Raw genomic sequence first — 72089 nt, forward strand, 5'->3', positions numbered from 1 at the left:
CTTTTAATTATTGTTTGACGGAATTTTACTACTTTTCCCAAGATCAAAATTAGAAATCAGCAACTTATTATAATGATATTATTCTTATATAACTCTACTTTGCAACTACACTTCAAACTTTTGTAACCAAATACAATATTTTTTTAATATAAGACAACAATTTTAAATAATTAATTTGGTTTTTTAATAATTTCAGCTACGCATTGCTCATCTGTTGTTCTAATTTTCTATCTTCAAATAAATGTATTTCCATCATTTTGTCGTATTTTGTGTGTCAAATAATTTGAACCTGACCTTGATGATTTCAGCGACTCATTTGTAGTTAGCTTGTAAAATGGTCTATTAAATACACATTATAAACTCATACCAGCATGTTGAGCTGATATGTTTGTGCGGGGGCTGCCTGAAAAGTTTGCCAAAAGTAGCCAAGGCGAATGCCTTGAACTCGCCAAACCAACCAAAAGAAGCTCGACAAACAAAAAAAATATATGACTAATTTTTTGTCTAATGATTGATGGCAGTTGCTCTCCTAATTTTTCTCATTTTATCTCTGTTGATTAGCAAAAAATGTATATATATTTTGAGCAAACTTTTTTTGAGATATTTTCAACGTTTTTATTAGTTACGCAAAGATCTAGTCCGCAGATATTTTTCTGCGATTCTGTGCGATCATGTCAAGGTATCTCATCCTCATTATACACACACACACCGCCATAAATCATAATTGTTTGAATCTTAAATAGTTGTCAGTCAGCTGGCAGCGTCATAATTTATAATCAATTTGCCTTTCAAAAAATATAAATCCAGCAACAGCAGCAAATATAACTCTCTTGTCGCCGCTGCAAATGTGTGAGTAAAATATATGTATTTATTAAATTCGTTTTATTTCATTTCATACAGGTCGCGAATATGTGTTTTTCCGCTGTCTTTATAGACATTCAATGAATAATGTTTTCGTTTGTTGGCGAATTTATTTCGCTTTTTTTTTCTTGTTGCCATTTTGTTTGTTGTTTTTCATAGCTATATTTCTTGGCTGCTAAATTTTGTTGAACTGCTCATTTGGTTGACATGTTGTTTCCAAGCGCCTTGGTGAAGTGATTTACTGCGTTCATATGCCAAATCTTCCGGTTATATGTTTAGAGGTGGAACGATAAAGAAATAGAGGTTGGAAACCCAATAGGGGAACCATTCAGAGCGCTAAAAAGTGTAAATTTCTTTCAAATTAATGAGGGGTCATATAGTTTTATTTTTTTTCAATCATTACTCTTTGCAACGAAAAAAGGGGAATCACAAGCTTGATTTAATTTAAATTTATTTCTTTGTATTTTTTACGTATTGTCTCTTATGTGGTTTCTTTACTAGGTTACTTAAAGATATTTATATTTCTAAAAAAAACATTGTAATTGATAAACATTAATTTAAAATGTATCTACTTTAAAAATTGCATTTAAGTTCCCTTAGAATTTTAACTTTATTCGTTTTTTTCTTATTATAAAAGCCAGGTATCAAAGTATTACTCTACAATCGGAGATCATTAAACCCTGATGAGTTCCCCTGTGTCTTCTTTTTGGTTTTTCTTTTTCAATTCGCTGTTACTATGGAGCTGACGACACAGTGCCTGCCAAAATTAGCTAACGCCAGCCATAAATTAACAAAAAGAATGAAAAAAAAAAACGGTTTGTTGGCCACAAACCACAAATTAATGAAGCTTCGGCAACAACAATGAAATCGTTTGTATCTGTTATTAATTTCTTTACGTGAAATATCTTTTTTAGTAGGGAAATGAAATGTCTTTATATCAAAAGTCGAGTGTTATCTGATTGAACAATTAATTAGTATGGATTTTTCGTGTCTGCTTATTCAGCGCCTCCTTAGTCACATTTATGGCTTGCGTTGTTTTTCTTCTTTTGTTTTTGGCAGATATTAGCATAGATAAGGATCTGCCAGCACAAAATAAAGAAACTCAGAATTAATTCAACGTTTAAAATAAAATCGTGAACATTTTTTATGACAGTTCGTATTCGGTTTGGATTGATGTTCCACAGCCGGCACTATGTCATCGACAGAACTTTCCCAGACATCTAGACACGTGTGTTTGGCAAATTAGCAAACTAACAAAAAACCGAAATTCGAAAATCGAAAATCGAAAACTCAAAACTGGTAACATTAAAGCATTGAATTATCTGTGTATAACCGTTTCCTCCATTCCGCTAAGTGGTCCGGCAACTTGTCAGCGTGATAACAAATTCAATAAAATCAAATTAAATACTCTACAAAAATGCTAATCAGAGCTTCCCCCGCCTCCTTTATTTCAAAAAGGAGAAATTGTTTTTCTCTCCTCCTTGGAGTGATTAAAATATGGTAAACAAAAATATGTGGAGGAATAAACAACCAACTTGGTAGTAGGCGCAAAAAAAAAAAAAGAACAAAAAATACCAAAATTTAGTTAGGTGTGGCAATTCAAAAGGTTCGACGCCTCTCAAAGTGACGCGGCCCCAGGTTGTTGTTCTTGTTTTATACTTTTTTTTACATTTTTTTTACATTTTTTTGTAGTTGTCGATTTTGTTGCTGCTTGGCTGATTTCCCCCTAAGGTCTCCGTCGCAGACTCAGACTTCAACTTAAGGAAAGACTTGGATTATGAACGACTCAAATATGCAAATTTATCTACAAAGTCTCCACACATGAACTTCCACACACATCTACTTATATATATATGTATATATATTTGTATAAATTTATACAGCATTTTGTTGCTGCTATATTTTTCACTCATATATTTTTCTTGAATTTGCATAAAAAGGGTTTGAGTAGCTGAAGATTAAACGGCAAACAAATATTAAGTGTGAGATTGGGATGACGATGTCGATGTCGATGACCAAGCCTCTGTCACGGGGTCACCATTAACTTATCTGCATAAAAAAGTATATAGAGAATAAAATAATCTAACGAAAGTATTAATTATTAATGGAAAAATTAATTATACAGCAACCAAAAGAGATAAGCACTGCATATGCTTAAAATGTTATTAACGTTTTAGTTTTCAAGTAAGTAAAACTACAATATTTCTATATTATAAATACAACTAATTATAGTTTTAAAAGGGTGCTGTCATTGGTATGATAATTTTAAATGATATCATTTATTTATATTTTAGCCTTTGCCATTCATTTTCTGGTTAGTTTTTGAATAACACATTTTAAAAATAAAATAAGTTGTAATGAGTTTAGTTATCTGAGGAATTTACTAAGACCTAAAATTAATTTTAGAAATACTAGAGAACATTTTTTTTAACCATTTTAAATGCCATCTTGTAAAGTGGGTTTTTAAATTAAGTTTATAAATAGTTTTTATGGAAGTAAGCTAATTAAACAAGAGTAAAAGATAATTACTAATTGTAATACCAAAAAATTCTAACCAATTTCAAAACTTATGTTACGTCATAAGACGATATTTATTTATATATTTAACTTTAAGCGTGTTTCTAGCTTGGTTTAATAAGCCATATTAACAGATTAAATTATTTTATACTTTTATTAAGATTTACAAATAGGATGAAACTATTTTTAATTGAAAAACTTTTCAATAAATGTTTTTAATCTTTTTTAAGCTCCAAGTTGATTTTTTTTCATTTTATTTGTGGGGAATTAAAGACAAATAAAATAAATAACACTACCAAGCAAGTATTTAAAGTGGTTTTCGCGTTCTCCATATCTTTGTATTTAACTAATCCCCCCAACCATTCAATTATCTAATTTATGCAAATGTCATTATGGATATTACCTTATAGATTGCAGATTACGGCGATCGTTTACTTATCTAAATGCCATTTGACAAGAGGAAGGAGCGGGATCCATTTGCTGACGCAGTTGCCATGCATACAATATTATAATATCTCGATGGCGGTGGGAAATCTTGCGGGAAAAGGGGGCTAAAATCTACACCTGTTGCCAGTGCGTTTGATGTAGGAAGCAGAACTTTACTTCCTGGTTGCTCCTCCTCCTGCTTCTTCTTCTTCTGGGTTCATTGGCATTTGAGCATTTGAGTCACATGTGGCTCACGTCCTGTGTCCTGTGCATCCGCACCCCCCTCTTCCCCCGGGTTCCTCGACTAAGCCTGTCATCTGGGCTCTTTATTTCATTTTTTTTTAGCCTTTTTAGCCGAAGCCAAAGACAAAAGACGTTTGAGGTTGATGACACCCAGTGGCGGCTAAAAAAAAAAAAACAGCGAAGCCCATAGAGGTTGGCTTTTACAGTTGCTTGAACTAGTTCTGCCTCCCTCTCGCGCCGCTCCCTCTCACTCCCTCTCGCTGCGTCGAAGGCACGTGGCCAGAACCAACAGAAGTTTGAAAAAGGGGCGCAACTTTTCAGCCAACTGGCTGGATTGCATAATAGCCACTGGACCCTCTACACTTGGAAATGTTTTCAAAAGTTCTACAAATTCTGCAATAAAAGTGGAAAAAGTAAGTTGTTTGTGGCTTTCTATTTGTATTTATAATTATAATCAGTAGTATTTGCCAACCTACCGAAAATTGCACTTAATCAAGTAATTCTATTTCAGATATTTTCCTTTATATTGATATAAGTTTAAAGTATAGATAAGGATTACAAGGACTAAAATTATGTACTCCATTTTTTTAATTAATAATTTTTAAGTAACTTTTGTATGTAATAACATTTTATTAGAAAAATTGTTATAGCTTTAAAATAATAATACGTTTTTCACCATTTACAAAAAGAGTATTGAAAAAGAATAAATACAAATTCATAAATTAAGCAGTGCCTTTAAATCTATAGTTCAAATTTCTGTTCCTTCAATTTTGGTGAAGCTGTAATTATATGACTTGTTTTAATTCACATTACAATGTCAAAATAAGAGTGTAAATGGCAAAAAGAATATTTCCGGGTCTTGAATAGTTACGTTTGTTTTTTTTTTTTGAAAAATCACCCAATTTAATTTCTGTTAGTTTTAGTGTAAGCTGGCAGCTGGCCAGGTTTACTCTGTTGTCGGCCGTTTTGTTGGCAAATCATAAAAATATTTATGTAAATTAATCATTTAAACGCAATGGGATGGACCGGGCTGGCTGCTGCTTGGGCATGCTCCACACGCGCTCACTTTGCTAAAATTCATCAGCTACACTGCCCAACAAAATACAAATTATGCCGGCGGGATTAGCATAAATTGTGTGTTCGTTCGCCGACCGATCGCAACGATGCCCATAAGCATACGCGAATAGTCGTGGCTTTTGGACACGGCCGTGTTTTTATTTTCTGGCCTGTCGTCGTCAGTTTGGCTGCCAATCCAATCCAATCCGATCCGATCGATCGGCAGATCGGGTAGATCGCATATATGGTCGCTATATGGCCGACTGATAAGCCCTGCTTTTGGCATGCCAAACATGGCCGTGCTCGCACGAAATTCCAACTCATATTTATGTCAAAATCCATCAAAGCTTATGTCGCCGCACAATCCGTTAGGGGCAATGCCAATCCAGCGTATCTAGTTGGAAATCGGCTTTTGGCTTTTCGTTTTCAGTTCTCAGTTTTCGAGTTTTGGTGCCCGAACAATGCTACGCAAATCCGACAGTGAAATAATGTGGGGACACCGGCGATAACTCAAATAAATAAGAGTCAAAAATAAAAATAAAAAAAAACAGAAAAGATACAGATACAAAGTCACACACTTTGTATCTGTAAGCCGCACACAATGTTGACTGCTCGCCGCTGAATGTTGAATTCAAAATTAATACATTTCAATGAATAACAAATGATCTAAATGATTTGTTTAGATAGTTCTCCTGCTCAGAAATCGGACGTCAGTATAATACGGGTAGTATGTGGGTTGACCGGGCCAACGAAACAAGTTTCGTACTGAGCTTAAATCGTGGCCCAGCATTTCCTGCTGCTGCCATTAAATGTTTGTGGAATTATATTCCACTTTTTCCAACCTCTATACACTGCCAAAAAAAGATTGAGGGATTAACAAGAATAAGAGGAGCTATTCGCTGATCGTGCTAACACTCTTTCAATTGCACTAAATAAAACCATAATTGTACATATGTACAAGTATGTACTTGAAAGTTGCATCCTCATTAAGTTTATTCTATTTAATACAATTAAAAAATTAATAAAATTGTTTCTTATCTCTTTGGTTTTTTAATTTTCAAATATTTTATCATATTTTATTATTATACTTTACTAAGTTTCTGGAACTTAAATGAAATACTTAAAGCATTCTTGATAACATTCTTCTAAATATATTCTGCGGACTTTAGTCTTAATCATTTTATAATTATAGAAATATTCATATTGTCAAGTCTAAAAATTAAATTCATTATTGTAGTTATCTGTTGTTTCTTTTTTAAAAATTGTTCCTCGAAATATTTAATTTTATTTTATTTATTTCTCTGGCCGAGTGCACCGGCAATCTTTAGCTGAGTCAACTTCCGACGTGACAACAGTCAGTCAGGCAGTCGAGTTGCCCCCGAGCGATCTCGAAGCTGTGGGGCCGCAACTATACTTAATCGATTGAAAATTGATTCTTGTAAATAATTTCAGTTGACGTCAGCGTTAATTACATGAGCGAAAAAAAGCGCAAATCTTTTGCACGACTCTCTCGAGCTGAATCACTCGAATGCACGTGGCTGATTTATTACAAGTCCATGTGGGTATATGGTTATATGGGTATATGGCTAAATGGCTATATAGCCACCTCCACAGACTCGAATCGGAATTAGGGAGGGAGGGGGTTCGAACCTTTTTGCCCATTAGCCCAGCCTTGACCGCCGGCGATGTCGAGTGGCTCAACTGGTTGACAGACTGACTAGAGATAGTCGTCTATATATACAGTGCTCGCCCCCCCAGATTATTAGCATATTTTGCGCCGATATGGGTCAGCCTTAGCTGTGTCTCACTGTGTTCGCTCTGAAATCTGGGTTGGGCCGCCAAACAAAGCTCTTTTTAAAGCGGGGGAAAACTAAAACTGAACGATAAATTCGCTTAGCGAGGAGTACATTAAATGGTTTATATTTATGTGAAGTGAATACAAACTACATAATATGGCACTTTAGTTTCGAATAATTTATTTTAGCACACACAGTCAGTATAAGTCCTCTTTAAGTTTATAAATGCCTTAAATACAAAAATTAAATTATTATTATTTATAAACCCTAATACTTTCTATGTACACAATATCTAATTTTCACCGAACAAACTTTACACACAATATAAAATAAAGACCTACAAATGTTTTCTAATCAAAAACCTTTTATTCAAAACAAAATTAGGAAACTAGTTACTGATAAGACCAAATAAGTTTGTTTCCCTGTCCGTTAGTTGGTTTTGATTCATTCATTTTATCAACAATCTTCAGCATTTTGCTTTTCATTAAAAAAGAGTTTTCTTTGTGTTTTAAGATTTATTAACATTTTCTTTTAACAAATTTTAAGCTATTAAGAGTCCGTTAAGGCTTTTGTTGTACTATTTTTTGTATGTTTATTTCCCTTTAATATTTGAATACTAATATATCAATTCCAAACTCAAAAGAAAAGAAAGATATTTGTTGAACAAAATGAAAGTGATTAGGCTACTTTAACTTTAAATTACTATTCAAAAGTAATGTGATCATAATTTGAACTACAGATACATTGGATTGGATTCTTTCTGTTTCTTACGAGAATATTTATTACTTTATTTCAGGGTATCTTAATTCCGATCAGTTCTGAGTTCACTGCCCATTTTTCCAATAGATGTTCACCGCTGTCCATTGGATTACTGGAGTAGGTACTTTATACGAGTGTTCTCCCCCGACTTAGTCAGCAGTTTAGGTCGTGTCAATGCGATTGGCATTTAACGAGCTTCATTGCTTATAGGGTTAACATTTTGGCATAAGTACACACCCATTTTCTATTTTTTCTCTATGTATTTAACTTCGTTTTTTTAGTGTTTCTGCCAGCACATATATCTGTGTCGCCCATCTCTGCTCTGGGCCCAACTATCCAACTATCCCCGGCTATCTATCTAACTATTGTGAGTACTTGTCATTTAGTTTACTATTTACTGTCACGCTTTTGAGTGCCCCTCGAATGGAAATGGGAATGGGATTGGGTCTGCGGCTTACGGGGCTTGGTTAAATGGGAAGGGCCGTCCGAGAAATATAGAGGAGTGTATATGGAGTTTGGGAGAACAGGGACTGACCTGCGATAAAGCCAGTTGTTTGACCAGTGAATCAGAAAGCAAAAGTCTTTGGGTTCCTCATCATGGGGGTTAATAAAAGTGCACGTTATTTACTTAAGTCAATTTATTTGTATTTAAATTTTTATTTTCGTTTACACATAAGTATATAGCTTATAGTATTGTTCAGTAAAAGACAGAATATTTTCGTACATAAAATTAAGAAAAATAATTTCATTCAAATGTATTTCACATGTGTCAGAATATTTTTAGAGTTTCTAAGAGTAAAATAATTACACGCTTCGCTTACTACATCATTATATGATTACAAGTTTATGTTTACCATTTGTGAAAATATTTATTGCTTTTAAAAAATTGAAAACTGTAATAAATAAATAATGACAATATTTAAGGCATGTTATTACTTATGGTTTGTATATTAAACTTAAGGTACAATGCACTTATTGTTTTTTATTTTACGGAAGTACTTTATTATTAAAAAATTAGTATGTAAAAAATTTTTTTGTAATTTTTGTAAGATATCAAAAACAAAAATTAGATTTCAATTCTAACTCTGGCTAGTAATTGATTGCCATTATTTTTCAAAATTTTTTTTTGGTAGATAGAAAATAGCATCATTATTATTTCCCTGCTAAAATCGGTTCCATTCTGCCGATGTTTGCCAAACATCAGGCGGCTGTGAAGTGGACTTGGCCACCTCTCCTCCTCTCCTGTTGGCCAACTCCTGGTCCACCTCCTCCCGATCCTCCAGCTGCTGTCCTATATGTCCGTTCCAGTTGTCCAATGTCCAGCGATGTCGGTTGTCTGGCGACAAAAACGGCGCGTCAAAAGCAAACATTTTGCGCGGCACAGTTTTGATTTATGAGCTGAAATTAAATTAACTGCTGCAACAGCAGTGCAGAAGTGAAGGAATTTAAAGCGTTGAAATCAACAGAGGGGCAGCAGCAAAATATTGCAATGCAGTTTCAGCCTGGTCTCCATCCTTTTGGCCAAATTGACAGTGGCAAATACGCGGCGAAAATTGCGAAAGCCATAAGGAAACCGTTTGCTCGTTTTATTCCCATTTTGCACGATAAAGTAAATATATATATATTTGTATATATACAATTTTATTCTCCCTCCTCCATTTTTTCAGTTGATAAAATTATCATTGTGGCCTTTGGTGTGTCATTGCAAATTGTGTTTGCTGGCGTTATTATTTTTTATTTCGCTGCTTATCGGGCATAGCACAAAAAAAATACAATAAAAAAGGAATGCATTTCTCCTATCAGTTTGGTTCAGTTCGAACTCCATATATATATTTTTTTTTGTCATTTCCAGACAGTCGTATCGTGTTAAATGATTATTGTAAATAACTTTTCTGAATTCGAGAGCCTTTAGTAAATATCAATTTGAAAGTAAGTAATACAACTTATCATTCCACTTCTTTGAAAGTTGATATTATATTATAAAGAAATGTTTAACCTTTTTCATAACCTTGTCTAACACGAATTAATGTAGGCAATCTTCTCCTTCATTTGCTTCTCAAATTACAATTAAGCAATTCTGCCTGTACTAACCAATCAAAAACAAACAATTTCCATCAGACGAGAGAACTTTAGCAATTAGCAATCCAAAGTGGATGCCATTTAGCCGGGAAAAGAGAGGGATATACTCATGTAGAGAGGGACAGAGCACCCACAATCCATCGTTATCTGTACTTGGCAATTAATTGAAATTGATATTTAGTTAGATTAAAAATGTTTGTTAATTTATGACAAGTAGTTTTCAAGTGACTCGGATCAGCCGCACCTATATCGCCCTTCACTTAAAATTAGTCATTCCGAATCGCTTTTCCATATCTTATCGTTAGCTGCTCTGCATTTTTTAACATTCAATGCTCAATGGTTAATTTTTGAAATGGAAAATTTATTAACACAATTTGTTAAATTATATTTTTAAAAATGATATTCTTTTCATATCGTGCATTGTTCAGATGGTTTCTGTTACTTTATACAATTAAGCAAACCGTGAAGAGATGAAAAGTCGCTAGAGACTCGCGCGCGTTTTCTGGCGATTTACAAGTTGAGTTTAATTAAATTGTTGTTTAAGAATTCTCAAATAAAACAGACAAAAATGACATGGTATGCGGAATGATATGCGCTCAAAGATTTTAAAATAGTTTAAATTTTCGAGTTAAGATTCAAATTTTATTTATTAAAATGATTTATATAAAACAGTCATATGTTTTATATATGTATTTGTTCAAAAGAATTAACTTTTGTTCAATTTTCTTACCAACCAATCAAAAGTCGCTAGTGACTTTAACGAGTTTATCTAGCTTTTTAAGTCCCACTTTACGGACAACTTTAGATAAAGGTCTTGAATTAAATTACTATAATTAATTTTTGGTGAACATCACTACTGAATTTTGGTTAACATTTTAATAGTAACTCTTACTTTCCCATCATTTGCAACTTCCTTTTGCGTTTCATCAGCGTTTTCTCATCGTTTTAAAACGCACTTTTTGTTTGTTTTCGTCTTTCTTTTTGGGATTTTTGCATTTACTTCGTTGTTTTTTGGTCTTCCAAGAGCACGGTATGAAGTTCCTACGAGTTTATAATGAACGTAGGAACTCTATACCTCGCTGATGGCAAAAACCAGGTAAAAAATATCTTGGCAGCGTTTCCCTTTTTCTTTTTCACAAAACTCGAACCGTAAAGAGGCGAACAACAACTCACATACCAGCTTACAAAAATTCCAACTCTTTTTTTTTCCTGTAGTATTTCAGTTGTTGTTATTCTGCTGATGGGATTCTCTTCATGGGATTTGTGCTGGGGGAATTTCTAGCTTGATGATGATGACGACGACGGTTATATGGTTATATGGCTATATGGCTATATGGTCCTCCGCCGTTTCTCGCTTGGCAGCTTTTTCAGCGTTGTTTTTTAGGGTTTGGCGTTTTTTGCTGGATCAACTTTTTTGTTCGATTGAATTTAAATTATTTTCAAATCATTATTAATAATCAGTGTGTCTATTATTAGTTAAAAATATAATAGTTTCTTTATGCAAAATGCGATTTCTGTGGAAAGTTTTTATGTGAAAGAGTGTTTCTAAGAAATGAATATAAAATGACATCATATTTCTGGAAATTTTTTATTATTTTAAAGGAAGTTTATTTTTAGTAAATTTGTTGAGGAAGTTATGTCAATTTCTGGGCTTAATCTGTAATGTTTTTATTTGTTTACTTTTAGAGAGTTTTTAAGAGGAAGTAATCGTTTTTTTCTCAAACGGGATATCAATGAATTTTCGGACCTTTGTTTATTTTCTGTACAAATTTCCAAGAATGTTTTTGAAGTTTATTTTCTTATTATTTCTCCAGAAGCTTGAGTAGAAAATTTTAATAAGTTTCTTGGTTTACATCTTTTTTGAAGGTCTTCTAACTATTTTCTAATTTACTCTTTTTGGTTTTAAAATAATTTTTAAAACTTTCGTCGTTGTCTTGTCGTTTAATCGTTTGTTTATTTTATTTAATCCTATTTATTAAATTCATGTTAATATAAATTTCCGAATTTAGATTTTTAACGTTTCTGATTTATTTGGTTTTCTCCGTTTTATTTTTATTATCAAAGCTTGAGTGTTTCTTTCAACACAACGTTGTTAATTTTTTATTATATTTTTTTGTGCTTTTAAATTTTTTTTTCCGTTTATACTTTGTTAAATGTTATTTATTCCAAAATTCTTCTTGACTACTACTGCAATATATTTATTTTGTTTATCTTTCATTTGGTTTTACTCCGCTAATTTTATGGATATAAATTTTCCTTTTATTCTTCTTCATCACTTGTAAATTGTTTTTGAGTTTTTACGAGTTTTATGTCAAGTCACGCGAATGCGAAAACACGGAACGACTTGCGAGCGTTTGATGCGCGACTTTGGAGCTCCGAAACCCAACTGAAAAAAACGCAGCGAAGTCGCGCAGAAAATAACTCGAAGTGCGGCGATGTTCGACGTCGACGTCGATAGAGGCAGCGACTGCAGCAGAGGCGACGGGCAGCGACGTCGACTGCGGCAGAGCGTGGGTTTTTGATCGCGCGACTTTAAACGCGCGCAGAAACTTCAAGTAAAGTCGCGCGCAGCTATGGAGAGTTGTTTTTTTTAGAGTGTACAAGTTCTTTAGACTGGGTTTGTAGATTTTTTAGAAGTATGGGTTTTTTGTCTTAGTATGTGTGTTGCAGTCGCTGTCTGCGTCGACGTCGACGTCGACTGCGGCTTTATCGCTATCAATCGATAATCGCCAGATTAGAAAACGCGTCGACGTTCACTTGTGCACGTAAGCAGCGCTACAAGTGCAGCACACACACACACACACACCGATAAACCTCAATATCTGACCGATCAAGTAATTCCAGTTTATACTCTTTTATTAACAATGCGTTTTAGCATTAGAAAAACACAAGGAACCTGAATTTATTTAGATGATATTTTTCAAATCAAAATTTTAGCTTTAAGTTAATTTTTGAAAAAAATGTTTACAAATCGTTCGTAGGTTTTTTTTTCCAAAAATAACAGTTATATTCGTCCGCGTTTTACAACCATCGTTTGAAAGAATCGTTTGGCGACTAAAACCGAAAACTGAAAACAGAAAAGCACGCGGTTTCGTGGTTGGTTGCTGTCGACGTCGCTGCCGTGGTGGGTTTCTTTGTCGGTGGTGGTTTTCCAAGGTGGTGAATTGCCCACTTGTAGCCGCTGCATTGCTCAGATACATATACAGCCAAGCGAAGTGCATATTTTGTAGCGCTGTCGCTCTTGTCGCCTTGTAGCCCAACATGACGCAAGCAGCGGTGAAAGCCGCTCTGCCGACGTCGACGTCAACTGCGCTGCTTGCTGCGTGGGCGCCGCACGCGTTTTCAACTCAATTAATATCACCAAAAAGCCAAGAAACTAAGCGAAAAAAAGCGTCTTTTAATTAATGAAACAATTAAAAAGTTTTCAGCCAAAAAAAGGCATACACCGAAAAAAATGATTTTAAGGGGCATTTCAAGGCCAACGGCAGCCAGCAAACAACAACAACAAAAGCACCGGAGTTCGATGATCTGTTTACGATTGTTTTTGCCCGGCGTCGTCATCGCTTGTTGTTGCTGTTCTTGTTGTTGTTGTTGGTCGTTGGCTTCGCTGGAAAAAGCAGCAACAAAACTGAAACAGCTAAGGGCAAAATATTGAGCGCTAAAAAAGAATCTTGAAGATACATTTTTAAATGTATACCCCAAGTTTGGTTTCTCTTGTTTTGAACATTGCTATTTCTTGTCCTTATTTAGAAAAATCTCTCTTTTTCCACTCAGAAACTGTTATTTTCTTACACAAATTTTTTTTTTGCATTTCTGAATAAATATTCGTTTCATAAGTCCCAAAATTAATACAAGCATTGTTGAAAAAAATTAAAATATTACATATCTCAAGAATTTTTTTTCATCGTGATGATTTTGGTGCTTTTTGTAAACTAGAATGGAATTTTATAAGCGTAAATGAGATATAAAATTCTTATTGTCTATATCCTACTTCAATATTTTAAGCCAAATTCAACATAATGTTGTTAGAAAATTCAGGATTTCGATTGAAAGGGCTGAGAAAAAAACCCAATTTCAAAGTAATATAAAAAATTTAGAAAAAAATATTAGAACTTAACTATTACAATGGACTCGACTGTGCCTAGACCTAGCGCAGTCCGCGTCGCAGTCGCCGTGCGTATGTACAGTAGCTTGGCCTCAAGTGTATTTTCACAGATATTTATCTAGATACGCGCGACGAACGCGCGCTTTTTTGTAGTCCTCGTTGTCGTTGTTGTTGCTTTTCGTATTTACCGTAAAAGTAAACAAGCGATATACAACAACAACAACAACTACAAGAACTCGCACACGACTTTTGAAGTGCCCACAACAAAAGCTATAGCAAATAAAGATCTACAATAGGCAAACTCTTCGTCATCGCGGCAAACGTCCATTTGCGATTAGAATATTTGGTATACCCTAACAGAAAGTCTTAATATTTTTGATACACTTGACTCTAAAAAGTAGAAATATTATTATCAGCAGATTCGACTCTTTATATCCTTAAGATACTATAAATTTGGGATAGATTTTATGACTTAATAGCCGAGAAAACCTGTCGTAATGTTTCATCTTCAAAATATTGAAAAGACTTTACCAAATATTTATGTACATTTCTATCTTTACTAATCAATTTTTGTAATAATCGTAAGAGTATATAAAACTCGACTTTTCGTATTAAACTTCCTTTCTAGTTAGTGAATTTTTATACCCTTGCAGAGGGTATTATAATTTTGGTCAAAAGTGTGCAACGCAGTGAAGGAGACATCTCCGACCCTATAAAGTATATATATTCTTGATCAGGATCACCTCCTGAGTTGATATAGCCATGTCCGTCTGTCCGTCTGTCCGTCTGTCTGTCCGTCTGTCTGTTTCTACGCGAACTAGTCTCTCAGTTTTAAAGATATCGAATTCAAACTTTGCACACACCCTTCTTTCCTTTGCACGCAGTATATAAGTCGGAACGGCCGGGATCGGCCGGCTATATCCTATAGCTGCCATATAACTGATTGATCGGAAATGCCATAACTTTGGTGTTTGTCAAGTTAGGAAGTTGGGATTTTCTATGGGTTTTATATTTGGCCAATCAATCCGACATACCAAATTTCATAAGGATCGGCCGACTATATCCTATAGCTGCCATATAACTGATTGATCGGAAATGCCATAACTTTGGTGTTTGTAAAGTTAGGAAGTTGGGATTTTCTATGGGTGTTATATTTGGCCAGCCAATCCGACCTACCAAATTTCATAAGGATCGGCCGACTATATCCTATAGCTGCCATATAACTGAACGATTGGAAATGCCATAACTTTGGTGTTTTTAAAGTTAGGAAGTTGGGATTTTTTATGAGTATTAAGAATGCATCATATGAATAATTTTGGAGAATATAATTTATAGAGTATTCTGCAAGGGTATATCAACTTCGGCTCCGCCCGAAGTTAGCTTTCCTTTCTTGTTTGTCTTGACGTTGAAATATTTTTGGCGCCTTTTTGGGCTGTTTTTTTTTCAGCTGGCTGGCTATATCTGCTTTTTCTCGCATGTTTTTTTATAACCCGCCGTGTGATTAACACCTGAAAACGGGCTCTTTCATTATCAATTTTTGGCACGTGTTAAGTGCAACAACTGCAAGGTCAAAAATCGCCAGAGAAATGAATTTCGATCGTAAGTAATCGTAAAAATGCAGGAGTTTTTGGGGGCTTTTGTTGCTTTCCGCTTGAAAAAAGCATAATAAAATGTTAACAATAGAGAGTGCGAAACAACAACCTGTTTCCAAGCAGCTCTGACTTTTGTTATTTTTCGTATTATGTATTATATTTTTTTTGTTGCCATTTTCGCTTGGCTGCGTTGCGTTTTTGAAGGTCAACTTTTGGCTTTATTCCGATTTTTTTTCTCTGGCTGTTAAATGAGCTTGAAAGAGTTGATTTTGATGTTTAACGGATCTGCCTTAAAATCTTCCGCACTTGCGTGTAGTTTGTATGTTCCTAAAAAAACCGAAACAAAGTACAAAAACATGTCCAACAAATGTTGGACAAGCAATTTTGGCGGTCAGAACAAACACGCCACGAAAAATTAGTGAGGGAAAACATACAGAAAATTCATAAGAAAAATGTGTCAAAGTCGGCAAAGCCGAAAAAATAAAGACAAGACAAATGCGGCATGTCTTGAGGTACATGAGAAGCGATTAGCGACAATTTCTGTCCAGTCATAGCTTAATAAAATGGGATAGAAATATGAACAGCTGAAGCTAAACATTTAGTGGGAGAAATTATACATAATATTTTACTGGCCATTTAGCACAAAACAATACAAATTATGGCTATGATAAATAAGTAAAAAAAAATTCACCATAAGTTTTCAATTTATATTTAATCTTTTGGTATTCAAGTTTCATAAAAACCTGCGAACCACTATTATTTCGACCTCAATTGTCGACATTGAGATGGACAGCTGAAAGATGCGATGATGCAATCGCATTTAATTAACAAGCGAAGAAAGAACTTTGCTTTGTGGCAGGTTCTCTTGACCAAAACCGAAAAATGGTAAACGGAAAAAAAACTAGGAAATCCAAACGAGAGATGAACATAAATTTCAAATTTATGACTGCCACTTGAGCACAAACACACAACACACATTGGAGAAACGTATGGACACCTTGACAGGGGCCCTAGATTTATGAGAGGCCCATACAATTCATACATCAACAGCTCTTTTCATAATCTCCCCACAGAATTGTATTTCGTTTTATTTCTTTTATATTTCTTTTTCAATAATAGAAGTTGGAAAATATTATAATTTCCCTTCGTTCCATCGAAATAAATCTTGGAAACTATTGCGTAGGTGCAGCAACACACACACACACAAACGCACACATCATTTAGGCCACGCCCTGTTTTTGTTACTTTTTTGAGGTTCATCCAAGAGCCTCATGAATTTCAATGAAATTTATGACAATAAATCAGCTGGGCCTAAAACTGAAACGAACCCAAAATCTAACCAAATTTTTCAAATTTGTTTTTCGGTAACTCTTTGGCAGTCCAAAGATGGTTTGTTACACTTCACGGAAAATTTAGAAAGTTATTTATGTGGGTCCACAAATCATTTACTAATATTTAAAAATGTTATTTAAAAGTTTTAATTTTTGTAGGGAAGTAAATCATTTTTAAGCCCAAATACAATTATCATTCAAAGTATCGCTTTAGGCATGAAATTTTGATATTCATTTTTTATAATTTATAAAATATTTTTGTAAACTCATTTTAAGACCATTTCAATTAAATACGCCTATTGTGGTGATAATTGTATGTTTTAACCCGCTTTAAATTGTGCCTTTAAAAAGATTATGATTAATTACAGCTTTAACATAAAATGTTTTAAGCTGTTTAATGTGATAATTGCTGTGCCATAAAAAGAGTAATTTACCCCAGAGCTATTAAAGTTTTTTTTTGTGTGTACGGTTAGAGTGAGAGAGAGGGGTAGAGTCTGGAAAATTGGCGAATGCTCCTTATCTCGCTCATTCACACACAGATCTGTGTCAGCAGACAAACTTTTTTCGGGTAAAAAGTTTGTGGCACACTTTTTCCCAACACTTTTTCTTTTTCCTTAATTTTTTTGTTGTATTTTTTGGGGGTGCCACAAGGCGACGCCTACAATCATGTGTGGGTGTGTGTGCGTGTGTGTGTGTGAAGGACAAACATGGCTGTCAAACGCCTAAAGTCCTGGCCAAGAAAACCACCACAGACACACACATGTGAGAAAAGTTATGAACTACCCAGCTACCATGCTCAACAAAAATTGTAACACATATGAACGAGAGGGAGGAAATATGGATAAATCGGGGGTGACTTTCCCCACAGTTGTTGGCCGGGTATCACTTATTGATTATTGTTTTCCTTCGGCAAAAGGAAAAGTCAGGAAAATGGGGAGAGAGTGACGCATTTTCTGGCCATCTCTTTCGCACATTGCGTGCCTACTTAACATTCACATGCTTTTCCTTTTTCCTTTTTTGCCTCCAGGGGAAATGTCTCATAAATATGATTTATATGGCCCCACATATACTCCAAATAAAAGTACGTTTAATTGCGTGTACAAATCTGATATGAAAAGTGTGTTCTTATTTTTTTGTTGCTCGAGCTTATTAAGAATCCGGAGATCCCGCTCTCAAGAGCCCTCGCATTTTGGGCCAACTGAGGAGGTGTTTCGGGCATTTTCGAGTGCAGTATTAACAAAACTGCAAACCGAACGCAAAGCAAACACTTGCCGCCAAAAATAAACGATATGTGTATCGCTGCCATCGCTCCACTCCCTCACTCAGTCGCCCGTTCAATCGACCATGTCAATCATATGACGGACGAAAAGCAGATTGAAAAAAAATTGAAAATAAATTTATTTGGGTTTGGCTTTTGTCTTCCGAAGAGCACTGAGAAAAAAAAATGGGTTGATTAGGCTCCTTCAAAAAATAAGAAGTGTTTAAACTATCAATGATGGTTCCGTTTGAATGGTTATTATACAACAAGCTTTTAATTGTTAGTTTTTAATAAACTCTTAAATTTCATTTAAAAAAAAAAAAAATTTTAGTCACTACTTTTTATTTTAACCATTGAAATTAAACGTTTGAAACCATTGGGAAATATAAAATTATGTAAAGAACGTAATAATACAAATGACAAAAAAAAACACCTCTAAATAAAACTAAAGAAATAAATTAATTAAATTATGTACCACCTCAGAATTTTTTAAATATATTTTAATGTTCTTAAATTTTAATTTTTAGTTTGTCCCGAAATATTTAATTTCAATTCAATTAATTGACTAATCTTAATTTGTTTTTGGCATATTGAACGTTGTCTCCTCGATTTTCCCCAAGTGCATTATGTTTGTTTTGCAATTGAAAGTCAATTGAGCAGACTTCGCATTTTTATTCACCTTATTTTTATTCTGAGGCTGAATTTGGGTAACTTTTTGTGGTCCTTTTCCTGTCCTGCGGTTCCTTGATGTAAATGCAAATTCACGCAGCTGCCCGAAAGTCTCCCCTCCCCCCTTTCCACCCCCTCCTGCCCTCCTCCCCCCTTTGTTCCTGTCATGCATTTTAGCAATTTGCAAATTTACAAGTTGCACACATGAGAGAAAAAGAGAAGGAGACACGCGTGCATGTTTAATATCAAATTATGAAGCGGCTTTTACCCTCTTCCGTTGCAATACCCCCTCCCCTCCCCACCACACCCCCTCTACACCACCCCTCTATACCCCCCCTAGAAGCCCCTGTGATTGTGCAGTTTTTGAAGTGCGTTGGCAACATTTGTATGCAAATTGCTTTTGGCGAGTGCATGTGCAACATGTTGCCTTTGTGGTTCCACAGTTTCTCCAGTTCTTCGGGGCTCTGGGTTGATGGGTCTGAAAAGTACGGGTACGACTGCCGTCTGCCTGCAAATAAAGAACGCATTGAGTTTTTATTAGTTTTTGATGATGCTCATAAAACGACGCGACGGCAGCGATGATAAAAATCAGTTTGCTTAAGTAAAGTGAGGCATTTAGAGGGTAGGAAGAGTTGAATTGATTGTTCGAAAGTAAGCGTTGCTAAAATGCAATAAAAATAAAGTGAGCTCACTCCTTTGCCTTCGTGCCTTTCATGCCTTTTGCCATTTGATGGCGTTGACAAGTGGCCAAAGTGGCGATGGGGTCTGTGTTCCCTGGTAAATGGTGATTCAAACGATATGTTCGAGGTCGTATCTGTTTCGGGGCATTCGTATCTGCCAGTCGATGAACCAGTGACTGTGCCCCAACCTGTGGCAAAACACTCGGGTTACTTCCATAAAACGCCCAAATGCACCTCCATAAAGCAGCAATGCAATAGTTCCCCAAACTTTTATGGAGTCTCTATTATGATGCCCTGCCTATTGGAATTTTATGCTATAAAAGAAGACTTCGACTCGGGCTTTTCCCTTGTATAAGTTTTTATGGCTGATTTTATTTGCCTTGTAATTGTACTGTATATGTATGTATGGCAGTATTTAACGATAAAAAATCTATAAATGCAATTTTTATAAGCTATTACTCGACAGTTCTATAATTTTTGGTGCCGTATACCAAATAAGCTGAGTAATTTGTAGTTAGTCGATTGAGCTATGTAAAATGATTTCTCACGGTGAAAAATTATTATACTTGAAGGTAAATGTTAATTAATTTAAAAAATTTTATCTTTTAGGTTTAATAACCGAACTATAAAATTATGTTTTAAAGCACCACTTCTTTTTATAATTAATGTATTCAACATATTTTTACCATCAATAAATACACCATCTTAAATCGTCAAAACTTCTACAAAAATCTTTGTATTTAAGGCTTAAAGACCGAACCCCAGCGGGATCCTTTGGTTACTCTCGCGTCTCGAGGAGAAATCAGGTTGCCCCATCATCATCAAGGACAGTTTACTGTCCCTGGACATAATGATAATGACTGCCGGCCGAGCAGGCTGCATGTCACACATCATAATAATTACGGCTATTGATGGGCCCTCTACCTTTCGGCCACAAGCCATAAGGTGTAAAGCCGAGGTCCCCGAGTGCCTTATAAACAATTACGTTAATAGTTCCATCGGCCATAAGAACTATAACGTTTAATGGACTTTTAGCTAAATTAACAAAACCAACAATGGGTCAGCCAGCGAGTGGGAATGAAAAGGGGAAGGAAAGCTAATCGCTGACCAGACGCGCCCCTCTTTTGCCTAATGACACAATATTTCATTAAAAATAATTTCACATAGCATTTGACGTATTACGTGCAATTGGCATTTCTAATGACAAAACAGCTGTACATAGTCTAGTCTGTAGTTCCTATCTCCCCGATTGTTGTAATAATTTTGTTTATTTTGTTGCCGCGCTTGTTCAGCTCGTTTTAGGTAGACAATCTTATCGCTGCATAATCACTGTTAAAACGTTTTTAATTTTCCAATCGCCGCGGCACAATCGCTTAATTATAGTACCGGATGCAAAAAAAAAAAAATATTGATTTACTTGTAGATCTCTTATCAGGCTTTTTGAGCTTACAACGATTTTCCCAGCATTTTTTTAAGCAAACCCGTTTTGCTTAAACAAATCTGCGGACTCCATTAGGCATTACTTATTTTCCTTTTTTTTTTTTTGCCAGCTGCTGTCAATCAAGTGTCAGATGCAAAGCCATCAACAATATCGAATTTCTGGCCTCAGCAAACTAATTAAATTACGAGGGAAAAGCTATATGTGCTAATCGTGATCATAATGATGTTGTTGCATTTGCAGTGGCTAATTTTAAACAAGTTGAAGTTGCCGTTTCTGCTGGTAATATATTTTAATTTATGCTCGGTTGGCAATACTTTTGGCCAGGCTCTCGGGCACGCTGTAAAATTGCGCGTAAATAAACATTAATTTTAATTTAATGAATTAAATTCCAACAGCGAAATAGTGAGAGAGAGAGGCGGCCCATCACTTGAAAGTCAGCAGGGTGACTCACTATACATCTGGTCATAGTTTCCTCGCTTGCCGGCGAGTTAGTCGCCTTGGCACAATAAATAAATATGTAAGAGGTTTCCCTGGTCGATTATGCGCATAGTGCAAGTGTTTGCCACACATTGTTTATACCAACACCCCGGGTTGATACATATATTAATAGATATATCTGCGTATATATAGTACAGCTGATGCATTGAACAAATGCAAATCGCGCAGAAAGTTGTTGTCATTCATAGAAAGTGTCATTGCAGTTCATTCAGGAATTGAGTAATGGCATTATCGATTCAAAATACATTTCTATTTTATTTTGTGAGATTCCAAAATCTAAAATCGAAAAATATGTATGTTTTTTTTTTGAGTATTAAGATTAAAGTTGACATTTTATCATTAAAACTCATTATAAAATACTGTCTAAAAACTATAAATTTACTTTATATATTGACTGCAAAATCGTAAAATTAATTACTGCAGATTTAATATTTATAGGTCTCCAAATTGCTGATAAATAAATGTTATTTCAGAGAAAATCAATAGGTGATTCCCCTTTTAATTGAGTTTATCACTTGATTGGCCCTCTCAATAAATTAACCAGCACTCGCTCATTAAATCAAAGCAACCACAACACTGCAGCATAATTAACTATGCAACCAAAAACTATGTACAATTAAATTAAGCCAGGCTTTGTTGCTACTGTTGAAGTTGATGTTGTTTATGTTGCTGATGTTGCTGCGGCCTTATCAGGCCATGCATCGCCTGTTGCAGGTTGCTGGTTGCAGGTTGCAGGTTGCTAGTTGCTGGTTTGCCAGTTGCAGGTATTTCCTGTCAGAGATTTTGCATAAATAATTTTTGATAATCAAAGTTTGCGACGGCCACATAAATTTAATTAGCGGCATATGTTGCATTTAATTAAGCAGTAAGCTCGCTGACTTAGTGCGTCTAACTTTTGCTGTTGTCGGTGCTTTAATTAAAATTCACACGATGTGAAATGCTCATTTCGTAGGCCAACTGCGTGCCTCGGTTCGTTTGCCATTATTGCAACGCTCTCGCATTTGTATCTTTATTTTTTCCTGCCTCCCCTTCATGATTTTTTTTTGTTTTTGTTTTGCTGTTGCATTATTATTATAATTTTTCGCTGTTGTTTTGTATATTATTTTTTTTTTCCTCCTTGTCGGTTTGCATTGCATTGCATAAGCAGCCTGTTGCTGCCGTTTTTCTAATGCAAACGCATATGCGGCATGCATAATTAGCAGCCTCACACAGATACACTCGCGTTTGAATTTTCATTTTTATTCATATTACCAACAATAAATTCGTAATCAAATGGAGGGAAAAACGCATACGAGGCCGCCCGCTCGCTCTTCTCGCTTTAATGAGCCATTAAGCTTTAGATTTCTGTGTTTAGATACGCCCCAATGTGGCTGAGAATACTCGCTGGCCATTTCCTCGAATCGAATTAAGTTATTAGTGATGCTTCAGCTGGAAAACTGTGTGCCAGCGCATAGAAATGTTCTCGCAGATACGGAGAAAATTCGTTGGGAAATATGGATCAGATATGGAAGATACAGTTAGGGGAGACTGTGTGCCACGCATCTTAATGAGGAAAGATATTGCGATTCGATTGCGGATATCATTTTTTAATGTGACCCACTTCTATTTGAAGCATTTATTATGCCTTTTGGTTTGACATTTAATGTTAACTCATTACTTTAACAAATAAATATGAAACTTCACTAAAAATTTATTATTTTTAATAGGATCAATATGATTGTGAACTTAGAAGTAAATTTTATAATCTTACTTATACGGGATTTTTTATATTTATATATTTATATTGTTTGATTTTTGCTTATTTGATTATATTTATGATGAATCTTTAATTTCTAATTGATGAATTGCTTACTAAGTTGCCACTTTCACATATGAAATTGCCTATAAAAATGTATTTCTCAATATACCAAACTTCCCTTCCCGCTTTTCACTAACTGACAGCCATTTAATCAAAAGCAATCAGGTCGACAGCCCAGAGAACTTCATTAAATATTTCGCCACAATTGGGAACGAAAAAAAAAAGAATGTGGCAAATATTTTAGCGCTTGATTTTCAACTGTCAAAGTTTGTTTATGCCCCGCTTCACGCCCATTCTTCACTTTCAGTGTTTGTTTTAGTTAATTTTTGGTCGAAAAATGTGTTGCATGGGAAGATTTCTGCTCAAACAGGGTATACAAAAAAAGGTAATAATAAAATAATCAACAACAGAACATGAATAGTATTACAAATAGCAGTTAGACAAAGTAAACAAACGCGGGCGGCGGTGTAGAAAAATGCCGGGCAGACGAACTGACGACAACTGGCATGTGAGTGTAAAGAGTATCTGTGTGAGCGCTTCTCTATGCGATTGTGGGTATCTGTGAAAGTCATGCAAACTAACTGTCAGACTGATAGATAGACGTCCCGAGCCGAACCAGAACCAGAACCAGAGCAGCAGCAGCGATAGCGATAGGGAGAGGTGCTGAGAGGGCACTTTCAGACAACAGACAAACAAATAATAATAAAATAATAATTGTTTGTCAACATTCGTTTAGCATGTGGTCTGGTCCCTGGCCCATACGAATATGTACACTGAGAGAACGGATCTAGAACGGAGAATGTTGACAAAAGTGGGATTTATATCTTGAAATTCATCATGTTTTTAAATTCATGTTTTTAATAAAGATAAAATAATAATTGGGTTAAGTGTGTTTACTACCCATATTTACATACTTATAAAGAGATAAATAGTTTGTCTAAAAAAAAATAGAAAAATTGATAATAAGTTGGATTTAAATGTTTAGAAATTACACTCTTAAATCAATCAAAAATATATCTTTATTAAAGTATTATATATAGAACATTTACCAAATGTGAAACTACTTACAGAAATACAATAAATTAATAAGAAAATGTAATACATTTATACATTTCAATTTGTATTTCCTTACTAGTTATTCTCTCAGTGCAAGTATAAAAAACGGGTGAAAAAAATAAGCAAGAGAACTGAACTGAGAATGTGGAAAAAGGGGTGTAGTTGTTACAATTGACAATTGTCTGCATTTTGGCATGAAATGTCATATATAGAGTTGAGGTAGATGGCATGGTTTCCATTTAAACTGCGTTTTGTGGTCGGGAAAAAGGTGAATGCCACATGGAATGGGCAGTGGACGTGCAATCGTCATGTTGGAAATTTCAGTTTCAACTGGCAGTCAGCACGTCATTTGCTTATTCAATTTCATGACACATGAATGAATGTTGCGTGTGCCTCGAACCTAGAATAATCATTCTCCCACCAACGACAAACAGAAAAACGAATGCGACACCAGCAAACTCTGCGATAATTGATGATAAATGTTGTATAATTTGACAAACCCAACTAACAAAAAACTATACCTATTCCAAACGAACCAAAGGAAAACTCCGAGAAATGGTATGGAGAAAATGTGTAGTACCACCGGCAATTATCGCTTAAAAAGCATTTCCAAATAATTACACCACGAAACGGAAATTCTAACACAAAACAGCCAAGAAATGGTATGACAGAAAGAATTATTATAATAATATGCAGTTTAAAGCATATTTCACCTAGGCCTTTTTTTAGAAGGGTGGGCGTGGCTGCCGCGTAATGATGGGAATAATATGCATATGGAATTTGGGATAGGTGGCGCCTACAGTGCGATTCACGTATTTAATATGTCTATAGAATATATAAGTATTTGTATAATAATGCTAATTTACAATAAATAAAAATATTATATAGCAACAGTACATAAAAAGTATATTAAACTTGAAGGTGTGTAAAATTATTTTGGTAAAAGCCCTATTTTAAAACATAATTAAAGTGCTTGAATGGCTGGTTTAGATATTTATTAAGATTTAATGTTGTTTAATGTTAATCAAAAAATGTTGATAACAAAAATAATTAACATATGAAAAAATGGGTCAACTGCTTTTTAATATTTCATTTTATTTTGGCAATTAATAATTGCAATGACATATTTTTTTACAATGCAATCTAGGATACCTATATACATGAACTGCACTGTAAACGATGATAAAAACCGCTTTGGTCAGTTGGGTCACTCGACCTTTTTTAAGCAGGGTTCGAGGGGCACGGGTGTGGCTGCCATGCCTACCTTCTATCAATGAGCTATTATTAAAATTACGCATACGCGCCATGTTCCATTGATTCATTTCGCTTCGGTGCTTATTTTCTTCTATTTTGTATCGCAATTTATAAATAACTTTTAAGGCAAGAAACAAGAGCAGAGTGGCAGAGAGTGTCGATGAGTAATTGCCTCATAAAAATTATGTGGAAATTAATTTTTAGTGCTTCGTTTTTCTATGCATTGCATCGGTAGCTATTTCGTTCTTTGTATTTTGTTTCACTCATTTTCGTTCTGCCTCCTTCTTTCCACACCCTGTTCTTGGTGTCTATTTATAAAAGTGGCCAACCGAAAATATTGAAATATGAATGCAGCCACTGCATCTTGCTCCCCATTTTCCCCACCTCTTCTGCAGGCACTTGTCGTTCATTCCACCTGCCAAAAAATTTATGAAAAAGCCCCACAACTTGCCTGACACTTTTAGCCCTAACCGCCTGGATACACCGATCTCCACTGCACTTAAAAAAAAGCTATCTAGCAATATTGTATTGTGTTTCAAACCAAATGTATTATTTTTAATTTTTTAAAGCGTATTTATAATTTTTTTTCATAATAATATTTTATTCTGTCATTTTAAATATTTTATATTTTTTGTTGGCGTTTTTAATTTAACCGCGTAAACAGAGTATAAATCATATTTAACATTAAACATTTCTGTTTCTCAATGTCAATTTTAGGTTATACTTTTAAATCTGTCAGAGAATGCTAGCATGAAGTAATTGTTAAATAGCACAAATTCGCTTTACCAATGTGTATTTTATTCATTTTTGAGAAAGTAAATCTTTTCGAAACAGCAAACTAACCCATTGTCAAAACTTAATATGACATTGCGAAATTGGCCTAAATCAAGTAAATAAGTCAATAAAACTATAAAAACAGCCAACCTTAATCATGAGTAACCGCTTGTTTTTCCGAAACCTTTACTATATTGTTATAATTTTTTCTCTGTGCACTTCACTTTTTTTGGCTGCCGCGTGTTACGTATTAAAATTAGTATGCAATATTTTTGTTTCAAAATGAGGGTCTGAGTGAGAAAGAGAGGGAGAGAGCGAGCGGTATAGAAGTTCATGTTGCGCTTTCCCCCTTTCACCCAGCACCACCCTCCCCCACCCCCCCAACTTTCCCTTCTTCGTACCGCCTGCGTTTATTTTTGAAGTGTTGAAAATAAACCGTAAATAATCGCGTCGCTCGGTCGGTCGGGCAGCTTTACAATCAATTCACTTGCACACACGTCCGTCTATATATACCGATGGATATGAGTATGCACGTCTATATGCGCCTTCATAAGTATCTGTGTTTATATTTATAACAAGTTGCTTGCACCCGTCCAACGAAGCAGAAGCAAAAAAAAAGGAAAAATAATAAAAATAAAAAAATTAAAAATAAAATAAAGCAGAAGCAGCAGCAGCAGCAAGGCAACAAATTTAAAAATGATTGGTAATAAAAATCCACCTTCACTACCCCCTCGCATTATGAATCGTAAAATCTGGATATTTAATATATGTTTTGAGTGCGCCGTGCTTTTGTGTGACTTTAAATATTTCCAAATGAATTATATAAATATGCATATGTTAGCGTTTAAGTGATCACAAATCTGACATTTAGCTCTCATGATTTTCTCCGCAGGGGGCGCAGGTGACCCCAAATTTGGTATCGATGCTTATACCAAAGATGGTTTTTATATTCATGCAATTAGCTTTTTATTGGGTAGTTTTTAATGGGGGCAAATTATGAGTATGTGGATTTATTCGAGAGGATTTCAGGTGCCAGATGGCAACACTGATTGCTACTAATGATGGTTATAAACTTTTTGGGGAGTGTCATAGAGTTTTATGTGTATTTTGGGTATAAAAACTTAGAAGTTCACCCAAATTTCGATTTTGGTTTTGTTAATATGCAAGATAAATTTTCGAAACAATGAACAACTAATTTGGAGATATCAACACATTTCCTTTCTTATGTAAATTAGGAAGAAATATGCATTAAACAGAATTTTAATCAAAGAATATTTTTATTCAATAACAGTATGTATTCTTATTCTTCTTTTTAGTGTAACAATTAAAGTTCATCAGCTCCAAAAGTTGTTTTTACTTATGAATTTCCAACTTGAGGTTCCGAGGAATCAGTTAAAGTATTTTTACCACATTCCCCTGTTCATTCTCGTTCTTATTAAATTAAATTGGGAGTTCCGCAAACAGATGGGCAGCTCACAAAGTAACATCACACAAGTCCACCCAACACTTTTCTCCTCTGGCCAGTTGGCCTTTTCTGGTTGGGCATTCTGTTTTTTTTTATGACAAATTGTCACGAGTGCATTGATGCAAAAAACTTAAATGAAGCGACATGCTGTTGAAATGTCCGAACCGCCTTTTGGCCCTAGACATTGCATGGGCTGCAGATACGGATACAAAGATACACAGATACGGGACCAACAACTACAGTGTGTGTTGCGTGCACTTGCAGATACTCGAGCTGTGCTGTGCTGTGTGTGTTTTGTATCTGTATCTTTCGGGTTGTGCTCGTCATATCAACGAGAGCACAACAATGCGACCGGGGCGACTTGAAAACTAATATGGGCTGGAGGACATTACCCAGAAGTGACTAAGCCCGCAGCATGGCCTAATATCCCCTCCGTTCCCCATTCCCCCCGTCCCTCATCCAAATGTCTGGGACATGCTCTCGGATTACAGGGCCAGAAGCAATTGAAAACTGAGCTTGACAGTTTTTCGTTTTCTGCTGTGTTTTATTTTCGGTTTATGAATTGCCCAAAAAACGAGAAGAAATTGAACTTGGGTCTGTCGATCCACTGGGAAAAATCTTAAAATAAATCATATTTTTTTAAAGTTTATTTATTTTTAAAATTTAGAACCGGAGTTATTTGATATTTGAGACTGCTGTGTTAACATAAAATCTTTTTAATCTTGTTTAAAAGGGTTTAAAAAAAATTTAACTCTTGCCAACAAAAAAATTAGAAAAAATCTGGAAAGAAAATATTGTAAGAATCCAGTGTCTTTTACAAATAAAAGTAGCAACCATCGATTTTTGGTCTTTGTTTAATATAAATTTTTTAAGGCTGTATCAATGTATATAAACAAATACCGAACAAATATTTTACATAGTAAAATTAATTGAAAATTTAAAAAAAAAAAAATATGGCGTTGATTGGAATCGAACTCAGTTCCTTAAACACCAGACATGTTAGCCAACTTTATTAGTATGTGTTTGCTGTCTAAGCCACTGAGGAAAGTCTTTTCGTTTTGTCAATAAAAAATAGTTATTTATTTCTCTCTGTGCTTCGGCCCCCATCTCCATATATATTTTTTCGGTTATTTTGGGTTTTGTTATAGCTGCTTACCGTTAGAACGGAGTCTGGCTTTGTCTGGGCATTTGTGGGTCTTCCTGGAAGCGAAAGCAATACGCTCGAAAGGGTTTTTTTCCGGGGGAAAAGTGATCGGTGGAGTATTGGTGGAGTTGGAGGTGAAGATGTGGGGTGGGGGGTTTCAGTGGCGCAATTAAATGTGCAACCAGAAATGGCAACAAACGAAGCGAACTCTTTGTTGCAATAATTCAATTAGCACTCTTTCGGTTTCGTTTCGTTTCATAAATGTATTAGCTGGATCTGTAATTTCCCCCACGTTCACTGGCTCTTTCTTTATTTTTTTAATTAATGTGCAGTTATCATGCAACCCGATTAACAGTCGAGTGCTGCCACAGTCGCTGCCACTGCCGCTGCCGCGCTGTAATTGCAACTTGTTTGTTATTTGTAGTCCAAGTCGGCAGTCGGCAATCGCCAGTCAGCAGTCGCCTGTCACTGACTCTGTTCTTGTTGTTGTTATCTGCCAGGAATGCTAATTATAAGATTAGCGCCGTAGCCCAATCTATGCTCCACTCGTATGGCATATATTATAAAGCCATATATATATACATACATGTATAGATATTTATTCCCAGTCTTTTGGCCGTTGGTGTAGTGTGTATCTGGGTGTCTGCCTATCTCCGTATCTTTGTATCTCCATCTGCGGCACTCGGGTGATAGCGAACACGCACATGACACTTGACAATGTTGGAGGATCTGGCGGTGATTGTTGGTGAAGGTTGTTCGTGGTGTAGGTTTTCTTGTTTAAGTTGTTCATTTCCTATAAGTTGTCTTACTTCTTCTTGTTTGTTTTGTAAGCTGTGTTTCGTTTGTGTTAATAGATGTTGGTGTCTTAAAAACAGAATTGTTGTTGAGTTGTTGGAATCGTTGGTGTACATTATTGTTTTACATTTTTGGAAAGTTTTTGGGATGCATGATTGATTTTGGCTAATACAATCTTGTTGCCTTGTTTTAATCAACGATTTAAGAACATTTTTGTGTGCTGTTAAAATTTAATTTAGATTTTCTACAATGTTATTCATTGGAGATTGCGGTGGTGTTTTTTGCTTTTAGTTTGTACACCATTGTTGTTGAAATATAAAGTGTATTTGAGTTGAATTGTGTAGTTGATTATAATTTCCTTGTGGTTTTCCAGAATAAGATTGCTTTTATCGCACTTGATATTACTGATTTTCTAATTGAATTTCAAATAAACCTATTCATTGTGGTTTGATGTTTTAGATTCCCTGCTCCAAGACTCAAAAAGTTTCCCATCATCTGCAGAAAGCCCGACCACAGCCCAACATTTCGTATGCGGTTAATCATAATAATAATATTTTTCAGAGTTCTTCGCTTGGCAATTGTTTTTTTTTGTGTGTGCCTTTTGTTATCAGCATCAGTGTTTTATTCTTTCCGCAGCCCCACATCATCAGCAGCTCAGGCCGCAAAAACTGTGCATCGGGCATATGCATTCCCATCATGTGCGGAGTGCATAGACGTAGATACAGATACTTATGGACTCGTTTTGTATCCGAGGGTATGTGCGAGGCCTCGGCTGCTCTCCCTGTTTCGTATCTGTCGTGTGCATCTCTTGAACTATCAATTTAAATGTCAGTTTAAATTGTAGAATTTTTCATTTCGTGGACTTCGTGCATGAAAACTATAAAAATGTTTTCATTGTTTTTCTCTGCCTCTCTCTTTGTGTTTTGAGAACTTGCTTAGAGAAGGTTAAGGAACATAGCCGGGCCATAAGGTGTACTCGACTACAGCGAGGGTTAAAATAATAGTAGGGATCATTTAAATGCAGAATGAAATGCCATATTATGATTTTATAAAACTTACAAGTGCCATAAACATTGGTAATTTACAGCATTATTAATGCTAATGGTTTTACTTTTTAATAGTTTCAGAGCACGACGGAGAGCCATAATAACATAATTAGTTTTTAAGAAACATTTGTAAGAATACCATAAATAAAAGTAATCCAACCGACTAAGTTAAGATACAGCTATTACATTTTATAGCTTCCATACACGATTTTTTTTTGGAGGGAGCTGGCATTATAAATGTTTATATATACAAGTTTTAAATGTTAAACGATGTGAATCCAAAACTATGTGTTACTATTTGTAATGAGATTGAATGGATCATTTATGTTTGTCTAAGACCCTGTTAAAAATTTCAAAAATTCTTTAGACTTCTATTGGATTAGACCCTGCTGTTTGTGCCCATATGTGTGTTGGTATAGAGATGTTTTGGCGATATGCCCTGGCCCCAGAGACTCAAAGACCGAGACTGCAGCCTGGTTCTGATTCAACTCCGACTCCTACTCGAACACCAACTTTAACTCCGACTCTTTTCGTGTGTGACTTGTTTTAGATTTCTGCTCGAATGGGGAGCTGGGGCTGCCTTTCAGCATTTGACAGCAGCTGTCAAAAAACGAAACTTGAAAGCGAACCGACCTCGGGGGCCCAAAAGACTGAGCCCTCAGATCCAAAGTAAAAGTTGCAATATGTTTGTTTTGTTTCGTAAGTTTCTGCCTGGCCTTTTTTGGCCAAGTTTCTCCGTTTGGCTGTTTGCTTACCTTCGGGGCCCAGAAGTCGTACTGATTTTCCCCTGTAAATAGAAGAAGGGGAGAAGACATTTGTTAGAAATTTATATAGGAATATACACTGTGTTTTGTGGGGTGGGGAAAACTTAACTCTCCACACGAGATATATCTGGTGTGAATGGACACATCCATCAAAACGAACAAATAGTTTTATCGAGCTCAAGCAACTTGGAAATTGTTAAAAAAATATCGAAAACATTTGCCAGACAGACATGGCCCATTAATTTCACATCTCATCTCGAGGAGTTTGTCTTGAATTTATGAGCCCCGAATCTGGTTTCCATTGCGACGATAATTATCATTCAGCTTTGTTTTGCCAATATTAATATCTGACACTAATTGCTGCCACCGTTTTTGGCCCGAATCGATGCGATAATTGGTTGTGACTGGCCATCAATGGCTTGAATTAACTTGTTTACAATTAAAGTGTCATTAAGTCATTATCTATTGTGCGAATTCTTGTTTCCCTGTTTCCCTGTTTCTCGTTATTGTTATTTTTTTTTGGCAATTTTTGCAATGCGCCCTTGACACGAGTCCGGGTTTTAGGGTCCTGAATCCGGGGTTCTCTTCAAGAGTGCCAAAGTCAATATGGGTTCGGCCCCGTACTCATGTGTCGAAAGTCGAAAGCAACCCCTGTCTTTAGCTGTTGTTGCCATTTCAAATTGCCAATTATCGATGAATTTGCAAAAACACAAACAGACAGCCGAAGGGGCGCGGCTGTTTTGCAGCTTAAGCGGCTCTTTGTCTCTTTCTCCATATCACTTCTTGTCCCTTTCCCTTTCCCTTTTTCCTTTCACAATCCCCAGGTCCTGTCAATATTTTGCTAGTTCTTTTTTTTGCATTAGGGTTGGGTCTTCCTTTCTGTTTGTGTGCTGAATTATGCAAATCAAATGGCACATATCGATGTCGGTTGCAATATTATTGCTGCAATTCAGCAGTTTAACCCCCTTTCAAAATGCAATCAACATTTCCTGAGCGATTCGAGGTGGGGCTGGCTGTCCATTCAATTCAAGGCAAGCAAATAGAAAAGTTGCAATAAATCCTGCCAAAGGATTACGGCTTGATTTGGTGAATTTGAAATTGAATTTCGTTGGCAGGTTTCTTTGAGATATTTTTATTGGAACTCCTTTTAAATGCTTTTCAGATCAATTTTTATAAAGAGGATTACAATTTAAAAAGTCAAAATTATAATTTGTTTCTTTAATTGTAGCATAGATTTTTAACTTCATTTGAAATTAAGAATTAGTGATATATAGAAAATGCTCTTTAAAGAAAATAAATAATATCCCAATATAAAAATCTAAGGTTTTGAGGACTTATTTTCCCATCTCAGCGTAACGGTCTTATGTATTTTAAATGTATTTATTGAAATCGTCATTATTCCTATAATTTATTTTGGGTTATTTATTTACTTATTTTTCTCCAAATTTCCATAATGATTTTCCCATATTTTTCCTTGGTAAAAACCGTTAGAAAAGAGTGAAAACATGTTTAGGCTTCGCCCTATTTAATCTCTCCTTCGGTTCCCTTACCGATTTTGAAATCGGAGACCAACGGCAGCTGGTTGAACGGCGATACCGCCACGCCCTAAGATTTACATATGACTGCGCCTGTCAATTGCCATTAAGCAGCCAGGGAAACTTTGGAGAAGAAATCAACTGAATACAAAAAAAATCGGTTTTCTTAATAGATTTTTTTATAGATTTTTCTCGGGGACTTGAAAGGCGGCGCGGCGAATCGAATTGAATGGAAATGAAAGGAAACCCTAAGCAAACAGGGCAAGTCCTTTCGATTTTCAAGAAAAGAGTAAGAATTAATTCAGCAGTGAATACAATTAAGAGCTATAGGGAGGAATTGAGGGCTGCGGCTGCTGCTATTTAACATTCAAATTACAAATCCTTTTTTTTTATGACGGGAGAGAGGAAGGGTTCGAGCAGAACAAATCGTTTTTGCCTGGAAACCCTCCTTTCCTCATTGACTTCAGTCGCTCGAGCTGATGTCAGCATCATCATCGTGATGATGATGATGATGAACCCTCGTCCTGGATCCTTGTCTGTATTTGGGATGCAACTCATTTGAATATCTATCTCTGTGCGTATCTTTCGAGTCTTGCGAATGCGTGAGAAAATTGTCAGCATATTGATTCGATGATTATCAACAGTTATGCGCATATTTAATTGTCCTGTCCCCGCGGAATTTATTTGAATTTGTTGCATTTGCATTTGCATGCGCAGTTTGAGCTAAGTTGAAGTGCAAATATCCATTGAGAGGCTGAGTTTTGTTTAAATATTTGAACAGCTTTCGGTTGATTGACAAGCCGCAAGTTTTCACTCGCTGCCCGTTTAGGCAGATGTTTTTATTTTTTTTTGGTTTGTTCCCCTTTTTTGGGGTCACCTTCCCGCTGATTAGATGCGTAATTAGGCGAGGCGCGGTTTTGTAGCCTTCGCTTCTGACCTTAAAAAAGGATCAAATGCTGGCCCCGCACACGCTGCTATCTAATTTTCTTTTTTCCCCCACACTCCTATTGCCTTTCTCCGCCTTTCGCTGGGTTTTTCGCCGCTTTTTCTCACCCGCTGGGCGCTTTTTGGCACCCAACAAATTGGGGAGTTGCTCTGCATGCGGAGAAACGCCAAAGTGATGAATGCCATCCCACTAGAACGCAACAAAACATGGGAAACCTCTGCCCAAGACACTAAAAAAAATTATTTTAATTTTAAATATTTAAAAAAAAATTTAAAACCCTATTAAACCAATTTTCTAAACCAATAAAATGGGTTAAGCTGGCAGAAATTGTACTTGTTACTACACTTCGAAATGATTGTTACTCATTTACAAAGTTGATATAAGATTTCGTATTATACAATTTTTTAAATTTTTATTTACAATAACTTAATAGTTATTAAAATTAGTTTTATTTATTAAATAAATACTTGTGGCTGATAAAATTCATTTAATTTCTTTTTATAATTTTATCATAACAATATTCTTGAAATAACAAGTACTATGTGACAATTATTTTTCTCTGAGGAACATTTTGTATAGTTTTTAGAAGCTTGAATATTTTTATCTCAGTGCATGGCTAAAATTCCTAAAGCAGACCGAAAGTTTCCCGTTCGGCTGCTTGTGGCATGTTCGCTTGTTTGGCTCTTTTAGCCCCGGCATTAATCAGTCGGTGGTGCGTCTGACATTGTCAGAGAAAGAGGAGAGAAATAGAGAAATAGACAGGCAGGGAAACTGAGAAACTGAGAAGTGTGGTGGGGAAACGGAAGGGTGCACGTCGGAGGGATCTACTTATTATTTCACTGTAATTAATAAAGATTAAACGTTGTGACATGGCTAGACTGAACTAGAAGTCCCCTTTCGAAACTCTCTAGTTGCTCTGCTCTGTAATTTTCAGCAATTTCTCGTTAGTATTTGCCTGATTTGTCCTGCTCGTGACAGTTGCCATATTTAAGCGAATAACAAGCGGCTGAAGATTAATGGCCAGACTCATTCTTTAGTTTTAAGGAATACATTAAAATAGCAAAAGTTTATAAAAATAAAGCTCTTTCCATTTAAAAACTTTGCCTTCGGTCATAAATATCCCATGATCCCATAAAAGCAACATAAAATCGTATTATGTTGATCATAAATTCTCAGTTGAGAGATCACAGCTCTGATCTTTTATGCATTTCTTGGCGGTATCAGTTTTCAGTTTTTTAGCTACATTTTCGGTTTTTCAGCTCGCTTCAAATTTGATAAACAAACTAATAAACATAAACTAAGATTAATGCATTCATATATCACTCAATGAACTCAAATTTGGGTCATCAAGTGCAGTTGGTCGTCTATTTTTTCTGCCTGCGTCGGGTTTTGAATTTGTATCTATGTTGGCGAGGGTGCCCCACTCGTACTTATGCTTAATTGCACTGGTAATTAATAATGTTATTTATTAGACAAACATGGGCTGCTCCTCCTTGCCTGGATGACCTCACCCGAAAAAGAATGTGTGTACATACACGGAGAGAAAAAATTGCATTGGTATTTGGTTTTAACTAGTTTTATAGGGATTTAATTTTGTAAAAACTGTCTAGAAATTGTTATTCATAGAAGTATTTATAGTTAATCTTTGTTTGTGGCTTTAATGACTCAGGCTTTTGTTTACAGTATCAACTGTTAATTGTACAGTATGTTTACAGTATGACTGTAAAAAAGCTTCAAAAATACAATGAGTTATGTTAGTGTCAGTAACAGAGTAATCATATTCGAAATAAATTTGAAAATATTTTTTTTTGTCAGAGGTTTAGCTTTAGTTTATTTTTATAAATAATTTAAAAATAACATTATTAATATTTTGATGTTTAAATGTTTTTAGACCACACTTATCTAAAATAAAGAATTTATTTTAGTTAAGTCTTTTCTCTGCGTGTCTTTGTGTGACTCGTGCTCCTCTGTAGATGTGTGTCATTAAGTAAATTAAGTAAATAAACATATGTCCGCTACTAGAAAGGGAGGGGGCGAGTAGTGCAGAGGGAGAGGGCAGATCGAGTGAGTGAGAATGAGCGACTTTGGGCATAATTAATTGCCAGTCAGCCGTTGGCCTCGTTGAAGTTAAAGTTGAATTTTACCCCCTCCGAAGCAGACAGCTGCCACCGACGGACCGCCGGACCGACCGACCCCCCCAAACTACCCGCCACTGTTTTATCTTTTCCGAAACGCGTTAGTTTTTGCGCCCTTTAACTTTCGGCTAAGTGAAGTGACCAGCCCCGAAAACTCCTCTTGGCCTTATGTATATGCGCATTTCAACGCCTTCATTTGCATGCGTTTTATGGCTTAATAGTGCCCCGCCTTATCGGTTGCAAATTTCCAGTCAATAGATTACCGATAAGCCCCCCGTACAACATTTGCATTTCATTTGCGCCCCTCCGAAAAAAGGGTCCCAGTTGAAAACCAGTTGGAAATTCCTCCAGGCCATTGCCAAAAGTAAATGTAGAAAGTTGTGTTCTTTTTCAGCTCTTGTTGCTTTCATGTTTTTTTGTCGTGTTTTTTTTGGTTTTAGTTGTTATTTTTTTTAGTGTTTTTATTTTTGAGACAGCTTCCGCGTTGCCTTTTTGGTAACCTTTCCTCGGGCCATGTCTGCGGCACCTCATCAAGGGCAGCTGGAATCTTAAAACTTGGCATCGGCACCTCCAATTCCAGTTTCCAGCAAATTGAGACACAACTCAGCTTCAGTCCCAGAAAACGTTTAATTTAGTTTTATAGCACTTGCACGATTTATTGAAATTATTTTGGGATTGCTTCTGTTTTTCCTCTCAGGTTTTTCGAAATCAGAAAGGTTACCTTCGTTCTTTTTTAAATACAAAAGTTTGCATTATAATGACATGATAGCTAAAATTTTATAGTATAAGACCGAAAATGGTATTCACACAAAATCGATTTCCTAAGGCGTTTACGACCTTATTAATTTTATGAAACTTGTTCTCGGAAATCTTAAGCTGCAACATAAATTTAAAAAATATAGATTTAATAAAGGGTAATCTTTACCATTTCAAATCAAGGCCATAAACAATGAGATTTGATTCTCAGCAGTCATAATCAGACTAGTTCTGGCTGCATTCAACAGGCTTTTGGTTTTTATGGGCTTTGTGGCATTTCACAAAATGAAAACTCATTACCGATTATGCAAATAAAAGTCAGTTTTTGTTGTTTTTGCGAAGGGGGAAAGGGGAAGGGGGTTGACAAATGCAAAATGTTTGTCGCTCGTGCCGTGGCCCATAAAACCATAAAACCCTCTCGCTATCGATCAAGTATGAAGTGGAACTATTCGCGTTACTTAGATATATAGATAGCTGCAGATTTGTATCTGCAATGGCAACGAAGGAGTTGCTGTAATCGAGACTGTTTTGCATATTTATAAGCCTTTTTCTATATGGCTGCGATCTGTTTCTCTGTCCAGTTTATGTTAATTGCATGGGGTCTATGAAATTAATACTTTTTATCGCTTGCTCAATCGCCGCGAACTTGTAGCTCACATGTTAGCTGTAAATTAAGTTGACAACTTGGCGCTGCCGCTGACTTGGCTCAAAAACTGGCTCTAAGCCACAATTGAAGTTGGCCAGGCCAATCAATTGAAAGTGTCTATGAAATGGTGATACATATTTTGTTAGCAAATATAGTGCATTAATCTGTCTTTAACTTATGGAAAATGTTCTTTAATATGACATAAGGAATGGTTTAAATATTGGTTAATGTATTTGCAATGTTTATTTATTTCCCATAAAAATGGATTGAATTTTTTAATATTTTTGTAAAAAGTATTAAAGATCTGAACTTAAATTGAAAAACAACTTCTTAAAAGGATGATGGATGATGATGGAACTCATCAAGTAATATTATTTAAATTTCATATACTTTTCTTTACTTAAGCATTGCATTGTTATTCAATGGATGTTATTCCATGGATGATGGATTTTAATAAGTAATTAAGTAATAATATTAAAATAATTTAATCAGTTTTTATATATTTTCTTGATTTGAGCATTTTATTGTTATAGAATTACATTCTAAATAATTTTATATGGTATATTTTATTCCAATAAAATTAGTTTTCCCAGTTCCCAATCAAATTCAGATGATAGTTTTAGCATAGAATTGGCTCTTTCTTTTCGATTGTAGGATTTGAAAGTTTTCCCTGGGAAAGCAATACGTTATGAAACCGCTTGAATGTCGATGGCAGTGTGCTGGAAATTTGTAGCCCGGCTTGGCCTTTATTTTCCCATTGAAGTCGCAGCTGGGGCCGCTCACAAAGGCGACCATCAATGCCCATCAAGTGCTCCCCACATACGGGCTGCGATATACCGATATACCGATATATCCAGGGGGTTTGCGAGTATATAGGCTGTCTGTCAGTTGGTCTTCGTACACTTTGCTACGCAAATAGCCGTGTCTATTCAAACGCCAAAAGCAAAGCCACTGCCATTAGCTTGGACTTCGTTTGTTCGCTGGTTTCGCCAATGTTTGTCTACGCCTGACTGCCTACACACTAAAGACAAGTCCCCCCACCCCCCAATCCCATCCCAAGCTCCGCCTGTCTTCTCTATTATTTAGCAAATATTTAGAATATTTGAGCAACAGCTAACGGAGACCGGCCACTTGCCCATTTGGCCACTTGGCCACTTGGGCTACTGCACGCGCTTCGGCAAACAAATCATGTTTTTCGAGCCGATGAGTTGGAGGGATGACTTAGAGGCAGCGAAAGAGAACTGCATGTCAGGGTTTTTTGTTGGATCTACGGGGCTGCTCGTGTGTGTGCTAAACTTTCTATAAATATGGACATGACTTTGGCTTGTTCCAGCCAACAATATCGGCGTCATCGCCCGATGAAGGCAAGAAAAAAAGAAGGGTTTACCGAATTGATTTTAGCGGGTTTTATTATGGCGAAAGATGTCTTGAAATAATTATACTTTTTCTTTAAAAAATTGTGATTTAAATAATTTGGAATGTTGGGTAAGATTTAAAAGTAATTATGTTTAATTTAGAATTATTTTCTTTCCCCAATTTCTGTGTGCAACATTTAGTTAATTCAGAATATTAAACAAGGTATACAAATTTATTAATTTTGTGCTATAATCTGACCATAAATAATGTTAAATAAATTATAAGAGATCCTATTTGTTCGTTAAGGATTAAGGCAGATGGAAATTGAAATATATATTTTCTTCCTTTCACTTTGAATAATTTTACGAACTACGTGTCCTCCAAATGACTTTTCTCCCAGTGTGGCCATCATCATTATCAACTTCATGGACACATCGGCATTATTGCGGTCGTTAAAGCCACCTGCTGTCAGGTATGTTGCGTCTAGCTGCCGTATTTTGGCCTTTAACCTTTTCTTCTTTCGCCTCGTTGGTTTTTTTTTTTTGGCCAGGCCAAAAGCGCAGGCTTGTAGCTTATAGCTTTTTGAGCTGGCCATCTGCATATTGGCCAGGCTGCGACTGGAACTTTTGGGCTTGGGCCGGGCCCAAATGCCGATGCGCCGAGTGGACTGTTGTTAACAAGCTTGTTAATAAATTACCAACAAAATGGCCATAAAATGTGCCAAGCATAAATCATGGCGCGCAATCTGTTCCTCCGCATACATAAATAAATAATAGCAAGTGTGGACACAACAACGAGTCAACGCGACAACCCGACCAGGCAAAATTAGCGACAAGAAATACTATATATATAAATTCGAAATTGAAATTGATAGCGAAAACCAACAAAGCCCAAAAACAAAAGAGACAAAATACAAAAAAATGAAAAAGGAAAAAACAAAATACAAAATCTAAGCGTAGCACACAGAAATTATGAAAAACTAAATAAATTCAAATGAATCAAATCGAATGGGTTAAAGCAACAGCGGCAGCTGCATAAATCAACTCAATTAGCGGGGTATTATAAGCTGATCACAGATTCGAAAATAAATGGAAGCCAGAAGTCACAAGGAGTTGTCTCACCGTTTGTGAAGTGGCAAAAAATACATTTAAATGAGCTTAAATTATGTGCTAAAGTGTTCAGAAATATTTCTTTCATGGAGCTTGGTATTTAAAACAAATAAGTCTGAGATAAACTGTTGTTTTGGAAGAGATAAAAAAGATATATTCTTGGATGAAAGTGTTATATAAAATTTCATAGACAAAAGGCTAAATATTTTTTAATTTACTTGCTTCGTGTAGAGCAATTTAGTATAATCCAACCATTTAGTAATAAAAAAAAGAAGATTTTTTTCATTCTTTTACCATACTTTCTTTTATATACCGAAGGAGAAATACGTTTTTGGATTACTTATAATTTTTGGTATATATATAGATGTATTTTCCCAGTTCCCTGATCAAAAATTTCACATTTTCAAAACTTTAAAGAATGGTTGGATAAAACCAAAAAGGCATATCGTTTAGCCAGGTGGTAAGATCCGAATGCAGTCTGAAGGAAAACACCGAAAGGCATCTCATCATTATTGTGTGGCGCTCTGGGTTTTGGCTCAATTTTATTGCGGCGGCTCATTTCGTGTCATAAAAAAGCATTTTCAACACATTTTTAACGACAAGTGCGGACCGACAAGAGCAACAATGGTGAATGTGGCCAACATTTGCAGCTTTTGTGGCCCAAAGGCGTTGGCGTTTGCCATGGCAACTGCAGCTATAAAGAGGGATACATAATGAACAAATTATAATAATGATATGGGGGCATATACATATGTCATATGAAACGATCGCCGGCAATTCAAATGTCACGCAGTCAACGCTTTTATTTAGCCACAGATACTGGCATCTGCTTATATTATATCCGATTTGGCTAGTTGTTTGTGCTTAAATTAGTGGAAATTACTTTGAATTTATAATGCGCGATGTGAGGCAACCGAGACATACACAAAACAGACGCCATGTCATGTCAGATCATTAAGAAAATATGGTAAAAAATGTTTCAATTAAAAACAGAGGGGCAAAAAAAAAACAAGCAGCCCAACTAAAACTGAAAGGAAACTCACAATCAGAAATTGTAGGCGGACAAGTTTCGTTTCTGTTTCTATTTTTTTTTTTCGCCATAAATTGTGTAGGCTACTTTACTGTCAAGTCATTAACAGCAACAACAACACTGATCGCACAGCGGCAAGTGAATCATTAGGAATAAAAGCCAAGGGTATAAACTATAGAAAATAAGAATTAATGAACAGCTTTTTGTGGGTTTTTATAGTCTCAAATCCCGCCTCTTTTCCGGATTGATATGTTAGGAAATTTGTTCCATGACTTTCTATCATAAACATTTTCCATATGGCATATTTTTATAGCGTGTCGTTAATTAGTTGAATTAAATATAAAAAATATAGAAACACTTGAAAATATTTAAGACTTATTTCAATAAAAGATATTTTTATAAATTATTTCGCTTATTTGATCTTTTTTTTAATGCCGAAATCTTATTAAGAGAGGTGAATGAAATATATCTCATTTTGTTTTTTTAAATGTAAAATAAGAAACTAATAAATGAATTTCAAAGATTTTAAGAGACGGATAAATAGCTCTAGTTTTATATCTAATTGAAAAGTATAAATTTACATAGATATACCAACATTTAAAATGTAACTAAAAACCTACTTGAAAGTCTCTTAAAATACCTTTAAGCTTGGGTATCATTAGACGTTTGGCCCGCGGTAAAAGTTGCGTTGGCCCGAGTTTATTCAAGGTTAAATCTGTAATTGACTTATCAACCCACTCGTTTTATTTTCAATTTTTTATTTAACCTCAAGCGATTTTATAAGCGCTTTTAAAACCGCTCGAGTCAAAGCCCAAAGCGATGTATGGAATAAGCTACTACCAACCAACTACTAAATGAAACTATTTTATTTAACTTATTTTGCACACGCTTTTCAGACCGACTAAGTCGTAAAACGTTGTGCGGCTAAAACCGCCAAAAAGTCTGATCATCGCGCTGTTTAAACCGCTTTTAAGCCCCCGAAAAGTTTTTGTTTGGCTTGGTTTTTTCTCTTTTTTTTTTTTTGGTTTTTAGCTCGTCATGCCCCAATGGCTTGTGTCAGGGCATCCGACACCCACAACGATGCCGGCAGGCCATAATGGAAAAATAAACCTTCGATATGTTGGTACAGTAACAACGCGGCAGAAGTTAAGAGCCGTGTATCTCCAAAAAGCCAAAGCTGAGAACCGAGAACGGAGTTTTTGAAAAGGCGTTAGATTCGTTGCGGGCGCGCGCGTTCGTCGCTATTTCTTCTTCATCTCCCATTTTTTTTTTGTTGTATCTTTTTTTTTTCACTTGCTCACATCAAAGCGTCAAAAGCCGCTAAGCAAAATGCCCACACTTGGCCATAGCAACATAACAAATGCCTAATTGTCTTGGCGGCACTCGTAAAACCTACAAAATTATTACGGCTGCAAGAGAAGACAGCGGAAAAAACTACAGAGGAGAAGAACACAAGAAAAAAAAAGAACGCCCAACAAAAGTACACACATAAAACAACATATAACCGGCAGAAACAAACGCGCCACTTCACATGTTCTGACCAGGCCTAAAGCCCCTAAAAAAAATACAGTGACGGCGACAAAAGTGCCAAAGGGTAAACTAATGACAGTTTAATTTACTCCCATTGCGATGAAGTGTAACGACTCTCAAAACTCAATTAGGCCTAGGCCGTCTCCATCTCTATTTTGCGATTAATGTATAGCACAGGTCAAGGAAATAGCAACGGCACAGGTGGTCATTTTATAGCACCAAAATATGCTAGCAACTGAATTTCTAAGGGTGTACTCAAATGGTTTTACTTATTTTTAAGCTTTGTGTATATAAAATAATAGTGTTATCAAAGCATTTATTATTAACATTTTATATGTTTCAATTAAGAACAGAGGGGAAAAAAACAAGCATATATAACATATTAGTTTTGTATATAAGTACACCTTTAAGCATTAATAAAAAACATTATATATCTTTTAGTATAATAATGTGTTTTATTTCATCTTATTGAAGATGTTTGAATATTTATTAAGTACATTTTTTAATGGGTATTTTATTACATTTTATAAAAATGCTATTACATTCCCCTCGATTGTAAGTGTCTCAGGTAGTATTTGGCACTTTGGCCAAATGCCGCTCTAATGCGATCTATGGTCTATATGTGGTCCGGTTTGGATTCCCCGACTAAAGGCAGGTGCAATCTGATGTGTGTGACTGGGGATGGGTCACGACTTAAAAACGCATAATTTCCGGGCTTTATGAGCCGCTCTATTGGTATCTGCCTGTAGCCATCTCTTTCGACTCCGCTGCACCTCTCTCTGTCTCAATTAATTCGCCTAGTTTATGTTTATGACATTGGCTCTACGCATATTTCTGGGTCATAATTTATGATAAGCGCGGGTACGATGGGTTGGCAAACTCCTTTTCGATGCCGCATTCTTTATTATAATGAACTTTTACGCAGTGCGTATCTCATAGATACAAAACTGCATAAAGGTCAGTCCTCCCCATTCCCCTTTCCCTTTTTGGTATGAATTTATGTTATTAGCCTCGTAATTTCGTTGAATATTATTGCATTTATGTTTCGTAGGCGCTGTGCCTAATGAGTTTTTCGCTCTGCGCCGCATCTTCGGCCAAAAAGTTGCCGTGTTTGGGTTGTTGTTCTTGAAAATTTATGCATTGCCATTGTTTTCCCTTCAGCCAAAGAGCAGTTGTTTGCCGCTGGTGGGCGGTTGTTGTAGTTTCCGTTGCGGTTGCCCCCAGTTGGCCGCCTTTAGTGGCCCAACTCGACTTTGGAACGCCCATCACACAGTTTGTCAATTGTGTGGGTTGTCGGGGCAAGTGCCGCAGTCTCGGCTCAGTTTCCCTCCAAGGAGGCTGCCACATCCGAAGGATGCCCCTCGGCTGCAAGACGGCTAATTGGGCTGCGGCGAGCAGTTGAGATACAGTTTAAGATGCAGACTGCAGAAGGAGATACTACATTTAGTTTAAGATCCACTTGGTCCTGTGATGAGGGGTAAAAGATAACTCTTTTCAGAACAACCTAAAATACTGTTTGGCTTGAGAGCAGGGAAATGTAATATTTCGATTGAAGTAACAGATACTTTTTGAAGAGTACTAGAGTACTAGAGAAAATTTAATAGGTAATATTCTATATAAATACACGGCTTTTAAAAATGAAGTATACTGTAGCAAAGTAGTATAAATTCTACCCCTTTGGTTCAGTGAAAAATACATTTTAACTACAAGTTTTAAAGCTATTTGCAGCTTTTGTTTAGTGCTAAATACCATTTCGGTGTAAAACAATTTATGATTGGAGATTTTAAATAGAAAATGTATTTATAAAATATATGTGTGTTAATCCTGCATCTATATATTTTGACTTGCATAAAAGTCATAGTTATAACATTGTATGACAATACAATAAAATGTTGTACAAATATATATAATCAACATATATCCTCCGGCTATAATTTTCAGACAAAAAACACTGATCAGTGACTCAAATTGCAATGGAAATTGTTAAAGTTTCCCAACTAAATAAAAACTTAAACTGATTATCCAGCTAAGCTGATTATAATAAATCATGACTATCCCATCGCTTGGCAAGCATTTAAAAACATTTGAATATTTGAAAGGAGCCCCTTTCAAAGCGGAATATTCGAGGAGATTAAGCCGACAGATATGTGAGGCCCATTTAGGTCGAAGATGCCCTTTCCCAGCGATCCCTAACTATCCTTTCACTATCCATCAACCGTCAGCGTCAACCGCAAGGCAGCGGCAATCCATCACCGGATCGAAACTTGTCATGCTCCAATATGGAATGCTTTTCAATGGCACCTTTTAAGCAGTCGCTTGTTTTGTTGGTTGGTTGGATGGTTGGCTACTTCGGTTCCAAGGGAAATTCAATTAGAAGACAAAGAGGCCCCGAAAACCGATGCGTTGCGATACGATCCGCTTGGCATTCTAACTAAATAGCATTCACCTGTCCGGCGAAATAACTTCACACACAAAAGGAGAAGATACAGAGATACGAAGATACCCTAACCACGAGCAGCTGTCAATATGTGTTGGCGCCAAACGGGAATTCTTTTCGTGGTGGAGTCGTAGTCAAAGTCGAAGTCGAAGACGGAGTCAAAGATCCATGGCCATCCATTAAATGCCTACCGTCAAATCATAATTCATTTTTCCCCTGTCTGGGCCCCGATATTCCTCAGCTATTAGGCACCGGCCACTCCTAGACACGCAGCCTCGGGGCACAGACCATAAAGCCATTTCCAGGTGAGAGGAGAGGAGAGGAGAGTGGGGGGAGGGGCAGGGGCAGGTGAGCCGGACAGGTATATAGGTACAGGTTACAGGTTCCTCTATTCCTATTCTTCTATACCTTCCTCGATGCTGCGGCAATCTGGGCTTGGGAATTTGCACCTTGCACTGCGGATCCTCACTTATTCGGTTGCATAGCCCGCGGCGCTGGGAAAAAGTCCCGGGTTCATTGATACTCTGTTGCAGCTCAGGTGCTCAATCAAATGCAATTAACCGAGCGACTACGACGACGATGGCCAAGGAGGGAAAAGGCGGGGAAACACTGGTTGTAGCCGGCAGAACGGAAGTTCGGCTCTTTGGCTGGATGTTGTTGCTATTGAAATGTCAGCCTGGGTTAGTCACTGCATCTCAAATCATTTGCATGGGCCGGGCAGCAACATAAAAATGGCACTGAGAAAAATACTACCCCCTAATAAGCAGGGAAGATGTTTTGGCAATTTACAGATGTGAAATAATTAAGAATGTTATTGCCTCTAAAAATTCTAATTTGCAATAAATTACTTAAGAAAAAAATATACTCACATTTAAGGCATATAGTAAAATATCCCAAATAGTTTAGTAATTGTTTTTTAGAACCCTAATAAATCACTGATCGGATTTTATCTGCTATTTAAAGGAAATAAGCAATAATAAAACCTTTAAGTTCTTAATTATCGTCTCAAGTAAATCAAAAGTAACACTTTAGTTTATTTTTGAGAATAATAGTTAAGCAAAAAGTGCAGAACTTTTGAATGCAATATAAATTATTTGTTCACAGCTTATTTCAAAGTCCAAAACAAATATTTATAAATTTACTATTTTAGCAAACAACAATTCTTAAGATCTTTAGAACTTTTATTGATTTTAAATGTGTATGTTAAGCTATAAAGTTTTTCATTTCTAGACACAGCCAATCATATAGAAACAGATATAGCTAAAACAACATTGTCGTGTTCGCCAAAATCAAAAATAAAAAAAAAGTAAAAATGATATAGAAAAACGAGAGAAAAATAAAAGCTAAACACACAAATGCCAAAACTTTATTAGCCCGTTGACGCAAATTAACGGCGACCGCTTCCATTTCGCATTTCAAAGCGTCAAATCGGTCGTCGCCGCTGATGTGGTGCAGAGTGGTGCACAGTGGTGCAGAGTGGTGCGGAGTGGGGCAGCGGTGGTGCTCCGCACTCAGACCAGTTCGCTGCCAGCAAAATAATTTGTAAATGTCAGAGCATTTTGACAGTTTGCGGTGATGTTTTTCAAATTACAATTTACAACAGCAACGACAACGACAACATCGAGCCAACGAATAGCGCAAAAGTTAAGCCGACAAAAAATAAAATAATCAGGAGATTTGATGTATTTCAGCTTTTTTCGGGTACTTTTTTATTTGTTTTCCTTGGCAAGGATAATATTCGTTTCGAAATGTCGGCTTAATTCCACAAAACATAGAAAGGCTGCAGGACATTTCATGTGCAATTTTAATGGGGGAGCTTATGTGTCCTGCCGGCTTTTAATTAAACAACCTTTTTTCCTCGCCTTCGGGTTATTTATACGCCACATGATTTCATAAACAACCGAAAAAACATTCCAATTTTTTTGTGGGACCTTAAAGCGAAACCAAATCTCGTAGGTTAACTTTTATATCTATTTTATGATTGCACTCCTCCTTCCCCACTTTTGCATGGACATTTCATAGTTATAAGCAAAACGTCGAATTGTTAACGACTCGCTGGGCCATAACTCAGACCATAAATTTGATGTTTGATTTTCATGGCCCGGTCGACAAGTTGAGAAAAACCTAAAGCTCCAGCCGGGCGTGGCTTTAACGGCTCCTCAGCAGCGGAGCAGATGGCTAATCTGTTAATGCGAGAAGAGCTCTGGCCAGTGAAAGGTAAGCCACACTTTCACCCGATCAAAAATGAGTCGCTAGTTGACGGGCTTTTAATTTAATTAGCCACCTAGCCAGCATGTGACCCAAACTAATCAAACTTGCTTTCGGGGTGTGGTCACTTTGAAATGGAGAACAAAAGTAAAGGTATATATAAACTAGACTTGGCTGGGGGAAATTAACTTCCAGGTGGATTATGGGCAAAACCCGGAGAAGGGTTGGCAAATGGCAAACAAATGCGATAATAGTTGGCAAACTCAATGGCTAGACAGCCAGCAAAAACCAACAGCACAACAACAATGAAATTGAAGAAAATTACACTAAATTGGCTTCAATTATTGTATTAATTTGGGTTCCGTGTTGCTTTCCGGCTTATCCCTTTTGGCCCGTTTTTCCTGGCCGTCTTGTTTGTCTTTTTGTCTCTTTTTCTTTTTTTGGTCTCTATGGTCGCCGGTGTGGCCCTGATCTGCAAGCAAACATTTCGTTTTTCTAACTTGACGCTGGCATCTTGATGAGCCACTTCTTCTGGCCCGACTTAGTTGAGTTATTCCACAGCGAAATTATATTAGACAGTCCGCAAAAGGTTGCCATTGTCGTTGTCCATTGACGTTGCAATGTGGCTGCTGCTGTTGCACAGTGGAAAAATTGCACCAAAAGTGGACATCAATTGGGTTATGAGTTCCTATTTAAACGTCTCCTCTAAGTGGAAATTCAAACTAGAATAGTTGTGCTTGGTAAATTTTAGTTTTGTCCAACCATTCTCTAATTTTTCCATTCTTGTTTATTTTTTTTTTGACATTAAAATGTTTTAGAAATATTTTTAAAAATTCCCCATTCTAAAATTGTTTGAGTTAGAGTACGTTTTAATGTTACTCAGTTTAAAAACGTTGAAAACAGGATACTATTTTGGATATGAAAACAATTTTTAACAGAGAAGTATTTAAAAAATAAAAAAATTTTTACAGTATGTAGAACCACCCATAACAAAATAAATATAATTTTTTCTTTGTGTATTACTGATGTTGCAATTGTTGCTGTCGTGCAGGAAGCCTCTTCTTGACTTGGCCAAGAGGAAACTGACGATTATAGTTCGTAAGCCCGTAGATGCGAGTATGTGACTGGCTGGGGCCAAGTGTTTTTTAGAAAAAAATAAACAGCCGGAAGAACTTCATTGCTTGACATCTGCTAGGAGTGTGTTTTTCTTACTCCTCCCTTTTTTTATTTTTTACAGGTAAAGTGTGATTCTGGTTGGAAAGAAAATGTATTTTAAGTACGTTTTTAAACGGCTAATTTACCATGCAAATATTTCATGTAATTTCCTGAACTATTTGCATGAAAAGCATATTTTACAATATTTGTAGGTACAAATTCAGTAAAGCATAAAAATACAAATGAAATGAAGAGTTTTTAATCTGTTCAAAAAATATTTGCCTAATTGATTATAGCTACATTCATTATTATGGCAAGAATTTATTTTCTTTTCTTAAAATTCCTCCCATGAATTTTTATTTATTCTTATATTTGCCCACAAACTTTTATCATTTGGTATGCAAAACTCTTTTCCCCACAACCCATAACAAATTCATTTTAATGAAAACTTTTCTCTCGAGCGCTTTTCAATTAAAAATCCACAACTCACCAAGAAATTGAAACTGAGAGGCCACAAAAAACATTGGCAATCATACAGACACTCGGTGGCACAAACACAAGCACACAGGTACACTGGCGGAAAATGTTTGGCTTTTCTCTCTCATTTTTTTCTGGAAATCAAAACGTTTGGTTTTTCTTTTTTTGGCACACAGAAAAAACACACATTTAGCATTGAAAAGTTTTGGTGAAGTGAGCAACTGGGTTAGAGAACGTAGGACACGTGGGCACGAGTTCGTTTCCCAGGAGAATCTTCTGTCGATTCTCCGGAGAATTCCTGGCTAACTGTTTTTTTGGCAACCCGAGCGGCTTCAAAGCCGAATAGCGAATGCGGCAATTGGCAACTGGCGGCTAAAAAAGCCACTCGCACCGCAGCAACATCGCAACGTCGGCGTCGACGGCAACTTTTGGTAGGCAGAAAAAAAAATCGTATAATCGCATATATATATATATAGAGGTTTGCCCTCTCCCTCTGGCCCAATATAGACCTCTCTTTCTTCAAGTTATGTCTGTGTGTTTGCGAATGCAATTTTGCAGCAGCTGCAGTCAACATGTTGCTGGTGTGCTTTTGTGGCTTTGTAGCCCACCACAAGCCCGAGAACCCACCACACTCGTTTGTAGCTGTATCCGAGAGAATTCGTATCTGTGAGTTAGCCAGTATCTGCATCTGTGTGTGGGCTTGCACGTGTTTCGCCAAAGGATTACCACTCAGACCCTAGAACCCAAAACTCAGCTGTTGTTGTTGGTGAAGTGCACCGAAAGAAAAGTTTATCTGATATGGTGATCATTTCTATATTTATCTCAATGTCAAATATATATAAAATTTGTGTTTGATACTTATACCTATTCCATTTTGATGGGAAATAAAAGTTTCATATCAAATTCCAAGAATGTTCCTTTCTTTTCAGACAGCAATACTAGCAAGTTTATATTGATTATTAAATAAGACATTTATATTAAAACAATTTATAAAGAGATATTAAATTAATATTAGAAGTTCGAAAAAAAATAGTGTTCAAATCCCACTGGTGCTATGAACTTGTAAGTTTTTTTTTGCCGTGATTAAATATATATATTATTTTGAAGAAATTTGTGCCAATCTGAATATTTGTTCTAGCTATATGCCAAGCAAATAAAAATATTATAATTTCAATTTTCCCAAGCTCCATTGTTTGAATCCCGACGGCTTTTGATGATTCCGCCAAAATCACATATCATATTATAATACAACTGTAAACATGGAGACCTATTTTTGTTTCAGTGTGATGTTGCCCGTGTTGCTTTTGCTGTTGTGGGCTTGTCGCCTGACTGACATTTCCTTTTGATGCGCCTACGTGCCCGCTTTGGCATATGCATTAGTTGGCCCCCAGGGGGAGGTCAAAGGGAGCGGCGGGGCAACTTCAATGATCGAACGTGACATTTTAGCCCCACACAACACAGAACTCAGAAGGCCCAGAACACTTGGCTCAAAACTCAAAAAGCCTTGCGCATGACGGAGCTGCCAAAAAGGGGCAAAAGGGAAAAGCGGGCCAACAACCGGCTTGAGTGAGTTTTTCCCGCCTCGAGTCTGTTTTTTCTCACAGTCAATTGCATTGTTTTTGCCCAGCCGTTAATTGTGGGTGTTGTTCTTGTTTCGGTGATGTAACCACTAGACGAACAATTTGCAAATCTAACATGGCTGGAAATGCATGTCAGAAGTGTCTATCAAGCGGGAAAAATTTATATTAAAATAGAACAATTTTGAAAAACCTCTGAAAAGTAATATCTAAGAAGAAGACATTTCATGTCATCAGAAAACATTGGATAATGTTGAAATATGCAACACAGTTACATATATGTATGTGTGAATAAAGAAATAACTTTTGAAAAGTATATTTAAGAAAAAGCCATTCATAATCTACTACTTTGTTTACCAGCAAACAATATAATTTATTATTAAGAAATATATTATTTATAATTTTTATGTTTAACAACTTTCATAAGACATATTCCCTTAACCTATTAAAATTTTAAAACTACTTCTGGTTAGGATTTGTTCCTAGCAAGACCTTAATTTCTTATTGCACAGCAGGTAAATTCCCAGCAAAATATTCATCAATGGCTAGCAATGTCTAAGGCAAAAGGACACGCCCTCTCACCTGAAATCCCGGGCTAATTACGATGCACACACCTCGGGTCACAAAGGCAACACTTGTTGTTCCCTTTTATCTTTATGACATAATCTCTGCCCAGCTGACCACAAAGTAGGGCCAGGAGTTCTATTCTCTGCCCCTCATTTCAATTTTTCCCACTAATCAACAGATTTTCCCTCAACTCAGCGGCAATTTATGGCCAAAGAGGGCCACAAGCACATGTTCCATTCGGATGCGAACAAAGCGACAGATGCAGATACACACAGATACGGATCGTTTTAGGGATCGCAGCGTATTTATTACATCACAGTCAGAGGAGCAGAAAGGCAGAGGGACAGAAGGGGTGAAGGGCAATCACAGAACTCGGCGGTAAAAACCGAAAGTGCCATGAGGTAGTAGTAGCCTATAGACCTACATAACGCAGGGTCACCGATAACAACAGGATAAAGGGCGAAGAGTGCGAGGGGCCCGGCATTGTTTCGCTTTCATTCAGACTCGGGGAGTCGGGAATCGGTACGAGATTCAGATTCAGATTCAGATCCAGATTCTGATTCGGTCGGATCCCCCGAGAAAGGAAGCCAAAGGCAGCCAGCAATAAATCAAAGACATAAAGTTGAATGCACCACAAAGGCATGGAGGCAAAGGCGGATGCAAAGTCGTCACCAGCTCGTTGGGAACCTGAAGATGCGGACGCGGAGAACCTTGAGAACCTTTAACGACCTGGTCCTACCTCAATGAGGGATCTTGAAAAACAAATCTGAATGAGGATATAAAAAAAAAAAGAAAAAACGAATTCAAGAAGGAAGCGAGACCATGTGACGTTTGTTTTGAGAAACGTCAGCTGAGGGAGCTCTTGGGAATCGGGGGTTACTTTTGTGCCGAAAAAAGGGTTCTTCGACCATCGGGCATCATTTGGGGGACAGGGAAAAAATGGCATAATTTGCTTAAGGAAACTTTTCCAATTTATAAATGACAAACACAAAAAGCGACCGAAAAGCGCCCAAGTATAATGAGGAAAACTTGGAAGTGGATGGCATTTTTCGACCCCAACTTCTCGAAAAGACATTTTCTCGTTTCTAATTAAAGTGCCTGGAGATTTGCATAAAAGGAGTCCGGCGCAAAAAGGAGCAAACGTTTAAGCATTAATCAAAAAATCAGCTGAAAATTAAAAACGAAGCCCAGGAACAAAGTGAAAGGGGCGGGGGAAAAAAGAAAAGTGGTAGCACAAAGCAAAAGGTACGAGAGCAAAGGAAAAGGATAAAAATGTGCTGATGAAGCGACGGTTGAAAGTCCGAGGAAAAAAGAGCAGAAAAAAAAAGAAAGGATTGTCTGGCGCTGTTGGATTTTTACGGTGAAGAGGGGTGAGAACAGTGGGTGGTGGGACTTAAAGTTGGTTAAGAAAGATTTAAAATAAGGCCATAAGCATATTTCCCACTAATGGCTTAAGTTTTAATCCGAAAAAAAGGATTATTTAAACGAAGTCTGGCACATAATGATTTGTTTTTGCCAACTAAGTTATTCAGGATAAGCTAAAATAATTAATAATATGTTTTAGGCTACCGCAAATTCCCAGTTCTGCAATAGGAAAACTTTGAAATTCTCCGCTTTAGGATACTGCATTTTTTGTAGACATTTTCTGCAAGACCAACTACAAACCTTCTCAAGTTTTGGAAAGTTTAAATTAATTTTTTTTCGCCTCTGCGTCCTGAGATTTTTAATTTGGGTCACCTTTTGCCACATGTATACCCATATGCATTGACTGCAAAAGATGCAGATACAGATACATGTGATGCAGAAACGCCCAGACACGTGTAAGCTTATTTTACCCCCTCGAGAACCGCCTTTATAAATATATGAAAACACATTTCACTTGCTATTATTTGGGTTGGTTTCTGTTGCAGCCACTGTCGTTGTTGTTGTTGTTGTTTATGTGCGAAAGTATTTCTTCTCTTCTTATTTTCGGCTGTTTTTAATGATGAGACTGGGAGTGGGTTTTTCGGTTCCCGTCAGTCCAGTTCTGAATCAACAGCGATGAAGCTGCCAATCTGCACTTCAGTGCGCTCCACATCCCCGCCCCTTTTTTCTACCCAAGTTAACCGCAGGTACACGGTGAGAAAATTATATTAAGAGGGGATTTTATTTCCAAGAAAAATGATATAAAAATTATTAAGTAGAAACATGGTATTTTAAACGGAGAAAAAATTAATTTAAAATTATTTGGTAACGTTTATTTATAAATATTATATAAAGTATTTCCTAAAATTATAAATATTCAAAATATTGTTACAAATGTGGAAAAAATTGATGAAAATAAGCTATAACTGTTTATAACTGTTTAATCTTTACATAAACAGTTTCAAAATTTAAAAAAAATTTTTAATTAAAAGGAAGGCAAAAGTAACGTTTTTAAGTTAACAAAATGTATTATTTCAATCATACATTTATATTTGTAATATTTCAGATCTTAAAATGTTATATCGAAATGTTTTGATGTGAACTTTCTTGAGAACAAAAAATCAGGGATTTCATATTTTTTCACGGTGCAAATCACACTGACAATAACTGAGAAAGAGAAGGATGCTGAATGATGGGGCCGCGGATGCGAAATTCCCGCAGTGGGTCGGCGGTTGTTTAAGTGGTCCTTGATAAGCGGCTGCCAGCTTAAAACCGTAATGCGCTTTACCAACTTCAGTTCACTTCAGCCTGCTCAGTACGGAATACGTATATTTTCGTGTGCGGCGATACATGCGAATGCACATACGTATATATTAAATAAACTCTTCGAGCTGCTGATGAAATATCAATATTGAAGCAGTGGCAGAGGAAATTTTAATTCGATAGTCGTGAGAGACAAGCCGGCAAAATAAAAAAAAAATACAGGAAAAAAAAAGGGAAGAGGCATAAAGAGAGATTGCATTCGCTGTTGTTCAGTTAGTGGAAGCGTTAAAAATGCCACTGATTTCGCCGATTTTTGTTGCTGTCTTTTCATTATTTATTTAATGGCGTACAGGTGCAGATTCAACTCGATTGGACTGTTTTCCCATTAAGGAATGAAGTGGAATGCGGGGGTATTGATATATATATGCACGCGCTTCAAAATAACTCTTTTGCATACACATGTGTAAATTGATATTTGTAAATGGCAAATAATGTTTATTGTAATGGGAAATATTAATTCGCATTTGTCAATTAAGTGCTATTCTATATTCAATTAAACAGCACTCATGCACCATAAATGCAATCTGGATTAAATTAAAATAAATTCAATTAAAATGGAAATGATTTGTTTTTTACCACTGGCATAAAACTTTGGGATTCGAGTGGTTAGACACTTTTTTATTTTGCCATTTGAGATATGTAACTGTTCATGTTATTAGTCGGGATTAGATTTTATAAAATATGGTTATGGTTTTTTTTTATTTTGGAGTAACGAATTTATTTTATTATTTTAACCTTTACTAATGAGCTTAAAATGGTCCGTTAATAAAAAGAATTATAATTTAAAGTTAGAGTATGCAATTGAAAGCTTTGTCAATGATATTGAAAGGATATAATACGTTAAAACTTTTTTTAATATTATTAATGTATTCGAATATGTCCTAACATATTTTCTACTATTTTATAAATATTTTTTCTTTATATTTTATAAATTCAAAAGAACTGAATAAATAAAATGTTATATTTATTTAGCAGAAAATATATTCCAAAATCAAATACATTTTGCTTACTTAACAATTTGCCAGAAATAAACGTGTCGCTTAAAACTTACTTGTTGTTGACCCAACAAATGCATCGCAAACTTTGTCCAACGCGTGGTTCTCTTTTTGCGGTCCAAAGCGAAAGTTGTTACAGTTTGTTAAGTTAAAATTTATGTTTCAGTTTTATAATATAATTTATACACAAAGTTGCACACGGTTGTTGGCGTTGGATATAGTATAGTTGGGGATGTGGATGTAGAAAACTTCACCCAGCAAAAGTCAATGTCAAATGACACGCGCACGATTCACCAACACAGACGCACTTTCGGGGCTTTACAGTTAGTGGCTAACAAGTTAAGAGCCAACTGGTCAGGAGTTCCAGTTCCCGGCCAGACAATAAAATTTGCGCCATAAATCAATTCAGACTCTGCAAGTTGCTGTCGTTGTTGTCGTCGTTGTCGTCGTTCCGCTGCGAAAAGGCTGCAAGTGTCACAGCAACTGGATTCTGGATTCTGAATTCTGAATTCTGGCTTTTGGACCAAGCTAGCTGATCTTGGCCAGTCTGCTGATGACTAAGATTTATTCGTGCCAACTGGCCACTGGCAACTGGCAACTGGCAACTGGCGACATCGGCTGCTGGCGGGTAACTGCACAAGGCCGACTGGCAGGATGAACCACGGAGCCTGTCCCGGCGATTTTCAGCAATGTTTTCCATCCAAAAAGGGGGTGGCATTGGCCGTGGCCGTGGCAAAACACACACAAAAAACAACTGAAAAATAAATAAAAATCAGCGGGAATATATATATACATATACACGGCCGCACCACAACACTCATACGTATGCAAATTAAAAGGGAGTTGGAAATAAAAATGGAGCAGCAGCCATCAACCGCAGGCGTCGACTGCGCTGCCGGCTGCAATTTTTTCTAATGAACCGCGTTTTGCACTCAACAAAAAGCGGGGAAATGCTTTCCGATTTTCATACATATTTTTTCAATTTTTTCCTCTTCTAAATGGAGTTACATTTTGAGTAAAAGAAGTTGGTACAATGTTTACTAATGTGTTTTCCTTTAGAATGTTTTTTTCTGACATCATTTGGACATGAGCTTTGATAATATAAATTTATGTTTATTGATATTTAAAAAAATAGACAAACAACATTTTATGTTCAAAATTTTTTTATTATTTTAAAATTTTGTTTTTCAGTTCAATGTTTTTTCTCGTATGAGTATATATGAGATAAAGAGCTTAGCTTACTTATTTCGCGTATATGTATATTCACTGATTCAAAGATCGAACGTGCCTAAAATGCCATTTCTTAAATTGATATATATATTTCAGTTCCTTAAAGCTGCAATATTTATGGAATAACTGATTACAAATAAATAATATTATTTTTGAGCTTTTCTACACCTGCATTTTACATCCATGAATAGAATTTAATTATGAGGTAAAGTCAACTATTGTAAATATCCAAACAAAACATAATTTTCTAATGAATCGTGATTTGCGCTCAAAAATCGGGGAAATTCTTTCCATGTTTCTATATTCCAGTTTTTTTTTTTTGCCACCATCATTTGGAGTTTAATTTTGAGCCAAAATGCAAGTAAATCAAAGCCGCAGTAAAAAAATGTACCTAGCAACAAAACTCACCAATACCAACCACCCACCCTTCGGCCTAGCCACCCACCCCGTGCCACCCCCTATTTTATATACAATTTATGTGCGCGCAAAAAAAAAGAGGAAAATAGAGAAATCAACTTTTGAGCCACCCTGCAAAATGAGGGTGAATATACGGCCCACAAAAACCGCCGGCATTTGGCCAAGAAGAAGAGCCGGCCCAAGAAGAAGAAGAAGAAGAAGAGGCGACGGCAGCGGAAAAAAAGTGCTAAAAATCCAATATGGCCACAATTTGCCAAGAGAGAGCGAAAGAGAAAAAAATTGTACATGAAAATGTGCTCGGGCGGTTTTTCCTTATTTTTTCCCCCCATTTTTTTCCGTTTTAATATTATTTGCCCTGGCAACGCAGCGAGACGAACTAAGTAAGCGGGTGGTTGGGTGGTGGGGTGACTGTGGGGGGTGGTGTTGGGTGGTTGGTGGGTGGTCGGTGGGTGGTTCAGTGTGTGGGTGTCGCGCCAGCAAGAAAGTGTATTAAAAAAAAACTCCGCCCCCTTTTCAAGACGAGCGTCTGCGCGAAGGTGAAGCCGAAACGCTGGCAGAACGCCAGCAGAGGCAGAGAGAGAGAGAGAGAGAGCTCTCACTCACACAGATAGCAGAGAACCCATACAGTCACACAGATAGCCGAGCACACACTCAAAGAATCACCCACACACTCGCACTCCGTCACTCAGAATGAGTAATTAAATGCTTATTAACGGCTCGCTGAGTTTTTTCGCTAGTCGCGCGCTATAATTAAGCTCAGAAGTGAGTGGAAGTGCTCCGCAGTATTTCGTAATTGCAACCCCTGGTACTCGCACATTGAGCTCTCTAAAAAAAACCCAACCCCCTAATTCAGCCAGATGCAGTTTTGCGGCTTTTTGCAGTTCCTTTCGCCAAAGATACCGCCTTCATCTTGCTGCCATTTTGAAAATGTAATTGAGTCGGAGGTGATAGAGAAATATATGGGATAGTTGGGGTAGATTTATAAGAAATCCATACCTAATTTAAGTAAGCAGGAAGTAGATAAGGATGGAAACTTTCTGTTAAAGTCTATAAACAAAGTAAAATCTTTTTTGATATAAAACAAATTTACACAAGTAATCATACCATCGATTAAAAAATAATAAACATATTGAGTTTATTCCACACTTAGTAAGTGAATTAATACCTTATAGTTGCAATTTCTTCAACAATGTATTATAAAATTACTTTTCATTTTATTACTAGAATTATAGATTGCTAGAATTACTAGAGTATAAATCAATATGAATTACAACAGCAATCAAAAACCTGATTAAAAAACAAAAATGTCAGCAACTAACTGATTATAATTAAATCAGCCAGGGAGTTCAACAACCTCACTTTTTTATCAGGCCTTAAATGTGACAAACCACTAAAATAATCTCTCTACTAAACTCAACCCATTTAATCTAAACTTGCCCATTTGACTTGAATCGAATTGTTTTTATGGTACATCTTTAACGATGGTTCCATTCCACTCACACACAAAACGTAATAATTATCCGGACTATCAATTCCAAATAGTTTTTGACGGCAATTAAAATGGCTTTATAATGGAAACGTATAAATAAATGCATAAAATGTATTTAATTAACTTAATTGATTTTGGCCGAAATTGAACGCTTATTTTGCGGCTCATTAAAATGCCATCAAAATTAGTTTTTCGTTTAAATTAGTTTTCGGACGGAGGTCAAAGGGCGCACTTTGGCTTTGGGGTATGTTTAGTATGCGGAATATTAAATCAATTAGAAATTTTGTTATGTGGATGTGGGTTTTAAGCTAAAAGAATTTAGGGCTATTAAATTATATAGCGAATTGTTCGGTTTTTGTATTAAGTGAATATTTTTGTTTATTATTTTATTCTTGTAAAATAATTTTAATTAATATTAAACAATGGAAAATTATTCATAGTAGTAAGAGTGGATTTATTTTCAGGGAAAACATTTAAAATCAATCATCCGCTATTAACTCACCTCTTGAATTCCAGGGCAAAAGCCATAAAAATTCTCCCTTCTCAATTAGCCATCAATGTGTCACTTAATTTGCCTTTTGGCCCTGTGCCACTAAAATGCCATTCGAATTCCTTTCAAATGACTCACTTCCAATTGTTCATTTTGCCCCGAAAAGACATTTAACAGATTTGCATAAAAATTGTAACTCTCAAGGAGGCACACAAACGCACAACGATACTGGGAATTAGGAAAACTCATCCTTTCAGCCCGGAAAACCCTTTTCTCGAGCACGAACTTTTCCTTTTTTTTTGAGGTTTCCTCTGGCCGATTTCCTCTCAGTTCTCTGGGTTTTTCTCTCACTGTTCGAGACGAGCGACGCGGACAAACTGTCGCTGAAAATGTGGAAAGTTGGCATCAATTTTCGGAGGACTAAAACAAGACAAAGGCCGAAAGCTGCGTGCCATAATTCTCCCTTCGCCACTCAAAACTTGTTCAATTTGGTTAGACGGAAAGGGTTGAGGGTTATAGAAGACTGAGCGAGAGAGTTTGTTTGCGGGGGGATGGCAGCCAGCCACTTCCAAACACCAAACGTGAAAAACAATAACACAAAATGCGTCACGCACAACAAAAACAGGACTTCGAGTCCTGGCGTCCTGTTGGAAAAGTGCGTCATGGCCCGAAGAACACTCGTGATGGTTGAAAAGTGTGTGTGTGCCAGAGAGTGTGGTCAGCGGGGAAGTGTCAAACGTTTAAAGGGTTAGAGGTAAGGGTTGACATTGCCGTCCTCGTTGGGGGTGGTGCAGCAGGGGGATGCAAAGTGCCACAGGAAGCGACTAAGTGCCAGGCAGATGCACAAACGGTGGGTTGGGTTAGTGTCCACGTACAGTGGTGGCGTTCAAAATGAGTTTCTAATAGAAAATATATCAGCATTTATGTTAAAGGATCTGAATAAAAATTATTCTCAAAACTAATTGTCAAGTTCATATTAAATAATAATTCCTTAGAACTTTAATAACACCTTGGAGGTATATAATCTATGATATAAGTAAAATTCCCTGTTTCTTATATATTTTAATTCTTGATGAAAGTGTCTTACTTTACAATAAATTTGATATTTTTTAACACAATTATATAGCATTTTAAATTATATTTACTACAAAAATATCGTTTAAAAACAAAAGACAAAGTACAAAGTACTAAATACACTTTGAAATCCCAAAATATATTTTTGATTACCACATTTTTGGAAAGCAGAACTTTTCATATAGAGTGTTTAATATTATTAATATAAAATACTATATATTACCTTACCGTATTATTTATTACCGATAAGTATTCAAAAAATGTCTTGATGTGTATTTTTTAACTCAAATTTTAACCGACTAGTTTAAATCTCAAAATGATCTGTTTTTAGTCTTGAAAAAATAATATTTTCTAATAAAAATCTCATTTACTTCCACTGTGTAAGACATTAAATCAAAATAGCTAGCTTTTATTTATCCACTGAATATGCTTAAGGTTATTTAACTTAAGAAACAACTTCGGTGAATTTGTAGCTTGCGGCGAAATAAATTTTTCAGAGGATAGCAATGATCGTTGATCATCTGTTGTATTTTTTACCTATCACAATATAATGAAAAACCAGTTCTACAATCGCAGATAAATAAAGGGTTAACTAAGGGTTGGGTTTTTGGGCATTAAACTAGAAAGGTGGTCGCGGTCAGGTCAGAAATTTAAAAATTTGAATAGCGCGAGTAAAAAGCATTATACCCCAGCTGCCCGATCATTGTTAAAAAAAACTCACTCAACGACAACGAGGGGAAATAATAATATATTCCACTCGTTGGCGATGTTTTCGATGTGTTCGTGTCGGTTCATTCACTCGGTTTTCAGACTCCGCCCACTTTTTGTATTGTTTGCTTGTTGCTCAGTCGTCATGCGATGTTTGAGTTTGAGTGAAAATATAGAGAAGCGATGTTTTGAGTGAAAAAAGAGGGGAAGTTTACGTGTCCACACTGATTTTTCAGGCTACGTTTTTCTATTATTTTGAAACTGTTCCCAGCAGAGGGGAACTGTACTCAGGTCCTTTGAGCTTAGTTAGAAAACATCGCTTCGCGCCTTAGGGGAAAAAATCTTGGCTAAATATTGCAGTGATTTTGGTTGATGTCTCGGCTGATTTCTTTCTATCCGATTTTAAAAATCTCACGTTTTATTTTTAGTTATTTTATTCAAAGTTGAGTTTTGTATTATCTAAATAAATTGAACATTACTGTCCTGTAGACTGAAAAATCCAAGCACGTTGTGTCCATAAAAACGTTTAAAAATAGCTTAGTTTAATTTAAAAACTGCTTTGTAATTGCTATCCTAAATTAACATAATTGATGTGCGTGCCCCCAGAGATATTCTGTCTCTCTTGTGGATGTTGCCCCATGAATGGCTTACAAAAGCCCAGCAGGTGGTCGATTCTACTCGTTCAAAGGCGAAACAGCAGGAGCAAATCGCATTGATTCTCATTTGCTTGTTTACTCCTGTCTGCCAAATCCAATAAGAACAAATTTGCAATATGCGAATCTGCAGCATCACTCCCGGTTAATTGATTTTATTTGCCGCGTGTTCTCGCTCTCAGGAAATTGCCATTAAAGTGTCGGGGCAGCGGGAAATGGGAATTGATTCACATTCGGCCATCAACCCTTGGAGCAAGGACTCTTTAGTTGTCCAAATAGTCCTTCCATCCTAGCGACATCTATTGGGTGTATGGAGGAAGAGGGGTTTCGTCCTCTGGCGGTGAACTACGCCATTATTAATCCCATTTGAAGGGCATTAGAAATTGGTGAGGAACTTGGATATCTCAGCACAGTGGGTTAAAAATGAATTAAAAATTTGAAGTGTGAATGTATTAATCGAATAATGTATTGAGAATTTCATTTAAATCAATCTACTTAACAAACGTTTAGATCGAAAAAAGGTTGTAGGTTAACTCTTTCTTAAAAAAGGATGTCTTTCCCGCCCTTCAAATATGTTTCGACTCGTTGTTTTATATCAATTGTTTATTAAGCAAATACAAAAAAATAAACAAATTTTGTATAAACAGTATTTATTGATCTATTATTTATATATTATTCCATAAATTTAGCAGATCTACCAAATCTTTCTTATTCCATAATTATCAATTGTAGTTTCATTTTCTTCTCAGCTTAAATCAATTTGTTTTTAAAATTATATAGTTTTAATATAATATTATCTTTAAAACTAAATACACAATTTACATTTATGAATATACTTATATCCCGTTTCATATTTATAGCTTAACGCTCCAGTGACTTGTATTTCGCACACATAGTCCCTTTGTTTTCCCCTCTTGTATCCTGTATTGTAAGCCGTCCAGCCTTTACCTTTACCGTTAATCAAGTAGATATGAAAATCCGCGAAAAACAAATGAACCGTTATCAATTGCGTAACGGTTGCTCGTCCTTGCAAAATTTTTGCAATTAAACGTGGCCATGCTAATGGCAGGATAAAGATAAAAACGCAGCGATAGGACCGAAAAAGGGGTTGAAGGTCCTTGGTAAGCGCATATCTCTAAGATGCAGTTAAAGGTTGTTGAACTCCGCGGGTCGTAGGATATCCGAAACGGTTTCTTATCTTCAAGGAAAGTATCCGATGCGATCCGATCTCAACCCTCTTTTTTAAGTTGTTCGCTAGGGGTAAAGAAATATTTAACAAGTGGGATTCAGTGGGGTGATGAAGAAAAGTATTCAAGATCATCCGAAACTTTATTTTGTTCAAAGACTGCTTTCTCAAATTGTGTATCTTATTTGTTTTTTTATTGTACACCAAAGGCAGACTGAAACAAATAATTTTTTTTTTTTGTAACTGGTCTTGCATATCCATATTTATACAACTAAGGGATACAAAATAAATAAATATAATAAAAGTAATTATGTATTATTATTATTGGTTTTTTATCTCAAATATACATATTTTTTAAATTCTTCATGACAATATTAATATACGGCTTATAGCCATTAAGTTGAGCATGAATTCTTTAATTAATCCAAATAGCAAAGGGTTGATTTTTGAAAACTTTAATTTAATGTTAATATTTGGTTTATATTAAGATAAACATGAAATTTTTAATAAATCCAAATGGCAAATGGGTTAATTTTTGCAAACTTGTTTGGGACATTAATCTTTATATTAATTTTAATATCATGATATTTTTAATTAATCCAAATGGCCAATTCTTGCAAACTTAAATGGAATACTAGACTTTACGTAGGTAAACCGCAAATTAAAGCAGAATAAAAAACATTTAAATATCCATATATTGCTGACTAACAGAATCTTAATTATTTACTTCATAAATTAAACACTTTAATCACTTTAATCACCTTAATCACTTTATTTGTGTAAACTTTATGTTGGTCGACAGCCCTCCAAGAGCACGGTATTAAGTTCCTACGACTGAATAGGAACGTAGGAACTCTATACCTCGCTGATGGTAAAAGACTTCGGATTTTTGGTTTCAATGGTCACAATTCACTCGGTTACACTGCACTTCATGTGTCTACTTAGCTGGCTCTTTGGTGTTTGTGTTTGACTTGTCAGTCTTAAGCTGCAATTAGAGTCATAAACGGATTATGTTTGCCAGATATTGGCTGGGCTCGATGATGAAATTGGCTGCCAATACTTTCGGCAAATATCAAAGTCCCAAAAGCGTCTGCCAGACTCCTCAACCATCCTTCTCTTCCGTTGGCTTTCCCTTCGACGGCGTCTTAAAATTTTATGTTTGCACATTAGCTGGCGCCGTTTCTCTGAAAAAAAAAAAATAGAAAAAAAAGGAAAGGCGAAAAAAAATGGGAATGTAAGTAAAGTTGTAGATACTTAGGCTAATGCATTAGCCGCAAAAAGTGTGGGTATTCCCCAGATACAGATACAGAAACCGCATATATGCCTTAGCGTTGGCATTTATTTGATTTGCACTCGAAGCGATGGGAAACTGAAATTAAGACAATTTCAATGGCTGAATTAACCTTGGAGAATTTTCCACCCGCATTAGATACTTGTTCCTATATAAAGAGTCACACCCCACACACGCTAATTACCGACTGCAGTTCTAAAACAAAAAAAAAAAAAAACTAATCAACTTGATTGATTTATCTGACAGAACTGCACAAGTTGACATTTCGAGAAGGCGACTCTTTCACGCCCACCAGAACAGCAACTACAAAAGCACTTGACTGCACACAAATTATCATTTGAATTATATGCAAAATAAATGCATTTGATTGCCAGCCCAGCCATGTTGTATATGTATCTGAGTCTATAGTCGAGTATCCGCTGGATACGTTTGCTCTGCAGTGGTAACCACCATGATTTGCATTTAGTTGCTGCCATTTCAGATTTGACTGTTTGTTCCCTGCCCCTCTGCCATTTGTCTGCCAGCGACGTAAATCAATTTGGTTTTGGCTTTGGCTTTGGCTTTGCCTTTAGCTTTTGGTCTAAGGTAGCCGAGCAAATGTTTAGCCACCCGCTGGGCCAACACAGCAGACATTCAATATGTGCTCCCTGGGATGTCACGAGCCGCCAGGCGAAAGCTTCACTGTCGCAAAAAATGACACTTGCCATCGGTAGCAAATTTATTCCAAATTTTAAAACCCAAATTTAAAGAAAATGTCATTATTAAGCTTACAAAAATAGAATGCGCGTATTATAAATTTTCAACACTTAAATTATTTACAAATAAAGATGTATTGACAATTAACGTTGAATGTATCTTTCTAACAAAAAAAAGTGATGTATAGGAAATTCTTCTTGAATTAATATTTAAACAATTACAAATCTGTTTTTAAGCATAATTAAAGTAATATGTTCCCGATGATCTCAAACGCAAGACTATCATTTTGGAATAACATTTTGCAATCTCTTGATGAAGTTTTAACTTGTAATCTCTATAAATAAATAAATAAATAAGTTTTAAATAATTTGGTAATTTAAAATAAATGTAGCTCTCTATTTCAAATTATTTTTAATATTTTTTCACAACGCTTTCACCTTTTTTTCTCGGTGATTCCCCCAAAGCGCGGTGGCAGCTGCTACCGTACCTCGTGGGCCATAACGGCGCCATAACTTTGGCCCGGCCAGTACATAAACTGCCAAAGTCTGGGCTGATTAGCATCGCTGCTGGTGCTGCTGTCTTTGATTGACAGTTTGCATACAAAAAGCCAAGACAGGGCAAACAAAACTTGCACATAAATCGCACCGAACGCTTGGCAAACTTTCGGATTCATCTGCAGGCAGGAGCGACTGTCTCCACAACGACGAACTGCCTGGGTTGAGGTTTATATGAGCCTCCGATTGACACTTTTATCGCCGGGCTTGAAGTGTTGACGTTTGACTCGCCTAATGATCAGTGATCTTGATTAACCAGCTGCTTTATGAGCTGTTAAAATAGCGAGAGGTTATACCCATATATTTCCCCTAATAAGCCTGAGAATCTATTGAGTTACGAATGGGTTTTAAGATGCCTTCTTGCCATTTATTTTTTTTTAGTTTCGACGCTGACCCCACATGTTTGAAATCCATTTCAACAATCACTTTGATTGATGCCAACGGGCACAGACAAACTCCCACCCACTGCCAGCCAGGCAATTTCTCACTTAGCAAAGAATTAATTAAACCACCAAAAACAATATCTGGGCGAAACAATCTCAACTAAATAACTGAGCGAAAAAATTAATTAAAGCAACTAAATTAAAATGTATCAAGTTGGATACACGCCCAGACAGCGGCAAATGTGCCACGCCCCCTGGGCAAAGGGGCAGCAAACGTGCTACGAAATTTTGATGAAATTTCATGAAAGTTTTGACGGGCCTTCCAAAAGCTCATGTGAAGGATTTTTACTGCCGAAGATTACAAAGGCTTATATATGGTGTCATAATAAAAAGAAAAGTTATATAAATAAAAACAAATCCATAAGAGAATTTTAGGAAACGTTTTTACAAGATAGATTCTTATTATTATTCTGAAGAACATTTTTTGTAAAACAAATTAAACGCCTTTTTAATCGAAAAAGTTTTTATAATTTTACAAAAATAATATAAAATGGTAGATATTACTATTTCTACTACTACTGTTTGCTAAAACATTGTCAAACAATCTTAATCTGGATGCAAACAAAATATTCATTAAAATAGATTAAAGTTTCATGCAAATACATTGTAAATACAAATTAATCGAAGCGATTAAAGTGGTTTTATTAAACACTTTTTTTTAGAGAATAGCATGCAAAGGTAACGGTTACCTTTCTTTTGTTTATCTTTTTTTTAATTGTTATGGGTTCGGATGTTGTGTCTGAGTGTTGAACCAGTTTTGTCGCTCATTTGTCCAGTTTCCTTTGGCGTTATTTTGTTGTGCCATTTTTTCTTTTTACTGAGGAAGCGCTGCCCACATTGGGCCAGAAACTGGAATTGGGACTGAGAAACTGGACGGGATGATGGATGTGCCCGGCTCGAGCGTTACCGATAAGCTTGAGAAAGAAAAAAACTTAATTAATTCATATGCATTGAACTTTAATCAAGCGCCGGGCAGCGCAAAAGTGAAGGCCTGACCATGGCGACGACCAGTCCAGTCCAGTCCAGCCTCATATACAGATAGCCAGATACCAGATAGCCAGATACTCGAGCACTCGAATACTTGGATACTTGGATACTCGGATACTTGGATAGCAAGATACTCCAGCTCACCTGCTGCGCGCTTTAGATACCTGTGCTATTAGTGTAAACGTGCAGTTTTATGTTATGGCAAATTGCCGTTGACAGGGCCGGCGCACATAGAATGCCAGTGCCATAACTCTCGGTGTGCAGGCACAATCCAATCTGCAATCTACCAGATACATTCTATAATTGTTTTTTTAGCCTTTTTTTTTTTTGCTTTTTCGGCACTCTCTGTTGCAATCTGCATCTGGGCAGATACGTTGCACAATATCACACAGCTGCATCCGTGTGTATCTTTCAACTCGCACATCTCTCAAAATCGTAGACGTTTTCATTACGTGGTCATTACGACGCGGCAGCTATTACTATTATGCTGCATTTTATTGCTTTATAAGCGCATTTTAATTTTTGCCTTTCGCCAGGCCACAAAATTTATGTAGCTCAGCGTTGCAGCGCATCTGCGGCCACAAAAGCGAGACAAATGCTCGTAAAAAATGCACAGCACATACGGTTCCCGATGATGACCAACTGTCGGCAACAACAGCCAAACGGGCAAACAACCGAACAACCAAACAACCAAACACCGAGCAACCCAACAACCCAGAGAGCCACGTATCATGTGCCATGTCCGTTGTCAACGCCGACGTCGATGTGTCTTGTGGCCTGTACGTCTGTCTGCGTCTTGGCCACGTCAAGTGTCTTTTGTGAAAGGCAACCAAATTACGAGCACACACTCAAGCAGGCACGAAGGGACACTGAGCGAAAAAATGGGACTGATTAAAGAATAATAAAGAATAGTTAATACATTTTTAAAATGGGCGTATACTTAATTTCGACTGTAAAGCATACAACATTTTAAATGCATATTTTTGTTAAGTCCTATTTTGCTTTAATTATTTAGCAATATAAATTCGACTTCTCAAAAAGATAGCTAAATTTAACTCAAGTAAACATCCATATTGTTAAGAGAAGTCTTAAACCCATATAATCAAATTATTTATTAATCTCAAAAATTAAACGAAAAGAAATAAGTTAAAAAGTACTTTATTTACTTTTAAGTTAAAAGCAAATTTAAATATAATAACTTAATAAATTTAAAGTATTTTAAATATTTAAAATGAATACGAAAACAAATGAAATATTTAGTTTTGGGCATATATTTCTTAAAAAATCAATATTAAAAAAGTTATTTTTGTATCCCCCATCCCTTAGACCCCCTATTTTCTCCCTGTGTAGATGGTCAGTGAGTGCCACGTCTGCAGTTTGGCCAAATCGAAAGGCTGGCTCTTTGTTGCACTTGCGGTTGTTGTTGCAATTATTAGCAAGTCTGACAATTTAGTGCGGCTCGCCTTTGACGCTGATTGATTGCGTCTGTAACTAATCTGTACATTTATTGAGTTATCTGCCTGGCATTTTTAATTTGGCCCCCTAGTCCCCCCCTCCCCACCTCCTCGATGACCAATTAAAAGCAAACGGTTTCTGCAGCGCAATTAAACGGTGCCCCAAACCGGCAGATGCAGATGCAAAATCGGCCAAATCGCTTCCTCATGGTCAGTGCAGTGCGCCCATTAAAATTCCCAACCCGCTGCCTGGACAAACATAAATATTCGCACTGATTTCGACCCATTCCCATTCCCATTTCCATTGGCAACCAGTTTCCGCCGTGCGAAACATGTTGTGGCAGCGTTTGGACACCGAACATGGCCACGCAGCACGCAGCTTATCAATCGCGCCACCGAAACACAGCATTCAGGTCCTACAAGTTTGCTATTAATTTGCACCCATTCCCCCTGCCACTCCCCTCGCGATTGCCGCCCCCTCAGCTGGCAGGCTCGCCCATCTGCTTTGCATTTCAGCAGCTGCCTTGTCGAGCTGTCAGCCTGGCTGGAAATGTGCACTGCAAAAAATTGTAGACAATTTGCAAGATTCTATTTTTAGCAGTAAGGCTTTTGGTTAAGCAGCACAACTGCTTATTGCTTTTATTTTCATCCCATTAAGGACCTATTTCTCAATGTCATGTTAACTTTTGACATTGAGTTAATTAGCCGTTTCATTTGCTATCTCAATTTAATGTTAGAGTGTATTTGACTGAAAACACTTAACTAGAGGCTATGTTCTAGTTAATATTCTAGTGACAACGGACATCTAAACACATTAAAAAACAAATTGTGTTCCCGAACAATTTAAATTAGTGTTAACACTTTCTCACACATTATAAACTTGAACCTTAACATGACATTGAGAAATAGTCCCTAGATTTTTTCAAGGAAATTGTACCTACTTTTTATATAAATTATTTTACACCATATGTAAATCTGGTAATAAGAAATCAGATCAGTCAAATTTACCCATTCAGAATATGAATCTGATATAAGTTAAACTACAAAGCAAATATTATTATTTGTTTTTAAATAAATATCAAATGTTACCTTTCAGAATAAGAGTCTGATATAAGTTAAGGTTCTATAAAGCAAATATTAAGATGCTGCCTTAAGAAATATTATATTTTATGACTTTAAATTACTATTTGTTTTCAAAAATATATTTTCACCTCTATTATTTTATCGCTTAGCTTTCTAATATCTTTCAGTGCCCCTAGTTGACTGGCTGGCTGCCTGGTTTTGCTGGCTGGGCGCGTGGTTATTAATGAAGTCAATCAGCAATTTTGACAGAAATTTATCTATAAGCGTCGGCATTCTGCCAGGCAACATGTTGCACGGTCTCTCACTCACTTTGCTAATTTTGTGCGGCACTCAAACATGTTTGCCGAGACCGCTAACTGTAGTTGCTTATCTTATTTATTTAATTTTTGTTTAATGTAAATTTGGAACCAGTTTAATTACCAAGTGCCCCCCGCTGGTAAGCAACTGCCAAAGAGTGCCTAGCAATTTCAATTAAAGTGCACTATAGTTACCCACCGTTGAACTACGGTAGCGTGACGTATCTGAGAGATACTATTTACAAAAATTCATATTTAATGCCTTATTATTTTCAATGCATCCCCTATAAGAGTTGTACATTTTTTGTTCCGCCATTAAAGTGATAATTATTAAAATATAAAAGATACTCCCCTTTTATTATTTGTAATTTTCAGCTACCGCCTGGCAATTTGTATCTTACGATCTGTATCTCTATAACTGCCGGCTACTTCTTCCTACTAACGGTTTTGCTTTTAACTGCTGCCATTTGTTTGCTCACGCCGCCTAATGAGCTAAATCAATTTACAGTTCAATTTTTTCTTGTTTGCTAAATTAATTTTGATATCTCTTAAGGAAGTTGTTTGGCCAACGAATCGAGTTTGAATAATTAATGGCGACTTGTAAAATGTTGCCGGTCCAAAAAAGTGGAATTATCAGCCGTTAATTGATGGCAAAATGGATTCAAACGGAGTTTTCTGATAAGTCGGATGGGTCAATAAAGTAATTAAGTTATTTTCGATGGCTAACTGGAATTGTTTATCTAGTTTATTATTGTGTTGGGGATTTCCATATTGTCTACCACAACTAAGGTAATATGACTGATATATTTGTATTGACTTTAATGACCATTTTTTCTTAGTAAAAGGTATTTTGTTCTTGGGAAACTTTATTTATATATTTAAATTTATGTTCCTTTTAAATTGACAGCTACTTGTTTCTTTTTTTATATTATTAGATTCATTCAGGTAATCATCTATCGTAAAATCTCGTATAATAGACTACTGAACATAAAAATCTAAATAATTCGTCTGGTTCATTGACTTTTCTGAGAGATTCTTGAATTCGACCTTGCTCATTTTCCTACCACTAATTTCCCTGCACTTCCTTTTGTACAAGAAAACTTTTCTCCCTCCTTTCTTTTCATTTTAATTTCACTTTTCACGGCGAATTTTCTTTGCATTTTCTTTTTATTTTTTCTCGCCAGACGCGAAGGAACCCGGCAAACTTTTTAATGTCGCGCGACTGCTGCAGCTAATTTAGCCCGCGGGGGCGGAGGTGGGGGCGTGGTTGGGGGCTTGGGAAAATCAGGGGATTGGGGGTGGGGGGTAGGGGTGAAAGGCGATGAAAACCGGGAAAACTTGGCGCTCAGACTTGGGCTGGCAGTGTCTTTGGCTTCATTTTCGCGCTCCTTGAGGTTTTCTCTCTTTCCCGGCTCTTCGCTTCGTTCATTTCCTTTTGCAATGAAATTAAAAACAGCAAGGAGTCGTCCTTGCACACACAGATACTCACTCACACAGTGCTGCTGGGATGGAGAAAAGTTTGCTCGTCGGGAGGGAAACCTAAATGAAAATGAGTAAAGTTCGCACCCACAATTTTCCTCTCTTGTTGATTATGCACTTCGTTGCCATCATCCTCATCATCATCATCATCATCGTCGTCTGCGTTTTGCTTATTAACCCAGTTCTGCCTGCTTTCTCCCGCTTTTCTTTTTGGCCTGGCCCACAGCTGCCGGCTGTTGCTATTGCCCTCTCTCTCCCTCTCCATCTCCATCTCCCTCTCACTCGGCCGAGGACGATGACGCTTTTTTTGTGTCCTTGTTTTAATTTTAATTTTTGTTTGGTTCGCTTTCTTTTCCTCGCGTCTTGGCCTTTTTGGTGACGTCGTCTTGGCTTTCCTCCTCATTTTCCCGGTCTGGTGTCGTCATCGCTCTGTGCCTGTGCCTGCCTTTGTTTCTAGGTCAAGAACAAATTTTTCTTTTCCGCCGGCATCTTGAGGTTTTCTTTCCTGAAGGCAAAATAAAAGTTGACATTGAAATTTTAATTGGATTGGGAGTGGAAATAGAAATGAATGGGAAATACTCTAATATTCAAATAAAAGAGTCACAGATATTTTCAGATATTAATGCTGAATAAAGTATCCTTTAATTAAAGGAGGAATATCATTTGTAGTTATTAGATTTTATTGAAATTTTTGATTTTTCCCTAAAAATCTGCATCTAAACTTAAGTTTGTAATTTTGATTTAGTTTTTTGCCATTTTCACGATGTTACAACTTTCAAAATGTTTAAAAATTGACTTTGCGAAAAGTGACTTAAATTGTGCACTGTTAATTCCATAACTTGTTTATCTGAAGTCGGATTTCAAAATGGTATATCTTAAAACGCTTCTGGTGTAATTCCCTAAATATCTGAATTTAAACTTTGGTTTGCAATTTTGGGTCGATTTTCTTGACATATTCATGATGTTACCCCTTTCTAAATTTTCGTAAATAGTCTTTGCAGAAAAAAGACCTAAATCATGCACATCTAGGCCCATAACTTTTCTATCTGAAGTCCGATTTCGAAACGGGATGTCTTAAAAAACTTGTGGTGTAATTCTCTAAAAATCTACATTCAAAGTTTTCTTTGTAATTTTGGATCGATTTTCTTGACATTTTCATGATGTAGTACTCATTTTTGTGATGTTTAAACCGGTTTAAGCACAATGCCATTCGGTACATTAGGTGCAGATACATAGGGCTTTGAAAGCAGCAGATACTTATATATATGTATGTATAGTAAAACGCTGGCATAACCACCTCGAATCGCTTAGAGATGTAGATACTTTTCGCTTAGCTTCTTGTGCCGTGGATGCGCAACTGTCATGCAAATGACATCACGCACTATAGTCATCAATTTTGCGAAGCATCAGCTCCGCTGGCAGAAAGCTGAAAGCAAATCCCCCAAGCCGAAAAAAGCCAAAGTCGTGGTACGAGGATGTCGTGTGTTTGAGTTTGAAATATTTGCAATTGCGAATCCTGTCGTATTTGTCACAGGATGTACATATATACACACTCCAAATATATAGATATACATATATACCGACAAGGGTACATTATTATGATGGAATCCTATTTGTTACAAGCCGTGTAGCCGCCGCAGTGCCAATGACAGAACGTCAGGATGTCTGAGGATGAGTCGCAGGATACACCTACTCATCCTGCGTTTTCCTTGCCGCAGAGTAAATTATGCTAATGTCAAAATAATGCATATTCGATGATGTGGGTGTGTCTCGCACACAGAAGAAAACTTTGCCGCCTTCGTTTGCGAAGATCTCTTTAGGAATACGATATATTCTAGATTGATTTTTCACGGTGTCTGTATGTGTGTGTGTATGGGTGTGGAAAAATCTTTATAAATCACATTTATGTTCAGCTTCAAGTGCCAAAACTAATGATGGAAATAAATTCACGAGAGCGCAGGACCAG

At 36.3% G+C, this 72089-nt stretch overlaps 1 protein-coding gene across 1 annotated transcript; it reads right to left on the minus strand.

Moving 5' to 3' along the window:
- Positions 1-8821: 8821 nt before the first annotated feature.
- LOC123037393 lies at positions 8822-49048 on the minus strand. The gene is made up of 4 exons (XM_044457729.1): positions 48741-49048; positions 31399-31430; positions 19024-19200; positions 8822-8994 (listed from the first exon to the last, which is right to left on the minus strand). The coding sequence occupies exons 1-4, from the start codon at positions 48782-48784 to the stop codon at positions 8822-8824; spliced, it is 426 nt and encodes a 141-aa protein (XP_044313664.1). The 5' UTR covers positions 48785-49048.
- Between the last annotated feature and the right edge of the window lie 23041 nt (positions 49049-72089).

Source organism: Drosophila rhopaloa, unplaced genomic scaffold (assembly GCF_018152115.1).
Source record: "Drosophila rhopaloa isolate 14029-0021.01 unplaced genomic scaffold, ASM1815211v1 contig_163, whole genome shotgun sequence".
NCBI lineage: Eukaryota > Metazoa > Arthropoda > Insecta > Diptera > Drosophilidae > Drosophila > Drosophila rhopaloa.

Excerpts from the sequence above, each read along its gene's own strand:
- LOC123037393 (XM_044457729.1), bottom strand. The coding sequence starts at position 48,784 with ATGATTGCCAATGTTTTTTGTGGCCTCTCAGTTTCAATTTCTTG. Across the intron at positions 31,431-48,740 it reads CTCTCAGTTTCAATTTCTTG|GGGAAAATCAGTACGACTTC; the intron begins GTGAGTTGTGGA and ends TTCTATTTACAG. Across the intron at positions 19,201-31,398 it reads ACGACTTCTGGGCCCCGAAG|GCAGACGGCAGTCGTACCCG; the intron begins GTAAGCAAACAG and ends CTTTATTTGCAG.